This window comes from Lytechinus variegatus, chromosome 12, assembly GCF_018143015.1.
Source record: "Lytechinus variegatus isolate NC3 chromosome 12, Lvar_3.0, whole genome shotgun sequence".
Classification (NCBI taxonomy): domain Eukaryota; kingdom Metazoa; phylum Echinodermata; class Echinoidea; order Temnopleuroida; family Toxopneustidae; genus Lytechinus; species Lytechinus variegatus.
Genome location: NC_054751.1, coordinates 3,652,609 through 3,724,697, shown reverse-complemented (window position 1 = coordinate 3,724,697; position 72,089 = coordinate 3,652,609). Strand labels below are relative to the sequence as shown.

Here is a 72,089-nt window from a genome sequence, read left to right as displayed (position 1 = left end):
ATTCTTACAGTCAACCTTGGCTATCCCACTGCTGCCACCATTAATTCTTTCTCATTGTTTGACTGTCATTCTTACAGTCAACCTTGGCTATCCCACTGCTGCCACCATTCATTCTTTCTCATTGTTTCACTGTTGTACTTACAGTCAACCTTGGTTATCCCACTGCTGCCACCATTCATTCTTTCTCATTATTTCACTCTTATACTTACAGTGAACCTGGGGAATCCCACTGCTGCCACCGTTCATTCTTTCTCATTGTTTCACTGTCATTCTTACAGTCAACCTTTTGTATCCCACCGCTGCCACCATTTGTTCCTTCTCCTTGTTTCACTGTCATTCTTACAGTCAACCTTTTGTATCCCACCGCTGCCACCATTCATTCTTTCTCATTATTTCACTGTCGTTCTTACAGTCAACCTTTGTTATCACATTGTTGCCAACGTTCTTTCATTCTCATTGTTTCACTCTCATATTTACAGTCAACATGTTTAAGTTGAATCCGTTGCAGTTGAAGATTCAGCTTCGACTTGTTTCTGGAAAAATATGAATTGATGTAATGCTATGTGTACTCACTTACTATAGATACACATTCTTATTGATGTTGTTGCTTCTTTGTCTTTTGTCTTTTATAGAAAGTGCGCATAGCATCTCTGAAGTGTATAGGGGCTGTTACCTCTTTCCCACATCATATAGTGAGTATGATTCAGTATCTTCAGATGTTGGATAAAAAGGAATGGAATTTGTGGTAACAATCTAGCTATGACTTTGGACATAATCCAATAAAATGACCATCCAAGTGTTTGCACGTTTAGATGAAACCTATCTGCCAATTTTTTATAGTATAAAATGTGTACTGCTGAAAAATGGACAAAATAAGCATTCCTTTCCAGCCAAGTGTCAGGTATTTTTCCAGGAAATATTATTACACTGTCCCATATTTGCAAATTTGCTTTTACGACATTCAGTGTGATTAGTTTCAGCTTCCTTTTCATAATTATAAGAGTTAATGAATCAGAATGTAGATCAGGGCCATGTCTTACAAGGAGTTGTAATTGATCAAATCAACCTCAACTATATGGAAATCCGATGTCATATTATTTTTATACAGGAAGTTTGGCAATGTCTTTTTTTCAACAAAGAGAAGCATGCCAAATTTTGAAGAATAACTATAAATGTATGAATATATATCAGATCTAGAAAATATTTTGAACAAACATGCATTTTAGTCGTTGATTTTGCAGGATTTCCATACTTGGTTGATCGGATCAGTCATAACTCTTTGTAAGACGGGACCCTGATGTACTATGATGTGGTGACAGTTAATCTTACTGTCTGCTGTAAATACAAGTCATTGACCTGAAATAAAATATATCTTATTACCTATTTCAACTGACACCTGAAAACATTTCGTTCTTGAAAAGTGCTCTGAGCACTCTACAGAGTGGATTTGGTGTGATATTGATACAAAAGTCTAAAACTATCACACAAGGACAGTGTCATCCAATATTATTATTACTACCATTATTATTATTTGTAATGACATCTTTAAATGATTCAAATGTAGGCTTGAATAGAATGTTTTGTATCCAGGTAACTCTGCTTAAGTTGAATCAGTTTTTTAGAATAGTGTTATATACCACTTTTTAGTCAAATTTCTCCTCAGCTGAACAGGATTCTGTGGTTCCAAAAGATTTGACTAAGGCAGAGTTACATGTATTTTGTTTAAAAAAAAATGTATAATGATTACAAGTATTCAGAAAAGTTGTATTTGCATAAATTTTCTTTATATCAGGAAAAAAAAGAAGACTCTTTTTGTCAAAAGACCAGTCACATTTCTCCTCTCTTGCTTTGTGATAGATTTATCCGCATCAGGAGACAGTGGTCAGAGCATTAGCACCAAGGCTGGACGATAAGAAGAGACTGGTCAGACAGGAGGCGGTCAAGGCTCGGACAAAATGGTGAATATACCAATGGCCAAGGAGGGGGGGAGGAGTATTTACGGGTGATCTGGTTTCAGGGTTCATGGAAGGTACTCAGATACTCGGGTGAATTAGTCAAAATTCAAAGTATGATTGTTGGATCTTTTGAGGAGACATTACTGGTCATCCAAATGGGATGATAATTTTTGAAGTGTCACAGGCTCAGGAATTGATTTTGTCAGTATAGATACCAAGGCCTTGAATGTTAGTAAGAATAATATAATGATATAGGTATATTTACCCAGGGAAGCCACTTCAGTTCTGAAAACTGTTTTTTCCAGCGGGCCCTGCTATTATTATTACCCCGGCTTTAGGTGGGCTGTCTAGGCATTCAAGAAATTTCTTCCTACCGGGTACCCATTCACCTCACCTGGGTTGAATGCAGCACAATGTGGATAAATTTCTTGCTGAAGGAAATTACATCATGGCTGGGATTCGAACCCACGACCCTCTGTTACAAAGTCAGAAGACTAATTCGCTGGGCCACAACGCTCCATAGTTAGTAATTAGTAATACTAATGATAGGATGACTCAATATTTTTCCTGTGACATTTATGATAGGCATCCTTTTCACTTTGTGATGCTTAATATGCTTTTAACTTGTCAGCATTTCGTCCACTTTCCATGCCTATTATGGAGGATTTTTGATACAAAAAGTATTTGAATTGTAGCATTTTCGATATATGTCTTCATTCACTCAATACATAATTTCTCATTCATTTTTCTCAGGATGATCATTGCAAGTTTACAAATTTCTTTAACATTGATGTCATTATTTTTTTTTTCTTCACCAATACAGGATTCTGCTACAACAAGACACAAAGAGATAATACAACATTTTATTGTATCATATTATGGTAAGGCATCGATCATGTTAGATGGGCACCCAGTAGGATTTTAAAGCCTATGCAGTATTCTCTCGCTGGAATGCTCCCCAGGGAGTGAAGGAAGTGCATACTTCTCTGTGGACAAGCCAGGATGCAATGATCAGGATACTAACATATTTGTAAAGTGCTTTGAAATGTTATTCCGATGCAAGCGCTATATGTTTAGACAAAACTCTTACAAAAGTACAGCATAGTATGTATTCTTCTTATGGTGATTGAGCTTGAAGTCAATGTCAAAGAAAAGAGGTTGAAATACAGTCTACAGGATATTCTTTATGACTGGAGGAATCATGCTTTCTCACTAATCTAAATAATCTATAGTGCACCTAAATGTTCCTTCCTCAGGGTCTGTTTAAAGACTTTTCCCCCTGAACAGACAGGCAGCTCAGAACAATCTCATGATGATCATGTAACTTTTATTTTGATTCATGAAATTTAACATATAGTCAGCCGACAAATGTGACATGATTGTGTTTGGGCTTTATCCAACAAACCTAGTTCAAGTTTTATTTTCGAAAACCTACATTTTTTTGGTGAACGTTGTCACCAACTGGGCAGTGTGGAGTGCACTTGATATAATCGTTAAGTGTTTGTTTATGTCTGTACAAACTCAATCACAGGTACACACATTTTTATTAGAAGTAAAATCCGATCCTGGATATTTTATCTGTTTCATCAAGACCAATTCGGGCAAATTGATGAAACAAATATGATTGGATGTGAAACCTTCCCCTAGATTGGAATCGTAAAATCAAGTTATCAATTGCAAAAAGAGCTGAAAGCAAATGCAACTCTAAACTTCAATCTCAAGTAGTAACGATACTATTAACATTCCCTCCAAACAAACACCCAATACAGTGGTGCTAAAAAGTTAGTGAACTCCTTCAGAAAATGCACTCCTTCATGCTGAGTGTTGAATGTAGAAAACAATGGAACAGTGCTTGGCAAGCCCAGAGAAACAAATTTATTGAATGTAATATTCAATCACCTGACTTCACAATTAAGTATCTAAAAGATGGCAGAATTTGAATACTTGAAATATGTTAATTTTCTGGTGTGGTACACTAACTTTTTAGCACCCCAGGTGGGTGTTTCATAAAGCTGTTTGTAAGTTAAGAGCGACTTTATGAACGACTGGTGATCCCTCCTTGTGGTAAATGGTATATTCGTTGGTGATGTTTTGGCACATAAAGAAGGTTCACCAGTCGTTCTTAAAGTCACTCTTAACTTACGAACAGCTTTATGAAATGGCCACCTGTATATGTTCATATGAGTTGTATTATGTATGACTTGTCAGACAGTGCTTGCATTCATATCCCTATTTCAGCATGAATCAAATTTCATGCAAAGGGATTTAAGCAGTTAAAACTGAAAGGGCTTCCCTGAAGCAGTCAAGTACCATATTTCTGTTTTTCTGTTATGTATGTAAATTATGGATGTTATATAAATTACATGTTACATTATGGCTATGAAGTTGAGTGTGTGTTTAATCATCATCATTATATCCATAAATGATTATTTGAAATGCTATGAATCATGTGTCCAAATTATTGAGAGCTATACAAATACTGAATCACTTTTCACTGTTAAACACTTGCACAAAATTAGTACTATTCACTTTTAAATTCTCTTTTCTTTGCATATGTATCTTTTGTATACAAAATAAATACATGAATATTAAGAACATATTTGGCCAATATAAGTGTGCTGTGGAACCAGTGTTGAAAATCTAAAGCTATCTTATATTGCATGAGCACAAGACAAGGTGTTCGAGTTATTATGAGATGGGGATTTTGAGAAGGGCTGACAGAGTGGTGATGAGAGTGATAAGTGATTTTGATGAAATCAACAAGGATCACACATTATCAGATACATTTATTAATAGATGGGCCAATACAGCAGTTACTTTGTGACCTTATCTTTAATTTTCTTCTAAATAGATATTCTAGATTTATATAACTTCAGAAAATAGAACAAAACCTTACAACCAACAAATAGAACATACATTGAAAATACACTTAATTATCATCAAGAGCTTTGTGTTGTAAATACCTGTAACTGATAAACTCACACACAATGCCATAGAGAACTGCTTTTCATTTCCAATCATGCAATATTTATTTTATAGTTATCAGCAATAATGGTGAAAAACAAAGATGAATATATATTTACAAAAGTACTGCTTATTGATTTATACATCAAAAGAAGTAAAATACATAGTACACCTTTTTCGGTATTCAATTTGTGAACAAAAGTCTTTGTCCTATAAGTGTATTGTAAATTTCTGTCAAAAATATACAATTATTATAGTTTTATGTCTACTAAGAGTCCATCTACAATATCCTATTTTCAAGAATTTACTCCTGAAATCAGAGTCAGTTGTACAATTCCAAACAATCATCAATACAATTTTTAAAAATTCATATAGATACAGTGCATTTCAGGGATAACCATAGCTTGCTTTTCACTTTTTAAACTATCACGATTATAAAAGTTTCTTCATAATATTTATTTATCAAACACAACAAAATATGCACACATTCCTCTTCCTCCTCCATAACTTAAAAACCCCACATTTACACTATTGCATAAAATAAAAGGCGTCCTTTTTGGAGCAAAAATTATTTCTTAAAAAGAAAATGTTTGAGACGTTTCTTAATGTCCCTTCAAAGCTAAAAATCATGAGAGATACAAATGTTCATTTTGCTTGCCACCAAAGAGCAGGTTTCACAAAACATAGGCCCCAGCCTGTTGGCAAAATATTGATGAAAAGGGGCTTTATACAACTTCAATTTCAAGTGACCAATAATGCACCTGTAGAAATACATGTAGTAAATGCTAAGAGTATAAAGTTGTATAAGAATTCTTTGTAAGGAAATATAGAGAAACAATACCCTCCGTACTACTGAATATTATGAAAATACATGTATAATGTTCACCTACCCAGACATTCAAAGTAATTATTGCAATCATACTAAATGTTAGCATGCCTGACATTTACAGATCATTCTATATTAAAGTTGTAGGTATCAATCGCATGTCTTTTTGTATAACTTGATCAACAAAACCTCATCAACTTGGGCGATCTTAAATGAGAGCTGCGGCCCTGTGAAATAGTAGCGATTGAGTGAGAGGCTGAGGTTTTCGATTGATTATACACAATATTCTATGCAGTTGATTGTAGACTGCAATCAATCACTGAGTTTTATGTTATGGCCCCCAGGACTCAAATTGCAATTGATGTAAATTTTCAATGTCTCAACTACTCAAGCTGAGATTGATCGCAATTTGAGATCAATTTTTCTGTCAAAATTTCATTTGTGAGATGAAGCCCTGCTCACTTCAAGATTTTGATCAGTGAGGCATAGAGTACCAAGATGGTTGTTCAATTTGAATGACACTATCTCTCTTCTGCCACAACAAGCATCAACTTCTGGAACCAACGAGTGACCAAATCTGAAAAGAGAACGACTTATTCATTGAAAAAAAATGATGTTCCAACAATTCACATTTATTTGTAGACATGCACATACAATCTATTCCTAATTGCATTCTTGTGGATATTGATTGTACCCTCAACCCCCCAGAAAAAAAAGAATAAGAATATCACTATCAGAAGAAAACCTATATATGCATAAATTTATTTTATATCTTAAAATGGATTGAGGCACATTCAACTTATTTGAATTACATATTTTATTTTGATATGTATAAAGACATTTTGCATTTGTGTCAATTGCTGATAGGGAAAATCTTTAATTTTATTTAGAAAACAGTCATTATCTTGATTAGGACATTCAACTAATTTTAATTATATATTTTGTGTATGTAATATAATTTTATCTGTCATTCACATTGGTTCTATGACATTTGCTCCAGTGACAATTGCTCTGCTCTGAATTCCACACACAAATTGGCTGACCAACAACCTTGGGTTTAACACTACCCTACCCCCAAACCTAACCCTACAGGTCTACACCCAAAATAAAACCCTACTGCAAACCTATGAAATTAGACAAAATTAAATGTGGAGCAATCGTCGCAGGAGCACATTTCGTGTCACTTTTACGGCTAGCATTAATTTTTGTGTATATTGTTACTGGGGAACTATTGAATATAAACTTAATATGGCAAGAGTCTGTACACACTAATTACCATTGGCTTTGACGATTATCTCAGGTTTCTTCTTGGGTTTGACAATGAAGAAATAGACCGGGATTCCTGTGCACATGATAGCGACACCGATAGCAGTGTCTAGGGGGGCGGCGATGGTTCCCATGACGATGAGGAAGATGCATGCGAGGACGAAGATAATTGGAAGACTTATATGTACCTGGAGAGGGTTAAGAGAGAAACAGAGATGGGTAATGAGTGACTATTTGTAGATGTGGATCGAGGGGTGAGGAAAGGGGCATGCATGCAGGTGCATATGCAAGGGGGAGGGGGAGACTTACATGGGTTCAACCCCCCGTCAGATTTTTTTTGAAAACTTTTTTTGCTTGTCAGATTTTCATTAAACTCGAACCTCCCCTTTCAAAAACCTTACGTACGCTACTGGGGGCATGTGGCCCGTCCCACTTTTAGAGGGTCAATTGTAATATTGTTTTGTTTTTTCTGGTCAAAAGAATTTATTAGTATGGGAAAATGTTCCCTTCAAGAGTCAATAACCTTACTTTGGTACTTTTTGAGGTGTAAATTCTGGGACTATTCTTTTGCATCTCAATAGTTTTGAGATGAGTAAGAGAATGTGAACATCCAAAGCCAAGGTTACTTGAACAGGATGATGAGGGTTTGTTTATATATTCATCCTTTATTTATTTAAAAGATGAGAAGAAGGAAAAGAAGAGATAAATAGAAAGTTCCGGAGATGAAAGAAGGAAGATTATGATGAGAAATATGAAATGGCACTGACAGAGGAGAAAAAACAAGGGTGAATCATGAATGGAGTAAAAGAAAAGAATATGGTAGGAGAAAAGGGAAAAAGCGAAGGAAACCCAATACATAGTAAGAGGAGTCGGATAAAGAGAATGAGGTGGCTGTAGCTTGAAGAAGAGTAAGACCCCTTAATCTTACCTTGTATGGTCTTGGCCTGTCGGGTTCCTTATAACGCAACCATAAGAGTCCTGCAACAGCTAGACCACTGGTGAGCCACGTCACAAAGTTGAAATAGTTGATGATTGTAAACACGTCGCCAGCCATTGAGTAGAGTATGGTGAGCAAAGACTACCAAAACACCAATAACAAAAAAGTATTAAGCTAATTTGAAAATTGTCATTATATTACAACAAAAATGATGTGCATGTACTTTATGAAAATATTGCAAAGACTATCAAAAGAAAATGAAATAAAAGAAGGCTAACAAAGTTAGGTACGTACGATTGTCATAAATTTTTCACAGTGATTAATGGGAACGACTTCCCTCCCCCATGATTTTCAAATTCGCGAAAAAATGAAGAGGAAAAAATAAGAAAGGCAAGAAGAAACAGATGGGGGAATAAAAAATGGTAAGGCAACTCGATTCTACTTAATCAAGATAAACAAGAATTGATGCCACCCTTAGGTCGCCCCTGTCAAAATACTCTGGTGCCGCTCTTGACTTAAAGGGCATTTCTACTATACAGTGTGTCCCACAAAAAAGGAAACCCGTTTTCAGAGACAGATTTCATAATTATTAAATATGTCTTTACTACAAATTTGATTTGTATGGTAAGAGTGGAATCTCAGACGTGCATCTTTGATATGAGACCAACATCTTAGCAAATTTTTTGACTACCTGTTTGATATCTTGCCTTCAGGAAGAAGGTTGCGTTCGATGAAGTGTATAGGACAAGGGCGGACTAGTCGGTACTCGGGCTCGTTCGTCCCCTTTTCTATTCGGTTGCAAAACCAAATATGAAAAATATGAACTGTTTTATCGAATGTTATAATTGAATATCAATCAACTGGGCGTGTTCATCAGTTTGTTCCACATCCATCTTATCTTTCTATATTTTTAATATTAAACGTTGTTTGTTTTGGAATCACATGACATGTTTTTCTCCGTCGGTTCTTGCTTTCTTCCTACCAATCAGTCTGAGGAAATTTTCAATAAAAGTGAACAAAGATCTGTTCATTTTGAAAAGATCTATTGTTTACTGTGCAATATAGAAACATTATTTGAACGAAATATCTTTCCTGTTAACTGGTTTTAAATGTACAAATGCATTAATAATAACAAATAGATTGTAATATATACTGTACTTCGATTATTTTTACTAAAAGATTGATTCGTGTATTTCTTCACAATACATGTTCTTCTTCGCAAATTTTCCTTTTTCGGATCTCTTTAAAAAAAGTGCATATATATGTATCATTGGAATTTTTCATTTTTGTCCAATTTCGTTTAAAGTAAATTGCCTCTACAATATTTTGATCCCTTTTTCTTTTTTAATCGCTATAATAATCAATAACTTCAGTTAAATACTCAACAATGTCAACCTATAAATTGCCCTTTCTTGAACACGTCATTTCGTCAATTGTCTAGTTTTATGCTAGTGTAATTAATTGTAAATGTAAATAAATGAGCAATGCCCTTCAAAGTGTATTATTTTAGCTTTTTAATGACGTTTAAATGGTGTATTATGTATTCGTATAATGTGTGACCACGACATATTTCCGATAAAGAATGAATTGAATTGTCTAGCTTTGGCAATTCTAATGAGATATATTTTATAGAAGGTCGACTTAAGCAGAGTTGAGGGCATAACTGTAGTAATAAATGATAAATAATTACCATATTAAAATTGATTAAACCCCAATTTTAACAGGGAGCAAGACCTCTCAAAGACTGCTGTAAGAACATGAAACTTGGTTGATCTTTCAAAGGTCTTTCAACAAACTTCCAAAGATCCCCGAGGTCTTTCACGATTCCTGATGGATCTTTCAGTGGTCTTCATGGTCCTTGTGAGTCCCAAAACTTTTTGAAACGGTTCAATACAGTCTTTCAGCGGTCTTACAGGAAAATGGTCCTTTGATGGTCTTTCAGTGGTCTTTCAATGAACTGTCAAATCTCTTATTAGTCTTTTCATGATCTTTCGGCAGTCTCTCAAGATTTTTGCGGATATCACTGTAAGACTCGTGAGAGATCACTGAAAGATCATTGAAAGACCAGGCAAAGTCCATGGAAAGAATTCTGAAAGATCACTTGTTGCATAAAAGACAACTGAAAGACCATTGAAAGAAGTACCAATCACTTTTTTTTAGTTCTTTGAGGGGTCTTTCTAAGCCACAGAAATGACAAATTTCAGTGATCTTGGAGACTGCTGTAAGACCTTGCCATTTGTTGGTCTTTGAAAGGTCCTTCAAAGGTCTCCTCTCTGTGAAATTTGGGCCTATACGGTATCGTTTACCCATGTTACACATTGTAGGTTTCTTATGGTAAGCTCAATATTCTCAATAATAAACTTATGGTAAACAAAATATTTTCAATGATAAACTGATGGTAAATTTGAAATTAATAACGATAAACCCATGGTAATATACTCACAGTGAATAATAATGATGGTAAAGGTGTCTTTTTCTCAATGTTGATCATGGAAAGGAGGTCGGGTAAGTGATTCTCACGAGCACCAGCAAAAAATAATCTGTGGAGAAGAATAATAGTAAAAAGGATATCAGAATTTAATGAGGATTTCAACGAATCTTTGGATTGATTTTTATACCCGACTGAATGATAATGATAATATAGATAGAGTTAACGCTACTATATTTCCCTTTTGTAACTTGCAATCTTGATTCAGTTACAGAGATTCAAGAAACATATATCATTTAGAAATAAGCAACAACAAAAAACAAAAAAATCAGGGGGCCCAAAATAGACCCTTTCATTTTCTTCTCCATTTTCTGTTATTGCTTTAATGATTGATTGACAGAAGGATTTTATTGAATATATTCATCCGATACACTGAACTGTGATCATGGTAATGGTTCTAATTAATGCATATACAAGGTAAAAGTCAATGACACAACAGTTTATTCTTGTCTTTTTAAAATTTCTTTCTCACTTCTTGAAATATCATAGGGAATGGTCATCCCATGCCTCCCGCCCCCGGCCGCCCCCCCCCCCCCGGCCTGTGAAACGACTCCTGTCCCTGAATAATGATGTATACCTAGATGAGGTCAGCATGTTTCCATTAGCTGAGCCAAACGTTGAGAGCGCCACAGCTAAGGGCATGATCCAAGCAAAGCTTCCGAGAACCTTAGCCCCATATGTCTGATAAGTAAATGAGTGTGAGAAATTTCAATGATAAAAGAAAAGAAACATTATTGTTCAAATGCATGATCCTTAAAGTTTTAAGGACTTCGAGGTGTCTCCTTAACATAATTTTCTATTCGACATCTGATATCAATAAAAATTGGCAGTATTTATTGCATTATGTACATAAATTACATTTTCGAATTTGTACATGTATTATAGATTACATTCCTGGCGCCTTGAAAATACTGGATGAAATAAAAATGGAAGTGAATAAAAATCTATCAAAAATGAGACTTACATTAAAATGAATACAAGTCTTCATTAAAATAAAAAAAAATCAACACAACATTCTAAAGCTAAAATAAGTTATGATAAATCTATCTTGAAAAATATTTCCATAACTAAAACCTAATGGTGCCCATTTCTTATGACAAAGTGATGTTCCCGAAACCTATTGATGTTTTCACAACATTAAAACAGTAAGAATTTCTTAATTACCATACAATCCTTGAAGGTTGCCAATTTGATTCAAATATTCAAATGATACTAACCACTGCCACAGCATTTGAAGCGAGGAGTTCTTCCGGTGAAAGGGCGGCAAAATAAGCAACGTTTGTAAGGACGTAGACTATCGTTACAGTGATAATGGTGATGACGATGGCACGAGGAAGATTTCTGAGAAGGAAAAAATAAAGGTTTTTACTTCTGTAGAGGATAAAGTGATTTTTATCAGTAATTTAAAGTTCTTGATTATCTTTCAGTGTTTGTCTTTGCTTTGAGCGAATTTCCAAACATAAAAGCTAAATTGACTTTAAGAAAGTATTAAAGTGATTGGTTAACATTGGTTTGACTTTTAAAAAATCTGAGCTAGAAGGTCACACTTGTCACCTGCGTCTGTGATATGTAACAAAAATGAAGCCCAGAAAAAATTGCGTTCGAAAATAATTATTTAGTGCTTCAAAAATTGAAATATAAAGTGACCGGAAACGCCATCTTAATTTCATCCCATACACTTATGTGTACTTTTTAGGCGTCTATAAGACACCTATTTACAAAATCGGGGTTTGCCTTGTAGTTTTAGCTTTTCTTTCTCAATAATGGTTGTTTTGAGGGTTTATTAGTTCTAATACATGCACTTGTACACATGTTTCATCTTGGTTTGAGATTTTTTTTAATCGGCTGCTCACAAAGTTAAACAATACCTTTAAGTGTTGTGTTTAACTAATAACAAACGGGGGCACATTCTCTTTAGCACGTTCTTTATTCTCCCCAAGAATTTTTTAAATTACCGTAATTTCACCCTTGAAATCTATATCATTTGGCCAATGATAACCATTTACATTATTTATGAAGTCCATTTTTAAATATGTATATAAGAAATAGATTAAAGATAAACTCATGTTTACTTAACATTATTTTATAGCAATTTACTGCAGAAATCTGTCAAAACACAAGTTTAGTATTGTCAGTAAAAATAATATTATTTATTCAATTTTATCTAAAAAGTCCAGGGTAGTCTTGTGAGGCCCAGATTTACAAAATAAACTAATTTCAATTATATGGAGAAAAATACAATACGCAAACAAAACTAAATAAAATATCAATGCCATCACATTGAGTGAATAGAAACAAATTTTAAAATTCGATTAGAAATCAATAGACAATTTAAAAATCGATGGATATTACTGAGATAAAGAAAAATTACATCAAAACAACTAAGCAAAAATCAAAGTAAAATTAATAAACAACTTGCAGCACTGACAATTTGAAACACTATACTTTGTTTACAAAATGGTATAATATACAATTTGAAATCATTATGGGTAAATGGAAAAAAAAGTTGTTACAGTAAACAAAAAAAAATGACTCGAGGACATGCAAAATGTACAAACAAAGACAAAAAGAAAAATGCATCATGAAAACATACTAACAAACATACAAAACATACTGACAAATCTAAAACATCCATCTGCTTATGCATTTTCATTATTCTTTTATACTTTAGAAATTTCACTAATGCTTCATGTGGGGGTGATATGCTTCCAAGCAACATCTATTTATTATCTTTTATCACCCCTGACCAGCATGTAGCACTGCTCCATTCTGTATTGTATTGTATGTATAAAAGTCATTTGCGTTTGTATCGTGATTTGGTAGTTGATTTGAGTTTCGATACTCTGCCTTTGGAGGTTGCTTGAAACTCAAGGATATCCTTTGTCGTACGATAGTCTGCATTGTGAACTAATCTTGCATATCTGTTTTACGTCATCCTTAATTTAAGCAAATATTTCTTTTTACACTTGCCCCCAAACAACCGAACAATAAACTATACATGGGAGAATAAGAACATGATAAAGATGTTTAAGTATGCGTCGATTCAAGTAATATTTAATCTTTCTAATTAATGCAATAGCCCGGTTTATCTAATTAGTTAAATTAACGATGTACGGTGTCCAAATTAGACTTTGGCCGAAGGTTACTCCTAAATACTTGATATCAGAAACATTCTCAATGTATTCTCTTCTGTGAAAGATATTTATACTTAGGTTCTTAGTTTTGTGTTTCTTCCCCAAAACCATCACTTTGGTTTTCTTTGTATTTATTTCCATACTATTTATTTCGAACAATTTGCACAGTAATGCATGTTTTTGTTATTTTTCTGAGTGTTTTTTTTTTTATATAATTACCTTTACAAAAAAGAGCCGTGTCATCAGCGTAAAGTGCAATCTTGATTTGGTTACTGAATTTTAAGTTACATATATCATTGAGAAATAAGCAAAAATGAGGGGGCCCAAAATTGACCCTTGTGGCACACCTGAATAGATCTGTAAGAAATCATTTTGGACGCGCCTTGGAATGAGACACATTGCTGTATATCTGAAGAGAATCAGTCTGACTCGACCGATGTTATACCATAATTTGGCATTTTCATAACAATATTCGTAAGATATTACGTCGAACGCCTTTTTGTCCCTCCTGAACGAATTCCGGCAGAACACTTGTTCTCTTGGTCTGTTACAAAAATGTTAAATTTTTTGTTCAACTTGCTCTCATTTCTTTATTTCTGCATCAATTAGAATTCGCACTTGGTACATATGATCCTTGGGTAATACCACATGTATGTTCATGAGGGTAATGGGTTAAAAGGTTCATCTAAGGGTCAAAAGGTCAAATGATATGAGGTCATGTCCATATTTTTTTGGAGCATTTGTTCAACTTGATATTATTTCTCTATTTCTGCATCAATTATGAAGTGTGTTGATGAGGGTGATGGGGTCAAAGGTTATCTAGGGGTCAAACCGTCAAATGATATGAGGTCGATCATGTGTATCTTTTTAAAGTTTTTGTTCAACTTGCTCCCATTTCTTATTTCTGCATCAGTTTTTATCACACTTGGTTCAAATAATACCCGGGAAATACCACATGCTTGTTGTTATGGATTTGTCATTTCATGAAGTTTTAAGTTATCTAAGGGTCAAAAGGTCAAGTTTTTTCCAAATTGCTGTCATTTCTTTATTTCTGAATCAATTGTGTTCGCACTTGGTGCATGTGATCCTTATAGGAAATACCACATGTGTGTTCATGAGGGTGAAAGAATAAATATTTAATAGTTTCTTCATTTATGCGATAAACTCGGGGATACACTTAAGATCTATCTTGACAAGTTTAGAGTATTACGTAAAAGGGCATACAACTTGCAACAAATTCTAATTATATTCATCCAAGTTCTCCATTATTCCTTCGTCTGAAAATGTTACCATTCAGTGAACTTGTGTCATTTGTGTATTGTTTATGTTAAAAGTTTCAAACTATACAATCAATGCCTCAAGAGTATATACTTAAGAAACTCACAAATACATAATAATAATACAGGTCAAATGGATTTTATTCATCAGCATTTTGTGAGAACAAATGTCACTCTGACCTTCTTCATATTATATCCTGTATTAAAGAAAACAGTTTCTGTTGATATAAAAAGAAGCAAAAATTGTCAATGTTCAAAAGGTTATCAAAAATTGCTTTCTTGAAAGGTTATGATTATCTTCCCCCATTATGTATTTTAGTATTTTCTTACATTTTAGTCCATGACCTACACGAATGTGAAGTCTGTTCTTGTTTGCTGTGTGTGTGTGTTTGTGGGTGTGCTTGTGCGTGTCCGTTTTGTAAATAGTTTCCATATTCTACTTTAGCATCTTGACTTCATATAAACTTTTTTTTTGTAGTCGGTAGATTAGTATTATGATTATCTTCCTTCGTTGTGAAGCAGTTTTATGACTGAACCGAACTACCCTCCACCTTATTTTATCATTTTTTTTTATAAATAAAACATGAACAAATAAATAAATACTTCCTTTATTTTATGTTATTAATATGTTCTTTATTCCAGGGCCCTGCTCACAAGCCTTCCTTTCTAAAAGAGTCCTAAAACCAAATTGTAGATGCTATAATCTAATTGATGTGTTTATGTACTCATTATAAGCATTAACTCTATATTTACTTAATTATAATATGATGCTTTTGGCTTTTGAATAAATAAACTTGAGCCTGAGCTTAATGAGGAAAGCATCGGAGCAAGCAGTCACGTCCTATAAGTTTACACTTTAAATGAAAACATTATCTTGAAATGAACACACAATGATGAAAATAAACAAAGGAAAGAGTAAAGAACAGATCATTTTCGAGCTTGACCCTGGAAATTATGGATGAAGCGTGTTATATACACCGTGCATAGGCAGCACCCCTGGGAAGCAGGTAGGTATGCTAAAAGGTAGAAATTTATCCCAAGATCACCTTTTAACAAGATTTTTTTTTTGCTTGGCCATCTTCATTTTTTAAGGGGGGGGGGGGTAAGTGAAAATTCATTTCTTGCTTGGCAAATTTTCCTGACAAAAATCACCTTTATTTTGGAGCTAAAACTTTTCTTTGCTTGCCAATTTTTTCTTCCAAACCAGTGACCCCCGGGATGATAACATAAATTCAATTGAAATTATGTGTTCATTATTTGATCGTATGAATTATCGTTTTCAAGAGTTGGTATCAATGCTGTATTGTCCTTTATCTCGTTAAATGATAATACAGTACAAAGTAATACCTCGATATTTGTATTTGGCGGCACCAACAATATGGAGGATAAGATAGTAAAATAAACAACAGTTTCATCATCAAAATATGTCTTGTCTTTTCTCAAGTAAAGTAAATTGACAAAATGTTATTTGTTCATACCATGGACCTATCACATGGGGAAATATAAGAACCAAATCGCCTAAGAACTCATTTAAGAAATTAAAAGAGATTTCGATTTAAATTGGTAGTTTGATTATGTTATGCCTTTTAATGCTGTGATGTTACTTTCTTCTTGCTCCTATTCTCAATATCTACAAATTCCCAAGCGTTCCCGCTGAAATTATCTCAATTACGATGATAAATGGAATAATACAACAACGATTTAAGTGTATAGGCATCGTACCAAATAATGTGCATGTTCACAATAAAATGAATATAGGTAAAATGAAGACATATTTTTTGGTTATATGCTGTGCATTTTTTTTTAAATAATGGACGAGGACGAAGATATTTTCGATCTTTATAATGGTCTAATCCTAATTCAATATATTGAATACCATTTTAAATGTATTTAGTGTCTATACCAGCACGAACTAAAATACTGCATTTTATAAACTGTCCCCAGAACCTTATATTACCCAGTTCAATGTCGCAACATCTTGATCACGTAGTCTCAAAATATATAATGGTTCAAGGCAGATTGAAATGCACATAAAAAGTGAAATTACAAAGACATAAAACGTATGTAATTATTCATATATGTATACATTGCATTTTATTTCATACTTATGACTTAACTTCCCATTATACATGATATATATTCTCAAACTTGATGTTTCCTTACCTGTAAGGGTCTTTTAATTCTTCCACAACAATGTTGAGAGCGTACCTGAAAATAGAGTTTGACATTATATTGCATCACCTGAAATATATGGTAAATAAGAACATTCGAATTATAAGTAATCTACCAATACGTCTTATAATAATATCACGTAATCTATCGCATTTTTCTAGATATTGATTATAAACATTACAATGGCTATCACTGATATTTATACAGTACCTTCATAAAAAGGAACTCTTCAATAGATAACTTAATAGTTATTATGATAAGAATATCAATAACTATGATGATGATGATGAATAATAATAATAAAAGAATAATGATAATAATAACTATGATAATTATAATGATGATAATAGTTAAATACAATAATAATAACATAGCAATGACAACAAAAATAATAAAGAATATTGTATTGATTGATAAAAATACTTAAAATTAGTACTACCACTTAAACAATGATATAAAAATGAGATGGCAGATTTGGATAAAGTAATTCAAGAAAACAGAATCTTGTATAAATTTCATTTCGTTGATGACGTGATTCGTAATATTTTTTTTTTTTTCAAAGATCTCGTCCAATTGTTAAGAATACTAAATTCCAGAAACCTAATGTATCACCGAAAATCTTTCAAAAATGCCTCTTCCGAGTCCAACTGATCCTACGATATTTCTGTTTTTCTTTTTTCCTTTTACAATTACATTGGTCATGCAGAACCTTTAAAAAATATGAAATTTACTGCCTCCTTTCGACGATATAGGGCCGATGAGAGACTGCAAAAAGCGTCAGAGTTAAATGGAGGTCATTATCTTACCATCCAGCATATGAAAATAGACCAGAGTATAGGGCAATCCCCAATCCATTCAGTTCTGTTCCTTCAAATGAGTTTTTGAAATTCTCTGTATTTCCTGCGGAACATTGTTATTGCTAAAAAGAGTTATAATTCGCGAAAGATTTGTAATAATAATTACAATAACTTAGTCTTATATAGCGCTTTTAATGAGATCCATATCAAAGCGCTTTACAATGTAGAAAATATGAAATATAAAAAAGTAAACTAGAAATTATATAACAAAAAAAATAACAACATTGAGGACAGTGTAGATGGAGCTATGTTCAATGTGCTTTTTTCACGAGATAAATCTTAACATCTTAATATCATACTTGGTATAACACAGTTAGAATTGCAAAGATTTATGTTAGAAAATATATTGATAATAATGAACATAATGATACGCAATAATGATATGCCAAAAAAATGAAAATGATTTTGGATTCACTAAAATTCTGAATTGAATTGAATTTATTATAGAACGTCACTGGCAATTGCCAACATTTTGTTCAAAACAAGAAGTACAAAATGATACAAAACAAAATATACAACACAAGGAATATAGGCAGATAAACAAAACAAAAAAGTATTTCGTCAAAACAAAAAACAAAAGCCAAAAAACAAAACAACTTATATATACAAATATACACAATAAACACAGGAATCATTCGGATAGATATTTTGACAATGAGTATAAAGACTGATGTCCAAGAAAGAATAAAAAAAACATAAAGAAAGTGAGAGAAAAAGGGAAATAAAGAGGAAAGAAGTTCGAAAATGGAGAGAGCGAGAGAGAGAGGAAGAATGAGAAGCAAGTACAGAGGCTGAAATCCTCTTGTCGAAATGAAGTCCATCGAGTTGAGATGTTTTTTTTCTACTAGCCTATCCAGCCTGATGAAGGATGGAGGAGATATAGGAACAGACCTATGAGCAGATGCAGTTCGGGCACCCTTAGTAGAAATAACCTTGTAGATGAAAACGTCTCTTCCTGCCAAAGTCAATGTATTTCGAATCCATCTCGAAATGGTCTATCCATGTTTAAAGGTCCTCTTTATGTGGTGTCTATGACTCTAGCCATGGGGGTAGTATAGATCTGCTTGTACGCAGTAAGGAAGGGAGGACTAGAGGCCATTCACATAAACTTGAGAAGCAGTATGCAACAATGCTTGATGTTAGGAAGTTCTTCTTTTCGAAACGCGTAATAAGTTCTTTGAACAGTCAACCAGAAAATGTGGTTTCAGCACCTTCTGTAAAGTCCCTTAAGAATTGGCTTGATAATCACTGGAAGGATATTGCTTTTGTGTACGACTTTGAGCAATGGATTGTATATCTTGCCACATGCAACTATTTAAAACTGATAGTGTGGAGCATACAGTTTATTTCCTTGGACCGAGGAACAGGCATAGTCCTACAAGCATAGTAAGTTAAAAGTAAGAGTAAGGAAAGTGAATTCTGGTAACTGATTAATAGCGATTTCTCTTTATCCCTCAATTATTCTGTTCAACGAACAAAATGTTTAAGATAACAAATATAGCATAAAGGCTTGTCTCACGGGAAAGTTTCTAAAGTAAGAATACCTTCCACGTGACTTGGCTTATCTTGCTTCAAAGAAGTTCAAAACAAAAGGTAACAAACAACCCTATTCCTAAGTGTCATGTCTCCAAGTTTAACTGGTGTAACGACTGCACCCGTTGTGCTGAAGTTAAGAGTTTTAGACTGAGACCTCTAGCAGGCGAAACCTAAGCCAATAGTTCAAAACTCGCTTCACATCCCAAATATTTGAGTATCTAGGTTTAGGCAGGCAGAGCTGAAAGGTTCCTTTCAAGGCGCGGTGCACTTAAAGACGGTTCCCGACTGTTGAGTGTCCATCCAGGGGGCCGTTCCATAAAGCTGTTCGTAAGTTAAGACCGACTTTAAGAACAACTAACACCCACCAGGACTAAAAAAGTTGACGAGGCACTCCTTGAAATATTTAATAATAATGATAATAATAATGATAATAATAATAATATTAATAATAATAATAACAACAATAATAATAACAACTCGAGTTGCATTCATCAAGCACTCTACCGATCATAAAAAAAGACTCCTGAATGAAAGAAAAAGCTACAAACTTAGATAGCAGAACTACATAAAGACGTGGCCCAACTCGGAGAAGTAGAAAAGGGAAACATCAAATCCAGTCGGATCAAGAGCAATGCCAAAGACTGCAATCGAAAGGTTGTATCTACCCCGTGATCTTGGAGGCAGAGATCTACAACAAATTGAGATGGTCTGGAACATGGAAGCAACGAACCTTGCCAACTACCTATCCAATCCACTTGATATACTGACGAGTATATCCCTCGATTATGATAAAAGTCAGGCAGTATGATCCATAACGAAGCAAGCATCTATCTTTAAAAATTATGGGCACAACATCGACTGACACTTCCTACGGTGAAAAAGAAAAGGCAAGACTTGAATGCTCCTTTCACAAGAAACCTCAAGAACAACTTAAATTCAAGCAACTTCATGGCCACCATGAAAAACTGACACATCGGGAGTTCGTAGACCAGAAGGACACCATCAATGGTTTAAGTCGGCGGGACTAACTGGTGAAACTGAAGGGTTCATATATGCTATTCAGGACCAGGTGGTGAGGACCCGTGCCTACGAAAAATCTATCCTCAGAGCAGACACCGACGAGACTGAAACAATAATACATTTGGTATCAGCATGTTCAACTCTTGCTGGAACTGAGTACATCACAAGACATGACAATATTGCCAAACTTATCCAATGGCAACTACTGAAGGATCGCGGTCAAATGACATGTGATCACGCTTGGGAACATCAGCCACAAACGGAAACCACGATCAATAACAGCATTATGTATTGGAACTGTGGCATACTAACGGATAGAACCATCAACTGCAACAAGCCGGACATCATCGTCAGCGACAACAACGTAGTAAATATCATTGAGGTCTCTGTTCCCCATGATATCAACATTGCTGCAAAGGAAAGAGACAAAAAGCCCAGATATCAAGACCTAAGGATTGAGATCGAGAGGATGTGGAACGTGAAGGTAGAGGGCACACCAGCCATCATTGGTCACTCAGGAATGGTGAAAAAGAGAATGGAAGCCTGCATAACCAAGATCTCTCCTCATCTTCGGATGTACGACATTCAGAAGGCAGCTATCTCGGGTACAACCAGATTGATGATAAAGACTCTCGGACATTAGTAGAGTAAAGTTCTTAGTTGCACTTGAAATTACTTGGTGCTTTTTGCTAGAGCAAAGGGAAAGCAAGAAAAATACGGACTTGATCCTGTTTAGAGGAATAATAATAATGCCAACTTGCTCATACCACATATAATAATAATACTAATAATAATGATAATGATACCAACTTGCTTATACCACATATCACTGCCAAAATGCGTCCCTATGCGCTTTAAGTTAAGACAGAAAAGCAAAGAAAAGAGAGAAATTTGCTGGTTCAGGTTTATCGTAATATAGCTGGCTCTTTGCTCAAAGAGCTCCGTTGGAAATTCAAAGAGTTTTCAAAGAAGATAATAAATGTTTCCTGGAACTCAAGTCTTTCGATTTCTTGATGTAAGTACAGTATTGCCGTTTCGTAGAGTCTCTCCACGACGACATGATGAACTTTGTTGTCTTGTCGTTTAGTTTATTAAAAGATCTCCAAAGATCAATACGATCCCACATGAGTGAGTAACATTAGAAACTGGTAGACTTCACCTAATTATAGTCTTTCTCTTTATCAATTCCAAATGTTGCCCCTGTGTCATACTTTTGAGAAGAGAGAACCAAGGTTGCGAGAGCCACTTTTTGTTGATACTGTCGACTCAACAAGCTTTGCCTCATAATTATTTCACCATATTTTTAATTGTCTTTAATTTCAAATCGCTGTATTTAATTCAGATTTATTATGCCACGTTTGATATATACCATGTTGTGTTTTTTGTATTATGTATACTCGTGAAATGAAATAAAGTCAAGTTAAATCATTAAAGTCTTAATTTCTTTGCGATATTTCTAAACAATTCTTAAATAAATTCAAAGGATAGTTACCTGTAGCAAGTTCTACCATACCAGAGATGATAATGATCACGAGAGCGCCAACTTTACAAATACTCGTCACATCTTGAAGCCAGCTTGACCACCGAACACTTACGGCATTGATTAGTGTAACCACGACTGCGGAATGAAAGTAGGAAATCTCTGATATCTATCGTCGGCAACCAGCTCAAACAAAGACACTTTTCTATTACTATCATTTAGATTTATCCCTTAATACATAAAATACCATAAATTAATACCATGAATCCCGTTCCGAGCTCAAAGCTATTCTTATATAAAATGCAGTCAGATTATGATAGACATGTTAGACACTCTTCGCAAACAGCAACGTTGCTTCAGTTGTGAAGGTAATTTATTATCGATCCATGTCATGAGATTCTGATAAGGAATGATGAACATATACATTTCGTGTTATAATGGCTGAAGATTTGATCACATGATACAGGAACACGGGTGGGAGTTATTAGTAAATAATGCGCCCGTTAATTAAGTTTTAATTCAATCATAAATTCGTTTTTGCATTCAGGTTCTCATTTTCTCAATAAGGATAAGTTAATTCCCAGAAAGATGGCTAACATATGACTTCTCTGCTTCTTATCCCACGGATACGTTTCTTGATAATTTGGGCAAAATCATAATAAATCAAACTAAGAAGAGATGATATGGAACCATTTAACTTACTGGTACAAGTTATAGCAATGAGTACAGTGGGTGTCCTAGGAGGCGGACATTCTACATAGGGGTAAAGTGGTTGAAGGCTGTAGCTTGCGAACGTCAGAACAACGACAGCCAGTGATCCCGGTTGAGCCATGACGGCCGCAATCCAGAGACGCATGAAGCCGAAAAAGTCACCGTAGATAAGCTGGATGTAGGCATAGGCACCACCGGAGGCTGGAATCATGGTACCCAACTCGGCATAGCAGAGAGCACCGATCATGGAGAAGACTCCGCAAACGGCCCATACCACCATGGTCGCACCGACGCTGCCGACACCATTCAGGACTCCCTTCGGGGACACGAAGATCCCGGATCCGATGATGATCCCAATGTTGATGGCGACGCCATCGATGAGGGTCAAGCGACGTTTAAGCTTCACGACGCCATTATCTTTGTCGTCCTTCTGGTAACCGTTATCGTCAGGTTGTTCGTAGATGTCTTTGATGGCACTAGATCGTTGTCGTGTCGGCTTGATATCCACCTCATCGAACGACTTCGACGATGATGTATTGTCTTCTTTACTTGATGCCATCCTCAAAAAATCAGCTACCCGTGTCCTGTTTCATAAAAAAGTGTTTATCACAGATATATCTTCAAGTCATCCAGAGGCTGCAGCCGTGTCCGTCTCACCTTCAAACTATGTTACTATCTAGCCTGTAGGAATATGATTGTTCAAGATTCGGCACTATCCATTCTTCAACACATTTTCTTGTATACCTCAGGCAAACATGAAATTTGACCAATGTGATCCGCTAATCGCTGACAGTCATGAATGATGTCGACATTTTTCAGAGTACAGACCGTGTCTATGCCTGTTTGATGTTCTGGCTGACAAACTAAAGAATATAGTTATCAATTCTTTAGTCGCTTCTTTGCCCTCGACAAACACCGTCACTGGTAACAGGGTGTCTAGCTTAACAATATGAAATGGACACTGAACTGTATTCGTAAGATCCAATAATCCCTATATCTTCGCATGATTCTTCAAATTTATTGACCTATGAGATAGAAAGGCGTATTATCGAGATAAAATGCGATCTTTGTATGGCACTCGTCTTCGCTTTGTTTATCAAGCGATCACTCGTAGTTTTTAACCATCTTCGTGATAAGTTATGATATCATCATTGTTTCATAATTATGTAAGGAATTACATATTCTTGCGGAATCATCATTATTTCATTGCATAGTTTTGACTGTTCTGTTCTGTATTGATAAGTCGATAACGATGGGACCAATAAATATACAATGTCGTTTCAAAATGTGCCGATTCCATTTAAGATATTTTTAGACGTCTTGCGAGAATTCACACTAGTGCGGATTGTCAACCAAATTTGCAGTCGTGTAACTGTTTAGTTTGACAACTTTCTTTGAAACCGTCTTGCCTTTACGATGCTGCGTATAAAAGGAAGACGGTTTGGTTATTAAAATCGAATATCGGCTGAGTAATACATTTTTATTAAACTAGGAAGAAAGGGGGACAGGTCAATGACTACTGGGAGGGCAAAGGGGAAAATATATCATCGATTCATCTTTTTAAGCAAATAGGCAGCTGGCACTTGTCCTAGATGGCTGCGCTTCAACATCCAAGACCCTCACTACTAGTTTGCCACAGGGAAGTGTACTAGGGCCCCTACTCTTTCTCATGTACATCAACGACCTGGCTTCCCCGAGTAGAAAATGGTCTTCACCTCTTTGCTAATGAATCAACCATGCATATTGCTATATAAAAAAAATCTTGGAACAGAACTACCTGTAATTTCTTTAACGTGACTTGTTGAGAAATGGGCACCAGATTGCATGGTGAATCACCTTCAATGCAAGCAAGACAGGTTGCACGAGCCTAATCACAACTTGCAGGCAAAAGATATTCATTCGAGCCAACCCATTGCTCAATTTTTAAATTTGATATTGCTGATTGACAAAAATGAATGAATATGACTGACAATCTAACACTGATTCTAGGGAGGGTACCTACTGAACTTATTTTTTCCAAATTGGAAAGATATATCACCACTATGGAACTATAGTTTTACTGGCGGAAGAATTAGGGTCATTTTACTCTCTAAAGTGATGAATTTGTTGTTGTTGTTGTTTTCTTGGGTTTTAAGGCACGTATCATTCAGATATGAATATTTACGCCCGTCGGATGTAGTCTTCATAAATGCTGATTTATTTTTAAAATGAGCCGGTCGAGGTACCCTTTTCTGGTCAGATATGGAATGTCAGACATTTATATTATCCACTGGTAGTTTACATTCAACCCTCGAATTTCCTCCTTATTTTTTATGAATACTTTTTAAGTGCCACTTTAACGCACGAGTCTATGGGAAATGAATTAGGCCTGTGAGCCCTATATGTATGTTGCACGGGTCTAATCACAACTGGCAGGCAAAAGATATTCATAAATGCTGATTGTTTTAAAAATAAAAATGAGCCGGTCGAGGTACCCTCTTCTGTTCAGATATGGAATGTCAGACATTTATCCTATCTACCGGTAGTAAACATTCAACCCTCGAATTTCCTCCTTATTTTTAATGAATTATTTTTAAGTGCCACTTTAACACAAGAGTCTATGGGAATGAATTAGGCCTGTGAGAGATAATCATCAGCAGGAAGAACCTCCCTCATATCTACTTCATGAACCCTGCCCTAAAAACCAACAAAGCGTACCACCCTACTTGGTGTCGCCAACACTTTGACCTGGGCTCCCTGGGGGGAGGAGTCAAATGTAAAGCTGTACACGCCACACGTGACATTTTTCGACGCGGGCCGTGCGTGCACTCGTAAAGATTATCAAGACACAGATTTTGTTTTTTATAGGTGATTTTGAAAGACTGGTCAATGGTCAATCGCGTTGTCAAACGTATTTGGGGTATTTTTCCCCGAAGCTTTTCCCAAGGGGCGTGCAATACACATGAATATACCTTTGTCTATTCAATAGCGTATTATTAGCATAGTATCATTATTAGCATTAGTATAGACAAAACTTGTTTAGGGGTCATATTCTGGCGACAACTTGTTTAGGGGCAAAAATGTGTAAATGAAGCCCGCGGGAAACTTGTTTAGGGGGTTATTTTGAACACAGAGAAAAACTCGTTTATGGGGTGCTTGGTCGTACTACATGCTATATTTTTACCTCATTTCTTGAATACATTGTGAGGTCTATTTAGATAGAGGGAGTATTAAAGCTGGCAAGTAAATGTGACGAAATTAATGTACTCGCTGATCGCCTCCATTATCCAGGGCACTGAGAACGATTTTTATTGGGTGATGATTTAAATTTGGCGAGAAAAAAGGGTTTCGTGACAAATGGACAAATTTTTTGTTATATTTCTCCTTTTTGCCACAAAATACAGAATCCATGGCATGCTGTTTTAAAGGTTTAAAAGGGATGGTCCGGGCTGAAAATATTTATATCTAAGTCAAAGAGTAGAATTCACTGACCAAAATGCCGAAAATTTCATAAAAATCGGATTACAAATAATAAAGTCATTGAAGTTTTAAGTTTAGCAATATTTTGTGAAAACAGTCGTCATGAATATTCATTAGGTGGGCTGATGATGTCACATCTCCACTTGTCTTTTGCATTCTGCGTGTTCCTGCACAAGTACGACAATACTCTACATACTCTAATAGGTCCATACTCTAATGGAGGATTGATGATGATGATGATGAAGAAGAAGAAGAAAAATAAAAAAAAAGAAGAAGGAGAAGAAGAAGAAGAAGAAGAAGAAGAAGAAGAAGAATAAGAGGAAGAGGAAGGAGGACGAGGAGAAGGAAAAAGTCTGGCAATTATCATTCGGGGGCGAAGCCCCGAGGGATAATAAACAAAATAATATACCAGGCTTTGAGGAACTATAGCAGGAATTATTTGACGAAGTTGAACTGTCAATTACTATTTTTCCCGAGGGGCGAAGCCCCGAGATGAAAATAGTTGCATTGACAGTATACAACCGCTCGAGGATGAACACTTCCTTCTATACTTTCGAAATAAAGGCTTGACATAATTATTTGTTTTATATCCTATGTATCCTAAGTTAGAACAATGAATCTTGGTCACATGATGCTATTTGAACCAACCACGGCACACTATTTAATCTATGTATGATATAAAGAGATATGGAAAAGGGTCAATCAGTGGCGTAACTACGGGGGGGGGGATGGGGGGCACGTGCCACCCCCCAATCGGCTGACCAAAAAAAAAAACGTGGAAAAGGAAAAAAAGAGGGAGAAAGGAAGAGAAACGTTGTGGGAAAGAAGACATTATTGTTTATTATAATGTTATATTATATCATAATTATGTTATGTTATATTACATAAGAAACGTTTTTTTTTCATAACTTAATGAAACATAATTTGCTCAGGGCCTAAGTCTCCATTGCTCCTGGTGCTCGCATTGTCTGTTTAACGAGATATATAATCCTGTTATATTAAATTAAACCTCCCGATTTCAAGTCATATACACCAAACTGCCAAATATATTTCCTCGCACTTCGAGTTATTATTCGTTTATGTACAATAGTATGCTTCTTTTCCTTTACTGCTTAAAGAGATTGCCCTATTTTAAGGTCTTAATATAAAACATGTCCTGTCCGTGATTACGTTCGCAGTAGTGGATTGGTGAAATATGTCTGCTCTCCAAGAATTCCTAGAATCAGTCCTTAAAATTTCCCTTTTCTGATCTGAATATCAAAAATTTTCTGCTCGCGCTTCGCGCTCGCATCATTTGGTTAGTGAACTACGTATGGCCTTCGTGAATTCCTACAAACAAGCCTTAAATTGCCTCTCTTCAGGTCTGAATTTCCTAAATTTTCAGCTCGCGCTCGCAAGATTTGATTAGTGAGATGGGCATGTTAATCACGATTACAAGTGCTTTATGTGCATGTTTAGATATAATTCTAACAAAATCAGCAAGTGCTTATTGGCAATCGCATTGAATGACTATGGTGAGATGTGTATACTCTTATTGGATTCCTAAAGTAATTATGCTGCATATACTGTAGAGCGCTCCGAGACTTCTGACAAAGTAAGTGTTAAGCGCTATATAAGCAATTATAATTAAAATATAGTCCTTAAAATCTTCCTGTTTTGGGGGTCAATATTTACAAAAATTTCAGCTCGCGCTTCGCGCTCGCATTATTTAGCGAGACAGGTACGTATCATGGTTACAAAAGATTGATTATAATGTCCCTTTTTAGGTCTGAATATCAAAAATTTTAAGCTCGCGCTTCGCTCTCGCATTATTTGACAAGTGAGACACATATCCGTTTAATGGCACTGTCCTTAAAATGTCTCTATTAGGTCAGTATACCTGGCAACTGGGGGCGCTTCGCACGCTCACTATAAAGTGACTCAAATTTTTTGCTGGTGCCCCCCCAATGCCGTGACCCACGGTACGCCACTGGGGTCAATAATATAATAATTGCCTCTTGATATGATCACAATAATGTTTCAAATACATATAAGTGTCACTATTTTGAATGGAAAAATAGTAATTAAATTTTCGCACTGATACTTCTTAAAATTGGCATTCTAAATTTATGATTGTCCAACGCTTTAGACACATGAATTAATCGACCAACTATTACGTTGCATTGTGGACCGAACAACTCTCCACTAAATTTACGTGAATTTGTAAAATTCCCTCTTTCCTTCCTTCCTCCTCTCTTTCTTCCCCTCCTTTTTCTTCCTCTCTTTCTTTCTTTAATTCTTTCTTTTGTGTTTCTTTCTATCTTTCTCTCTTCGTTTGTTTCCTTTTCCTTTCCTTCCTTCCTTTCTGTTTCTTTCTATCTTTCTTTCTTCGTTTCTGTCCTTTTCCTTCCTTCCTTCCCTCCTTCCCTCCCTCCTACCTTCCCTCTTTCTTTCCATCCTCCTTTCCTTACTTCATTTCTCCCCCTTTCATTATTTTGTTACAAAACATCACGATAATAAAATAAACAAATCACGACGGGCTTTTAAGAATAAATGCACGTTTGTATTTATACAATCTTCTCTTTCCCCTCTCAATCCCAAAATACTGCAAACGATTTCAGGCTTCGGGAATATATCTTACATTATCAACAGTGTGAACATGCATATCAAGAAAATGGATTGAACAAAAAAAATATGATGTACGAAACACAATTAAGCCAAAGAAACAAAAAAAAATACACAGAAGAAAGTAAAAAGCACATGAAACGTTATATATCGATTGTTATTTATACACATGTCATGATTGCCTATTGTAAATCTATTGAAAGGTTAAAATGTAAAAAAAAATGGGGGAAATGTGTGATTCGAAAATGCAGGTGGTTAATTACAAGAAAGAAATGCAATATAGCATTCGTACAGTTCTGAGTGCTCAGTAATACCTGAACTAAGATTATCTTGCCAAACTACTACATCAAACCAGTGTGACATTTAACTTACATTTAGAATATGGTTAAAAAAAAGAAGAAAGAAAATAGCTTTTGTTCATTCCTGAAATAAAGTCCTACGATTGCACTACCGCATAATCTTATCTCGAAAACTACAAACACACTTAAAATCGATTAGACCTCCAAAAAACAGGATTTATACAAATCTATATTACATTTTTTCAGAACAGATATATACTATTCCTTCAAACTGGAAATGCTACATAGTATTTATATATTTGAACATTTATCTCTCCCCAGCATGGTTTATACTCAGAAATATAAATATATTAAGTATTTTCACATACATTTTTTCAATATGACAGGAACAAATATATATACTGTACACCATAATATGTGATTCTTTTAAGTAGCTAAGTAAAGGTATCTGATTTCCGTCAAAAGGTTCATGTTCAAAGTATTTATTGGAATTTGATATTGATTTCGACTGGCTATAACTACGTGTCACATGATTTAGAATTTGAGCCCAGTATCACAAAACTTATAGATTAATCATAGACTTAATCCAAAATTTCCTTATGATCAATTACTAAATTTTGTGGTACAAGGCCCAAGAACACTTTCATAGATAATATAGTACGCTTAACATGTACATAACCCTGATTGCTAGATAATGTCAATTTTCATGGAATGTCTTGATAAGAGATAGAAAAAAAGAGGTCGATGATTGTACAAATCAATATTGGCATATTCCTTTCCAAACATGAAAAGGTAGGTTCTAAACTAAATAATTTTCTTAAAAGATAACTGTAAGCAATTAATGCCCAAGTAATATTTCGTGTTGAAGATATTTCACGTTGAAGAAAATTCATGTCAAAATAATTTTCATGAATTTCATCTCTATATGAAATAGATTAATCAAACAATCCACGTGAAACACCACAAGCTTCACAGAAATAATATTTGCAATATCTTTCTCAATAAAACAAAATAAAAATAATGCAAGAAGTCAATTATTCAGAAAGGCAATAAATCACACATTATCATGATTATCAGATACATAAATTAATAGATATATACATAGGCCAATAGAACAGTAACTTCATGTAATGGTCTTTATTTACTTCTAAAAAGATGTTCTACATTAATATTAATGCAGAAAAAAACCTCACAGCTAATAAAACAAATCGAACATTTATGAACAATACACTTAATCATCATCTCCTTTTCTCCCGCTTCGGACTAAAAAGGGCAAGAGATTCAAGTGCTGTAAATACCTGTCACCGATAAACTCACACACAATGCATAGAGAACTGCTTTTCATGCAATAAAAACTATTCATCTATAACATGGCACTTTTGCATCGAACTGTTTTCCCAGTATGCTTACATTAATAAAATGTTATATATATATGTTTTAAAGTTATCAACAATACCACTGAAAAAGAAAGATGAATATACATTTATGAACGTCATGCTTATTGATTTATACTTCAAAAGATGTACTCAGTACGTCTCTTTCTGTAAACATTTTGTGCGCAAAACTCTTGGTCCTTTATCTGTATTGTAAATTTCTGTCAAAGGTGTCCACAATTATTGTAATTTCATGTTCACTGAGAGATCATCTAAACTATCCTATTTTCAAGAATTTACCCCCAGAAATCAGAGAGTCAGCTGTACAATGCCAAACAATAATAAATACAATTTAAAAATCTATCAATACCATTTCATCTACACACAACAAAAACTGTAGTGTTAACCGGTGTACATAGAGGACCACACCACTTATTTTACACCGTTGTTCAATTGACAGTGTTAGTTTAACACCTATAGGTGTTATTACAACACCTTTGGTTGTTACATTTACACTCTTTGGTGTTATGTTCAATCTCTAGGGTGTAATTTTAACACCTCAGGTGTGGTCCTCTATTAACACCAACTGGTGTCACTTTTAACACCACAATTTTTACAGTGTAGATACAGTACATTACAGGGATTATCCAAGCATCCTTTACACTTTTCAAACTATCAGGATTAAAAACTATTTGTTTTATCTATCAATCACAGCAAAATAAGCACACCTTCATCATTTTCTCATTCAGTAATAAACTTATGTAAAAAAAAAATCTGCCTACATTTACACCAATGAATTATTGCATAAAATAAAATGCATCTGTTCTGGAGCAAATTTAATATGTTCATCGTTATCTGTTAATAATTTCAAAAGAGAAAATAATTGGAATCAATTTTTTTTTACTGTCCCTACATAGGTTCAAAATTTCATCATGAAGCAGACACAAACATTTATATTGCTTACCCTTTAAGAGCAGATTCCACAAAGGAAGGCACCCATTTTCCCAAAATATGATGAAAAGGGACTTTCATACAACCTCATTTTCAGCTTATGAAGAGTGCATTTTTAAAAATATGTATATCACTGGAGTGAAAACAAGTGCACAATTATCATCTTGAGAGTCAATAGAGAATATTACCCTTCTTTCTACATAAAAAAATGTGAATATGCAATGTTTACCAACCCACAACCACACACGATGGCCTCCAATATCTTAAATCATTAGAAAAGAGCATAAACGTTAAGTTTGCCTGACATTGCACATACATTCATACTCAAACAAATGTACAGGTCACCATGGTTATTTATAGATACATAAGGCATGTCCTTTTGAACGGCTTGATAGACAAAACCTGATCAACTATTTAAGGCGATCTTTAACGAGAGCTGTGCACTGGGACCTAAGCTTTAAAGGGGAGTCCAACCCAAATAAAAACTTGTCTTGTTTTTAGAGGAAAAGGGAAAATCAGACAAGTTGATAGGTGAAAGTTTGAACAATATAGGACAAACAATAAGAAAGTTATGAATTTTTAAAAGTTGTGAATATTGGTTATCACTTTACCCATGGAGACTTTAAATTAGCCGCATATGAGATGTCAAATTGATGTAAGGCAAGGACTACTCTTCCATGTACTCAAATACATAAAAAGGTTTAAATGACATTTTTTTTCAAAAGTTTTACTTCAAATTATTATTTTTTTCATAAGGACATAAAACAATATACTACCTGTACTTTACTTAGGTTACTGCCCCAGAGGAATCGGTACTTAAAACAAAACCACAAATCACTGACAATAAAGTACATGGCCTAAGGGAAAGTTGTCCTTGCCCCATTTCATAATTTACTTACCCAGTTGCCAATTTCAAATCTACATATTCTTAGGGATCTCAATTTCAAAACAGTCATAACTTTCTTATTGCTTATCCGATTTCTTTCAAACTTTCACGATTCTGTTTTATTTATCTTTCTCCTTCTCAAACCCAACATTTAAGGACCAAGGCTGGATTCAGCTTTAATAGTGATTGAGTGTAAGGCTGAGTCTTACAATTGATCATACAGTAATAATCTATGGTATCGATTGTAGAAGTCAGCACTGCAATCAATCACTAAGCTTTATGTTATCCCCCCCTCTGGACCATGTCTCACAAAAAATTAAAATAGATTCATTTCAGACTCAAATACTCATTGATCTAAATTTCCAATCTCTTAACTACACAAGCTGACATTATTATTACAATTTAATAACAATTGATTCCATAGCAATTCTTTGTGAGATGAAGCCCTGCTCACTTCAAGATTTTGGTCAGTGAGGCGTAGAGTACCAAGATGGCTGTTCAATTTGAATGACACTATCTCTCTTCTGCCACAACAAGCATCAACTTTTGGAACCAACGAGTGACAAAATCTGAAAAGAGAACGAATTATACATTAAAAAAATGACATTCCAACAATTCACATTTATTTGTAGACATGCACATACAATTTAACCCTTGCATTATGAAATATGGAGTTCATTGAACACTATCTATTTATTCTATTATCTGTTTTCATCAAATTTGTAAATTTTATGTATTGATGTAATTTGTTATAATTAGTATGACATATTTAAAATTTATTGTTTATGTTTAAAGTGTAAGTTGTATGATCTTGTAATTCAATATGTGTACAGTGCACAGAGCCTCTCGACTATTATGTGCTGTATAAATGTCAATTACTATTATTACTATCATCATTATCGTTATTGTTAATAATGTCATGTGGATATCAATCAAACCTTCATCTAAAAAGAAATAAGAATATTACTTGGAGAAGAAATCCTGTATATGCAACAGAATAAGTTTTACATCTTAATGGACAGAGGCACATTGCATTACATATTTTTTGTATATATGTAATATAACATTTTATCTGTCATTAACATTAGCATTTGTGTTTATTGATATTAGATAAATATTACATAAAGACTTGATTTGGTAAAAGAGTCTGTACACACTACTCACCATTGGCTCTGACGACTATCTCAGGTTTCGTCTTGGGTCTGACGATGAAGAAATAGACCGGGATTCCTGTGCACATGATAGCGACACCGATAGCAGTGTCTAGGGGTGCGGCGATGGTTCCCATGACGATGAGGAAGATGCATGCGAGGACGAAGATAATTGGAAGAATGATGTTTACCTGGAGAGGATTAAAGAAAAACGAAGATGAGATAAGAGTGACTCTTTGTAAATGCAGATCAAGGAAGGGGGAAGGGGGCAAGTTTTCCCTTCCAACTTTTTGAGGACCTATTGAATTATTCTTTTGTTTTTGCTGATCAAAAGAATTTATTAGTGTGGGGAATTCTCCTTTCAAGAGTTACTAACCTTGCTTTAATACTTTTTTTGGGGGGGGAGGCTGAAATGCTGGGACTACCCTTGTTGGCTAGCTGTAATAGCAAAACTGTGATTTTTACTTTGTGTCTGGAATAGTTTTGAGATGAGTAACATAATGTGAAATTTGAACATTCACTGGTTACATGATCAAGATTAGGTTCGTCTGTATCTATTCGTTTTTCTTTATACATCAAAAACATGAGGGGAAGAAAAAGATATTGTGAAAAGAAGAAAATAAGTAGGAACTTGAGGAGATGAAAAAAGAAATTCGGAGATATAAGAAGTGATGGAGACAAAACGAGAGTGAAGGGAGAAAAAGAAAATAACAGAAAGGTACTGGTAGTACAATAGATATTAGGGATAAAGAGATAAGAAAAACAATTTAAGAGTAAGAAGAGTTGAAGAAGTAGGAGGTAACGGTGGCTCGAAGAAGAAGAAGACTCCTTAATTTTACCTTGTATGGTCTTGGCCTGTCGGGTTCCTTATAACGCAACCATAAGAGACCGGCTACTGCTAGACCGCTGCTGAACCACGTCACAAAGTTGAAATAGTTGATAAGTGTGAACACATCACCAGCCAGTGAGTAGAGTATGGTGAGCAGAGACTGCCAAAGAAAAGAGAAAAAAAAAAGTACTAAGCTATTTTGAAACTTTTTTTATATATAAAAAGTATTAAGCTATTTTGAAACTTGAAAATTTTATTTCTATATTTAATTATACCTATTATTGTACATTTCTGTTTATTTGTGATTATATGTTTTTTATCGATTGCTTTGAATTGATTTGGAAATAAAGTTTACCTTTATTATAAAAAAGTCAGACATGTATATTGCAACCCAAAATTGATGTACTTTATACAAATATTGCAAAACCTGTTAGTAAAAAAATGCTAACAATGCTTACAAAGTTTGTTACATTTTGAAATAGGGACTTTACAATTTTTTTTTTAAAATGAAGAGGAAAAAAGGAAGAGAGGAACACAAATATAGAAGAGTTTCATAAAAGTAATATGGTAACTCTATACTACCTTCCTTATTCAAATGAGATTTTCAAATGATTCCGGCTTCAGTCTGTCCTATGCATAACTCAGTTTTTCATAATCTAGTCCGGAATTATTTTTCCCATTTTGGCAATTATTTGACTTAAGAAAGGTCGACTATAAATGCAAAATGCTGACCAGGCACAACTACACAAACGGTAAATGAATACATTGATGATGAATAGGTAAAACAATGTATTCCTTAATAATACGAAACATACTATAAACAGATACATTCATCCTTATTGACATCATTCTTGGTATCATACCCATGGTGCACATCAGAAGCTCCTCATGGTAAATAAAATATTATCAATAATTAATTTATTGTAACTAAAATATTATCATTAACAAGGTTATATAGGTAAAATATCAATAATAAATTCATGGTAAATAAAATATCAATAATAAACTTATGTAAATATTTTCAATAATGAAATTATGGTAAATAAAATATTTTCAATAATAAACTGGTTAAAAAAATCAATAACTAACTTATGGTAAATAAAATATTTTTCATAATAAATTCAAAGTAAATAAAAAATTATTATTAATGAATTCATTCTCAATGAAATTGAGGTAAATAAAAAATTTGAATGAAAATGGTCAATAAAATATTCTCAATAATTAACTTGTGGTAAAAGAAATATCATCAATAATAAAATCAAGTTAAATAAAGTATTATCAATAATAAACTCATAATAAACAATATATTATCAATAATAAACTCATGTAGTAATATAATATCGTAAATAATAAACTGATGATGAATAAGATATCAATAAATAACTCGCGGTAAATAAAATATCTACAGTAAACTCATGGTAATATACTCACAGTGAATAATAATGATGGTACCGGTGTATTTCTCTCAATGTTGATCATAGAAAGGAGGTTAGGTAGATGTTTCTCACGAGCACCAACAAAGAATAATCTGTGGAGAAGAAAAATAGTACAAATAATATTATCAGAATATAATGAAGATGGTTATGAATCATTGGGATTACATTTTTAAACTCAGCTGAATAATAAGGGTAATATAGAATTAAATTCTCCTATGGTCCATGAATGGCCCTGGGAAATGGAGGTGCTGAAGGTCCCCCAAATTTACCTGGGGCCAGGGGAGGGGGAGGAGGGTCCTCCGTGTTTTATTCTCCATAGGCAGCACCCCTTGTGAAAAAATCATTCCCACCAGGGCCCTGATATGGTTCCCCTTTAATGTTTTTCCTTTTTTCTTCCATCTTCTTCACCCTTTTATCCATTTTTTGATTGCTTTATTGATTGAATGATTGATCAACTGAAGGATATATTGAATATATCCATTCTAAACAGTCCAGGGGCCATTTCATTAAGCTGTTCGTAAGTTAAGAGCAACTTTAAGAACAACAGGTGAACCTTTCTTACTCGCTTAACCATTGCCAATGAATATACCATTTATCACAAGAAAGGATCACCAGTCGTTCTTAAAGTCGCTTTTAACTATGAATGGCTTTATGAAACACCAACCAGATACAGAATTGCAGTGGTTACAATATCAATCAATGATGCAGCAGTTGATTGTTTTTCTCGTCTTCTAAAGAATCATTCTCACTACTTGAAAAATCATATGGGATGGTCACCCCTTCCCCTGCCCCCCCCCCCCGGTAAAAGCCCTGTCCCTGAATAATGAATGTGGTCAATTACCTTGAACAGGTCAGCATGTTTCCATTAGCTGATCCAAAGGTTGAGAGAGCCACAGCAACAGGCATGATCCAAGCAAAGCTTCCGAGAACCTTAGCCCCGTATGTCTGCGAGAATATTCAATACAAAAGAAATAAATGAATGTTCAATGCATGATCCTCGAGAAAACTTTATCTTTCAATAATAACAATGAAAAAAAGTTTTTAGACCTTCATAGTGTCCCCATAACATAATGTTTTGTTTAATATTTGATAGGATATTAGTAGCAGTATTAACTATTAGGCCTATGCACATAAATTACATTTTCAAATTTGTACTATAGATCACATTCCTTGAGCCCTTGAAATAATAATACAAGTGGAATGCCTCTGGCCGTCTCACCTGCATCACGCGGTACAATATAGCAGCAGTGCTGACTTTGAAAACTACTCTAACTCGCACAAGATGTTCAGTGATACATGGTTACTCTTATGTCCACTTTTAATGAACTAGACCAATAAACTTACAGAGATATGATGGTTATTCAACAAAAAACCCCAACATGGCCAAAGTTCATTGACCTTACATGACCTTTGACCTTGATCATGTGACCTGAAACTCGCACAGGATGTTCAGTGATACTTGATTACTCTTATGTACAAGTTTCATGAATCAGATCCATAAACTTTCAAAGTTATGATGGTAATTCAACAGATACACCCAATTCGGCCAAAGTTCATTGACCTTTGACCTTAGTCATGTGACCTGAAACGCGCACAGGATGTTCAGTGATACTTGATTACTCTAATGTCCAAATTTAATGAACTAGACCAATAAACTTTCGAAGTTTTGATGGTAATTCACCAGATACCCCGATTCGGCCAAAGTTCATTGACCCTAAATGACCTTTGACCTTAATCATGAGACCTGAAACTTGCACAAAATGTTCAGTGATGCTTGATTACTATTATGTCCAAGTTTCATGAATCAGATCCATAAACTTTCAAAGTTATGATGGGAATTCAACAGATATCCCCAATTCGGCCAAAGTTCATTGACCCTAAATGACCTTTGACCTTGGTCATGTGACGTGAAACTCAAGCAGGATGTTCAGTGATACTTGATTAATCTTATGTACAAGTTTCATGAATCAGATCCATAACCTTTCAAAGTTATGATGGTAATTCAACAGATACACCCAATTTGGCCAAAGTTCATTGACCTTTGACCTTGGTCATGTGACCTGAAACGTGCACAAAATTTTCAGTGATGCTTGATTAGTATTATGTCCAAGTTTCATGAATCAGATCCATAAGCTTTCAAAGTTATGATGGGAATTCAACAGATATCCCCAATTCGGCCAAAGTTCATTGACCCTAAATGACCTTTGACCTTGGTCATGTGACATGAAACTCATGCAGGATGTTCAGTGATACTTGATCAACCTTATGTCCAAGTTTCATGAACTAGGTCCATATATTTTCTAAGTTATGATGACATTTCAAAAACTTAACCTCAGGTTAAGATTTCGATGTTGATTCCTCCAACATGGTCTAAGTTCATTGACCCTAAATGACCTTTGACCTTGGTCATGTGACAGGAAACTCTAATAGGATGTTCAGTAATACTTGATTAACCTTATGGCCAAGTTTCATGAACTAGGTCCACATACTTTCTAAGTTATGATGTCATTTCAAAAACTTAACCTCAGGTTAAGATTTGATGTTGACGCCGCCGCCGCCGTCGCCGTCGGAAAAGCGGCGCCTATAGTCTCACTCTGCTATGCAGGTGAGACAAAAAATGGAAGTGAAGAAAAAAATTATGAAAAATAAATGAGATTTACATTAAAAAATACATCTCTTAATTCAAATAAGAAGCAGCAGGATAAAACTTATGATAAACTTACCATAATGAAATTACTTTAAAAAATGACCTATATTGGTGCCCTATTTGTCGTGAGAAAGTGATAGCAACGAAAACTATTGATGAGTACAAAGACCTTACAAATACAATAAACTTTCTCAATTATCATGTACTGTTTAAAGGTTGCCAATTTGATTCAAATATTCAAATGATACTAACCACTGCCACGGCATTCGAAGCGAGGAGTTCTTCCGGTGAAAGGGCAGCGAAGTAAGCAATGTTTGTTAGGACGTAGACTATCGTTACAGTGACAATGGTGATGACGATGGCACGAGGAAGATTTCTGTGAAAGATAGTAAAAACAAAAGGTTATATTATTTCAACACGGTTAACATTATTTCTGCCAATTCCTTAGAATTAAGCCTATCATAAAAGGGTTATGATAGGATTAAGTAGTTTTTAATCAATAATTCAAAGTTCTTCATTTTCTCTCAGTGTTTGTATCTGCATGGGGCAAATTTCCAACCATAAAAAATAATTGACTTCAGGAAAGTGTTGAGAATTGTGGTTAACTAAAATAAATGTGGGTGGCAGGGCATTCTTTATTTTTCTCTAGAATTTAAATTTATAGTACATTTTTCCATTGAAATTTATTATTTGGCCAATAATATTCAATTCCATTATTTATGAACTTGATTTGTTTTATATGTAAAAGGAAATTATAAGATTTGTTAAATTTGATCATGTATGTATTTAATCATTTTCATATACCAATAAATACAAACAAATAATATGTATGAGGAATTGAGTAAAAACCAAACTCATGTTTACAGAACATCTATAGTAATGTATCGAAGAAATCTGTCAAATCGCAACTTCAGTAATGTCAGTGAAATAATATTTATGTACTACATGTAACAACAATTTGGAAATAATTAACACCAGATAATAAAGTGTTTTAAATAAATGCAGATTAATAGATTTACTATCATTTGTTTTAAATTTTCAATTAGGCTTATTTATTTTCTATTCATTTGTTCTCCTTTTTTTGCAGGGGGGTGGATGTTCAGAGTTTTATGAGGAAAGCATCAGAGCCAGAAGTCACGTCTTATAAGTTTACTCTGTCAATGATAGTATTATCTTGAAATGAACTCACAATCAAAATAAACATCGAAACATCTAAACAAGAGATACAGACGTTTTCGAGAATATCATAGCGTCTTTGGCATCGTACAGCAGAACGCATGTTTAATTCGTTTGCACACAATCGCTACGGTTGTACGCATTTGCACCACCAATTGTGAAAGGGGCGTAAGCAAGTACACAATGACTTGCAAATAATATAAAAACATAAATTCAATGAACTTTATTACAGGTTGATGATCTGATTGGAATAAGAATTATCAGTGTTTCAATAGCAACTGTTAAAAATGTTAAATTGCCCCTCACCTCGTCACGTGTTAAACGATAATGAAGTGCTAAGTAATATCGTGATATTTGTGTTTGGCGGGACAAATAAAATAAAGACTGATATAGAAACAAATAAATTTATCATCAAGTGTTTTCCGTTTTGCCACGTGGGTTAAATGAACAAACTGTTATCTGTTGAAATATTGATCATGAGGAGGAAATTAATAGAAAAATCGTCTCAGAACTCATGAGTATATGCCTATTAATATGCATACAATGTAGTTTATGTTTTGTAAAATTACTTTCTTCTTTATCCCCTTCCCCGATCCCCACAAATTCCAACGAGTCCCAGGTGAAATAACTTGATCCGATATGACATATTCTTTGGTAATATGTTGCTCTTTCTTGTTTAATGACGAATAAAGATGTTGGCGATCTTAATCGTTATCTGACAATTGAAGACCATTTTCAATGCAAGAACTCGATTGCTGTACTGAATAAACAGTCACCAGACCCTAACCCAGAATGCAACATCATGATCACATAGTCCCAAAATATATACCCAAAGAAATTATGACAAATTTATGTAATATCATATATTGTACAACGCCTACTTAGCGAGTTGTACGCGATCAAATGGGAGGCTGAACGTCATACAATCGTACCGTTGCACACAAGACGTACCATCCAAAATGTACCACTGCACGGCTTTAGGAGGTGACGTCACAATGCGATTTCATTGAATAAGGTGACAATGCGCGTACAGCTCGCTGGCTAAATGCGCAATGCTGTCCAAGATCATGTGCGCTTGTGGGCCCGGCTTGTGGGATTTTGCTTTTCGCTTTCAATATTTTTGCTCCCTTTTTATAGATTACTGGAGGGAAAAACTCTTGTTTTTTCATATTTTCGCTAGATTCCGAGGCGTTGTACAACACAAATAGCGAATATTCTTATTCGTGCAATGGTGCGAGATTTCGCATTCGGTGAAAGAATGAAACGCTCTATTCAACTCGGCTAACGCCTCGTTGAATAGAGCATCTTTCTTTCACCTCATGCGAAATCTCGCACCATCGCACTCATGCCTATTCGCTATTTGTATACTCTTATCATTCACAATAACCATAAACATGTAAATGAACAGAAAATACCCTCTTCACGGCAATCCCATTTTCTATTAAGATAATGGCCAACGTAATAGAGAAATAAAATCACCCATCTTCCATTTTTAATTCACATTTCTGATCTATCTTCCCATTACACATGATATATATGTTCTCAAACTCAATGTTTTCTTACTTGTATGGGTCTTTCAGTTCTTCCACAACAATGTTGAGAGAGTACCTGAAATTAAAGTTTGACATTATGTTGCAATACCTCATATATATATGGTTATTAAAGAACATTAACTACCAAAAAGATGTCGGCCCAAATTCGATTGGCTTTGTTTATAGCTTGAAGTTTACTTATCTATTAAATTCTTCTAGATATTGTTTGAGAATAGTCCAATGATTGTCATCTGATATTGAAACATTTCAATAGAAAACTAAATGATTGTGATAGAAATATTAAAATATTTAAAGTAATAATGATAATAATAGTAATAATGATGATGATGATGATAATAATAATAATAGTAATAATAATAATATTCATAGAACTATTAATGATAATAACAATAACAACATCAATATTTAAGAATGTGGAGTTGAGAGATGAAAAAAAGAGTACTACTACATAAACAATGCTATTGAATAATCGTTTGGCAAACTAAGAAAACTGGATGATAAGTAATTCAAGAAAACAGAATCTCAAATATTTTTCTTTATTGATTCGTAAAAAGGTATATAATAGTAAGGTTCATCTTTCATACGTAATATGGATGAGAATATTATTCTGGGTAGTTAGTTTTGCTGCATATTCCGGAATTCAAAACAAAAGTTGTGTCCCATATACATATGATGGTGGGCCCCAAGTATGCGCACCTAACAATTTGAGTTCAGATTTAACATGATTTTTTTCTTATTACACAAAATCTTTGAGTTGATAATGTTCCTTATATTATCAAGAGTAAGTGTACCAAATTTCTCATTAAAAACAAAAGAAAATATAGGATTTTCTTGAAAAAACTGCGGGCAGTCATTTTCAGATTGAAAAAAACAATGGTACCCCATGTCTGCGCACTCATTCACTTTGCACACGTTTCGGGGATTTTGATGACAAAGGCTGCATTTTTGAGGCTGTCACATGAAATGCCCTGAATTTATTATTTTTCCACCATTTTGAGTCAGATTTTTTGATGAATACCTGCCTATGTATTGCATTCGTAAAGTTCGTGCTCGTTGCGTATCTTCTTTAACTAGAATCGCGCAGATACGCGGGTGCGCAGACTTGGGAGACCGCGCAGACATGGGGGAACTGACCATACATTTTCTTCGCTGTTGTTATAAATAATCACCAATGATATTTAGAACATAGCATTTCCCATAGGAGGGGTGATATAGAGGGAGATGGTCGGGGGGGGGGGGGGTCGGAGGTAAATGGAGGTCATTATCTTACCATCCGGCATATGAAAATAGACCAGAGTACAGGGCGATCCCCAATCCACTCAGTTCTGTTCCTTCGAATGAGTTCTCAAAATTCTGTGTATTTCCTGCAGAACATCACAATTGGTGTCAAATTAGAATTTGAAAAAATTGTTTATGATCATAAATCAAATGTATAATTAAATTATCACAAGCAATAATAATGTGCCAATAAAAAATGAAGAAAAAAAAACACTTTGGATTCACTCCGATTCTGTACATAATCACCTATTAAAAGCACTGAAACATATAAAGTATACAACCAATCAATTATTAAACAATAGACAGTTACAGAAAGTGGCAAATATCTCAATATGTATATGTTTCGACCCAATGTATGACAAAGTAAAATGATAACAATTAGACGAAGTGGAAATTAGACCAACTGGGTATTGACCAAACGAGTATAAGACTAAGCCAATATTGGACCAACTGCAATGTAGACCAAACGGCAATTAGACAGCAGTAGTATAGACCAAACATGTTTATCCTCCTTAGTGGACGAGATATAGTGGACGAGATCGGATCGAGCCCCCAATGATAACATGAGTTTTGACGAATCATGTCGGTGGAGAACCACCTAAGCTAAAATAGACCACAAACGTGAGAATAGGCAGCCCGGGGGGGCCACTTACATTGACGAGTGGATACCATGCGCGACCAAAAAAACACGTAAAAAGGATGTCTTTTTCACGATAGGGCACGTTACGTACGTAACGTGATAAGGGTGTCAAAAACACTGAAATAATGAAAAAAGGGTATCTATTTCACTAGGAAAATTACGTGTTTAGGGTCGACTTTGCGGGGATGATAAAACAAAATTAAAATGTATTATAAAGGATGTCCTTTTTGCCCCAACACTTCGTGTTTAGAGTCCGATTTGCGCGAGGTGTAGAAGCTGGGGTCGTACAAAATCAAATAAGGTAAAGCCGACGACCGAAGGACCCGTAACAATAAAACATTCCTGTACTTGTTTAGGGGTTCATTTCAGGGAATATTTGCCAAGAGTATCGTTTTGTTTCCAATACTTGTTAAGGGTAGGGTTTCACACGCCAATACTTGTTAAGGGGTGCATTTTCAGAATATGGAATTTACGTGTTTAGGGTGCTTTTCGAGACCCCATGGTCGCGCATGGTATCCACTCGTGAATGGAAGTGGCCCCCCCCCCCGGGGATAGGCAGTCGAAGTTAAAACTGAGGGACTACGTCGGTGACGAGATAACGACCTCAGCTGCCGCAGCGGCGGTTCTCCACCGACATGATTCGTCAAAATTCATGTTATTATTGGGGGCTCGATCTCGTCCACTAATTCGTTGAAGCCACATCTCTAATCTGGGGGCTACTCATCAAGGGGCAACACTGTCTGCGGAGGCCGAGTGGAAGAGACATCGCAAGCTGGGGAGGCCAGGAACTGGACCGACCACCAGGGCCGAGTGGGGCATGTCAGGCCAGAAGAGATGATGGGGGCTAGAGTCAACGATTACCGTTAAGTTGTATTTGTTATATCTATGTATATTTTCATGTACAATCATTGTAAACTTAATCAAAAGAGAACAACAGAATGAATGAAAAGATCTGTAAATATATTTTACTAACTGTAATCCTCAGTTTTACGTATTCTTTATTTGGTGTCAAGCAGCAGTTGGTAAATAATTCACGTGACAGTACCAGACTATCAAGTAAACCAACTGCTTGTCCACCAAGTGAATAAATCCTCTTGAAGGAAGAAGAGAATGTGGGAAGTGCCATTAATTATGATTTACTTAGACTAATAATTCATCATATTTTTTTATTCAGAGTTCAATTATCTAATTTTGGGAGCAACATCACATTCAATCTTATCACGCACAAGACTGACATAACTGACGATACACAGTACCACACTTTATTTACTTTCTCTCTTTCTCTTCTCTGCTCAAACACTCTCACCACAATGTCAATCAAAACAGTTTCTTCGTATTTTACCCATGAACAAAAAATGCACTGTTTTAACTTTTGTAATTAATATATATTTTTTATTAATAAGTCGATTATATGACCCGTCGTTTACTAGTCTAGAATGGCAGTGGACTAGTCGTGAAATAGTCGCGAGATAAGTAACAGGCGCATTGTTTTCAACTTGAGCATGTACTGTATCAAACTCCAACAATCTCCAATTTTTAGCCAGGGGCGCCACAGGGTCGGGGGTGCAGGGGCGACCGTCCTCTATAATTTTTCGAGAAATTGAAAAACAAGGAAAAATCAAAGAGAAGAAAACACAGAGGGTGAAAGAAAGAAGCTAAGAGAAAGGAGGGATAGTGTAGGATAGTGTGAGAAATATATGACTTTACGTCGGTCGATTTTGAGACGGTGCTTTGGTGAGTCTCATCATTACATTTACCTCACATTATATAGTCGTAATTTCTTTGCATTTTTTCGAAACAGTTCGTAAAAGCTTCAAAGGGTAGCAAAACATACCTCTACCAAGTTCTACCATACCGGAGATGATAATGATGACGAGAGCGCCAACTTTACAAAAACTCGTCACATCTTGAATCCAGCTTGACCATCGAACACTAACGGCATTGATTAGTGTAACCAAGACTGTAGAATGAAAGTAGGAAATCTCTGATATCTATCGTCTTGGGGAATATTTTTGTATCTCAGAACAAAGCAGATCAAACATATATTTTTCATTTACTATCATTTAGATTTATGCTTTAATATGATGCAATAATACATCTTTTTTATATATTAATTACCGTCTTGTGTCGCATTTATTGAAAACCATAAAGCCTGTTCTTGTCTCAAAGCTTATCTCATAGTAAGCATTTAGAATTCATATTATGATAGACTCTCTTCGTTAACATCAACGTTTCTTCAATTGTGAAGATATTTTATTATCATGTCAAATTTTCAATGTCGAGAGATTCTTTTAAAGGAAGATGAACTTCGTGTCGGAATGGTCGAATATATGATACAGAGTCATGTGTGAGAGATATACAAGAAATAATGCGTTAGTAAGTCTTATTTCAATAGCAAAATAGTTTTTACATTCAGGGTCTTATCTTCCAATAAATCAACTCTTCAGCGAGATACTAACATCGTACTTCTGTGCTTTGTTATCCACAGATACGATAATTAGGACAGATTATAATACAGTAAATTACGAAGGGGCGATATGGAACAATAAAACTTACTGGTACACGTTATAGCAATGAGTACAGTGGGTGTCCTAGGAGGTGGACATTCTACATCGGGGTAAAGCGGTTGAAGGCTGTAGTTTGCGAACGTCAGAACGACAACAGCCATTGATCCCGGTTGGGCCATCACGGCCGCAATCCAGAGAAGCATGAAGCCGAAGAAGTCACCGTAGATAAGTTGTATGTAGGCATAGGCACCACCGGAAGCTGGAATCATGGTACCCAACTCGGCATAGCAGAGGGCACCGATCATGGAGAAGACTCCGCAAACGGCCCATACCACCATGGTCGCACCGACGCTGCCGACACCATTCAGGACTCCCTTCGGGGACACGAAGATCCCGGATCCGATGATGATCCCGATGTTGATGGCGACGCCATCGAGGAGGGTCAACCGACGTTTGAGCTTCACGAGGTCATCATCTCCGTTGTCCTTCTGATAACCATCATCGTCAGGTTGTTCGTAGATGTCTTTGATGGCGCTAGACCGTTGTCGTGTCGGCTTGATATCCACCTCATCGAACGACTTCGACGATGATGTATTGTCTTCATTACTCGATGCCATCGTTTGCTATCCTCCACGACTCGCTACTCTTCTTCCTTTTCTAGAAAAAAAGTTTAGTATCAAGATGTCTTCATGTCATCCAAAGGCTACAGCCCGCTCTGTTTTTGTCTCACCTCTAAAATAGGTTGCTACGTAGCCAGTAGGAACTGTAGAAACTGTAGAGATTTTCACGATTCGACAGTCTCCAGTCTTCAATTAAATTTTTCGTATAACTCAGGCAAACATTAAATTTGATCAATGTGATGAACTATCGCTTACATCAATGAGGTCGACATTATTCAGAGTACAGTCCGCAGGACTGTGTCTATACCTATTGATGTTCTGACTGACAAACTAAAGAATATGGTTATCAAATTCTTCAGTTGCTTCTTTGCACTCGACAAACATTCTCACTTGTAACAGAGTGTCTAGCCCTGATTCAATAATGGAATAGACATTGAACTGTCTTCGTAAGATCCAATAAACCGTGATTATCTTATACGACAAGTTTACAACCTTGTTGACCCCTAAGATAAAAGAGACCTATCACCAAGATAAGACGCGATCTTTACCAGGTTTATGACTATCATCTTTCGTTCTTTTTATCAACCGATGACTATAATTTTCTAACCGTCTTCATAATGTGTTATCATCCGTATTCATAACTTTGTAAGGCTTATATTTCTATTTCTGCCGAATCATCATTTGACAGCATACACTCTAAATAATATTCGGTAATAAGGCTCCATGAGAGTATTTGTGTGTCCAACCAACATTGGCATTTCTTCTGGAGCATTTTTATTTATCCAGTGTGATAAAAAATTCCCATTCTAAAGTAATTGCTGCTTATTTTTTCAACCTTACTGGACAATATGCTTCCCGCATTGGGTAAAATACTGCCCGAAATTAGTTGGACACATTATTACCCTCGTGCTGCTTAAAATGTTACCCAATATTTGTACAGTTTTGTTTTAACTGCGATACGACGTGATCGATGTATCAATGTCGTTTCAAAATATGACGATTCCCTTTAAGGTATTTCTAGAGACGTCTTGAGAGAATTTACACCACTAGAGTGGATTGTCAACCAAATTTGCATCCGTGTATGTTTATTTTGACAAAGATTACACTGCAAAAACTCCAGTGTTGATTTAACACCAGCCCGGAATGTATATAATATGACCACACTAAAAATACCAGTTTCGTTTTGGTCTAACACCTAACACCAATTAGTATTGAAACAGCATCGGTTGATTCCCAACTGGTGTTGTTTTAATACTTCTCTGGTGTGGACATAGTTATATAGATTCCGGGCTGGTGTTAAATCAACACCGGAGTTTTTGCAGTGTAATCAACAAATTTTCTTTGAAACGGTCTTGTCTTTACGATGGAGCTGTAAAAGGGAAACAGTGGTAATTAAAATCGAATATCGGTTGTGCAATTCGTTTTTATTAACCTTTAAAGAATAGGGGGCATATTCAGGACTTTAAATTGGGAGGACGCAGGAGGAAATTATCACTTGCTATCATTCCTACTTCTAATGGGGAAATGAGGGGGAACGGCATACCACATGGAGAATAGCTTTGTGTAAAAGGGGGATATGAGCCCCCGCGTGTAACCCCTGGATCCGCTCCGAGTATGGGGATCAGGAGCTTGACTAAAAACACAATTACTGACAAAAATATTGGGTTTATTCTACTCTTTTTATCATTTTTTTCTAAGTATGCCAACTTCAACGTGTGTTCTATAAAAGATTTAAATAATTCAATATAATGTTTCTAAGATTAGGTGTGTTGACGTGCCAATGTTATCATTTTTTCGGGGTTGGAGTACCGGTTCCTCGAAAAAAATGGAAGAAAGTAGAATAGTCACCTAAAATTAAGGCTTGATAATCAAGAGGTAAACTCGGTGATATGAGTTATGAAAAGTGTTGGCAAAATATTGTTGATTTCTACAATATCATGACCATTTAAGGGCAAGACTTATTGTTATTGAGGGAGAGCTAATTTGATTTGGATCAATAATTTTGAGACAAAATTTCCGAGGGAGGGGTATACAGGTAAAGGCGATATACCCAGTCGTACAATTTCTTGTTCGATCGTTATTTTAGAATTGGCACCCCAACTATCCCACTAAGCGTCCAGTATCGAATGGTATCCGTTTGATATACTAGTATCCAAGCAGGATTTTTACTTCTAAGAACTGTACAGTTGTCAGCACGAGCTGGCGCTATAATGCTTACAACTCAACACGCATTAGTTTATCGGAAACATTATTTACGATTCAATCACGCTCGTAAAAAATCACACACAACGGTCAAACATAAATTCTTTCATTTTCACAGCCTTTCGCTCCTCAATCAAACATCCTTCCAAACATATTTATAACGAAATAATAATTTACATTCATTCGACTTTTCTGCACATAGGAGGCGTTACATGGGGCGCCTCTATGATTTTTCAAGTAATGAAACAGGAAAAAAAGGAAAAAGAGAAAGTGAGAGAAAAGAAAGAAAGGGAAGAAGACAGAAGAGTATACATAAAGAAGAGTTGTCTGGGTCATGTAACCGCTTGGTCATCTTGACCAAACTCCCCCCCCCCCCCCCCTCCCATCAAAATACTCCGGAATCATTCCTGGTTTTCCACAACTACAGACAAGTTACGATAATCAACGGCACCAAAAGTCGTAAACTTACACATGATGACTGTCTTCTCTCTTGAGGGAGTGGAGAGGGGTAGAGATAATGATATGATGTAAGATATACATACAATTTTAACAAGTTCAAAATTAATTGTCACTAGTTTCGAATGGAGAATAGAAATTGATTCAAATGCCTAGTAACGTTTGACGCATTAAAATTTGCATCAGAAATTTATTTGATTGTCCGGTGCTTTAGACACATGATTGAAATAATCAACCAAGCATCAACTTCGATATAATGGATCTATAACCTTTCCAGTAACATTTACGTGGATTAGCATTAAAAAACACTGTAAATCATTAAAATTCTGACTGTCATACATGTAATTACACTGAATAACTTGATATAAATGTAATTATTCCAGTAATTTCACACTATACTGTATTCTGTTTTTACTTCATTATATGTTACACACATTGAGTTGGTATGATGTTGAGTTATTTGTTAAACTGCATGGCGCCTTTGGAAAGCAGTTTTGCATAACTGAACAGGCCTACCCTGCAGTATATAATGAAGAAAACCAATAAATAAATAAATTATAAAAATAATTAATCTCTCATTTAGCACCTATAAATGTGACATATAAGCTCTGAGCTTACATAAAAATGAACAATATCGTCTATAATAACTGATTGTAAAAAAATTTAAAAAATTAAGAGACAAACCTTTTCCAAGTAAGACTAAGCCCGAGATGATGATTATGGAGAGCGCTGCTAGCTTGGCAACAGTGAAGATGGACTGGACGCTGGTCGCTAACTTCACGCTCCGACAGTTGACGTACATAACCGTAACTGCATGAAAAAAAAAGATATATCAAATATTCAATAATGCATGTGTGTGATTGAATACAAAAGTATATGAGCTCATGTGTTTCGTACAAGTACATTCTAAACTCCATGGCGGTTGGAGATAACGACAAATCAAACCTTGGATTGAGATTGAAATCTTAAAGATTCAACTGTCAATCCTTTTACATTTAGACAAAAATCGTTAGGATTAATTTCTATATCGCAAGGTCCTTATTTGTACGGCCATGTAAGAGCGTCCTTGGTATTTCTCTAACCTAGTTTCTTGATCATGTTTACATAAAACAAACAGAAGCCGGTGATTCGGTTTATTGCCTATTGTCCCAGAAAACAAACATTCTGTTTATAACTTCGTATTTACCTATAATTATGGAAGGGAGGATGTATAAAATTGCCATAACCAGGTCAATATACTCAGTGATGCGCAATACACCTTAACCAATAACCTGTCCACTAGCATTTTATCCGGCAATTTTGTTGAAATATCGGAAATCGGGTCCGATTATTTATAAACCGTTGCATTGGTTATCAGGAAATATTGGCGCTTATTTCTAGGATTAAATAAATCTAAACTTGTCGTGAACTGCATAACGAGTTTAAGGACCATTGTCAAGTCACGTGTCCATCTCACAATAAAAAAAATGAGATTAATGGCAGTGGAAAATGAACAACTAATTTTGACAAAGTTGGGAATAAACCAATCATTGAAAGAATACATAATTGAATAATCAAATAATGAATCGACCTTAATATAATTCGGTCTTTATCCATTCACTCCAGTGCACAACCTTGAAGACCTTTGCTTATTTCAGTAATTAAGTTTATGAAACTCTAAATACATTAAGGGTTGTAATTCTTAAGCCTATGCTTGTATTACCGTACATTTACATGATTTAAGCTTTCGTTAGGTGAATTGACAAGATATTAATGGGTAAAATGACAGGTAAAATTAGATTCACCAATAAATTATCTCATTCTCAATCGATATACGCGCCACCAATATATGGTAAATTCGATTTATGTATTTCAATGGTAATACGTTAGAGTTATATGAAGTCTCAAGAAAAAACACAACTTTTTTTTCATCCCGAGCACTACAATGGGTCACTATGGACTATTCCCTTTCAGGCAAATATTGTTTTGCAATACGATATGATACGTTATATTCAAATAATTAAAGTATGATTCCTATGTCAAAAGAAAGATCATGATTTTAAACAGCAAAATAAAACAATTAATATTTTGCTTGCGAGAATAGAGCCAAGCAACCAGTGACGTCATGCATACCAATATCGGAATATTGTGCAGTTAAAGGAAATTAGCACCAAGGGGGTCTATTAAACAATGGATCTCCTTCCATGAGCGTTCTTTATAAGAATAAGATGCATATTATAGGCATATTAATTTCTTATAATCATATTAAGAATTCCAGCTTTGAAAAACAATGATGGCCATTATTTGATCTGTTTTGAAAACCAAAACACCCAGAAATGTCATCGTGCAAGCATGTTTCATGTCAAATATTGCGGGATGAGTGTTTGGGGGAATACATTTCAAGACTACATTATAGCTTTAATCGGTGTGAATGCATATTAGCTTATACCAGGGAACAAATCTAACGACTCCAAGAATGGGTCACTGAAAACTAGGGCTCTTTTACACTGGACTGCATCTGTAAAAGATGGTATTGTCCATCCAATATTCATCGCGTGCAAAAGCGATCGAGGGTCTGACCTTAAATGACCCTCTACAACTCCATGCATCAATTAGGGGCCCCACTATACAAAAAATTACAAGGAAACTTGGCTGGTTTTTAATATCACTGTGTTTGCTATAGGAATAAAAAAGACCAGTGATTTTATATCAGTGAATGTATAACGATTTATTTTAGAGTGAGAATTAAACTAATATCAATTCATTCGTTCATATATCTTAAGAACAAATTAGTTTCATATCGTATTTCCAATTTCAAAAGACATACATGAAGAAGGCTAAGTAAGTCTAGTATAGGCCTAGAAAGACTATGCAGGGGCCCGTGGAACGGATTTAAAAGTGTATGGAGGCCACTAGCGTAAATCCAAGCGGTAAACCTATTATTCTAGTGGGGGGGGGGCACCATGGTATCGAAACACAATCAGGGGCCCGTAACACAAAGCATGTAGCAATGATCGTAGACACGTTTTTCTACGATTGATTCCATTGACTACAATGTACAATCAATCGTGAAAATCAAGCGTATGATTAATTGCTAACCTTTGTGTTACCGGTACCCAGATTTATAATTTTTACGTGTGGGGGGGGGGGGGATACGCGAGAGTAGTTTTTTAAATGTAAAATGTGTACATGCATCTAACTTTGACACAATCAATTATTTTTTCCAGATAATTCAGATTTTAGTGAGGTTTGCATATAGGGCACATATTCGTTTCTTTTTAACCATCGTCGTGCTAAATTAGCATATTATACTCGTAAACAGAGGACCAGTACGGTGGCGTTAGATTAGGTTATGTCCAAGGGAGTTGATCATACAATTATGAAATATGTTAACAGAACTGGTTTTAACAGAGCACGGACGTATAATAGTTTCGAACCCAGTTATCATAAAATCTCTGCTCTAATCGACTACCACCACCACCAGGAAACAAAGAAAATAGTATATAGTCTTTGGTACCTTGGAATCAGAAGTACCAGGGTATAAAAAAATAAATACATACCAGCAATTATCTAATATAATATATATCCATGGTTACATCGGTTAAAGGCATTTACACATTGATTTGAATTAGTGGTTCATACAGTAAAACTAATTTGACTACATATCCCACGAAAACCTCAACATGAAATCGAAATTCCACAATATAAATAATCCAAACCCCCAAAATATGACATGTATACAGAACCGAAATCTTTGATTTGCAGCATTTTTTTAACCTCAATTCTTGTACCATATGGTTGCAAACTAACAGTAATGATGAATATACGTTCGAGGAGCGAAGAAACTTATTTTTTGTAATTACTTACTTCGAGATCGTTTGTTTTCCTTTTTTCTAATAAAAAAATGAAGGATGGTAATTATGAAAGCTTGTAATATAAGGTTTAGTAAATTTCGGGGACGTCATAATGCAAGTACTGTGACGGTGACGCAACCACTCAATAGGTGGACAATGGACCATTTATATGCTACTGTAGATTCAACTTAAAACCTACAAGGGAGATGGTTATAATGTAATAGAGAGTTTACAGAAAAGTCATGTTTTGGAGAGACACAGTGGTACATCCATGGTGGCTCAGCAATAGGCCTCTAGCACCAGCCAAATGAACGGTAGGTCGTGGGTTCGATCCCCGGCCAAGTCATATCAAAGACTTAATAATGGGACCCTCTGCCTCCTTTTATGGTGCTCGAGATTTGAGTATGAGTAATGGTAACATATATGCAGGGTCCACTGGGAGCGCAGTACATCAGAGCTGAAGTGGTTACCCTGGGTAAATAACATCATAACAATAATAACAACAATATTATTGTTGGTATTTGAGTGATATTAAAGCCATGCCAACACCTTATCAATCACATATTCACAAAATTCCAACATTATAGTTTAACAATTTAATATCCTGAGCGGTATTAGAAAGAAAATCCCTCTGTTATGGGTTCGTGGAGTTTAATATACATGCAAATTTGTCACTAGTTTGTTTTGTGATTGCATTTACACATTTCAGTGAACAATGGAAGGGACGCCCCCCCCCCTCCTCCAAATATCTACGCCCGACTGACAATGAATCCGGCAATGAATAGTAATACAAATGTGTATCCCTTTCGGGGCCCCCTATATTTATTACTTCAAACTACAATGTAAATGTATTGTGATACCATATTTTGCTTTTCATTCTTTTCTCGGTCTATTGCCCTTCCTTATCATGCCTATGTGCCCTCCCAGGTAGATGATGCCCAAACACCACACCACACACTCGATTCGAATATAATAGGCCACGCTTGATATGGTCCACGGTCATTGATGGGAGGCTTGCACATGGAACGGGGTCATTCCTATTACCCAGGCACGCAGGACATTGGCGCCCCCGCCATCTTGACCAGATGGCGAACCTCCGAACCCCCTAGCCCTGTTCCCGAATATGGCTACATGACCGACATGAAAGGGATAGACATTATTCTGAATGGAAAGGACGATTGGAGCATCGAGAAGATATCCGCAATTAAAAACGCGTGGATGAACCAGGGAGATGCAGACTACGAGCTCCATGGATGAAAATTCATTGCCACGTTGGTGCGAAAATCATGGGCAAATTACATCCAAATGAATTCTCATAGACACCATTAAAACACCGGGGGAAAAATCCTAACAAGTAACGAAAAAACAACGAAATATAACCGAAACAACATTGGGTAAATTAAAAAGAAAACACGTTAGGTGTTACGGCGAAAGAAGGAAATTTCAATGACTAGACTTAACAGTTTCGCAAGCCTTATCTATTTCCTCGCCATGATTGTTAAATGTGTAGTCTAACCATTTTAGATATAAGAACAGAATAACAGTATTATTTAAAAAAAAATAGATCTGATTTTGATTGCTTTGGGAGTGTGGTAACACTAACTACCATGATATGCAAAGCTTGATTTCACGGGCTGCTTCTGTTAAGGCAATATAAAATGGATTGATGGTCTAACCAATGTATGGAAAACGAATAGGGAAAAGCGACCAGCAGATCGATACTTCGCAACTAAAATTCATCAATGTGAAAAGATACGCCCCTTTGCAACAAAATAATTCCCCATCCCCAAACTTCCAAGTGCGAGTAAACTTGAATCTAAAAATAATTGTAAAGATTGCACTTTTGTGAAAGATAGTTTGCTCATCTATTTATGAAATTGTTTGATACCATTTAAAGCGACGTCTACCTATTCCCGGTTCCGTAAAAGCCACCCCACACGTTTATGTAAGCACACTGATCCCGCACAGTAAAGGTTGTAGAGTCTTCAAAGTACATCAACATTAAATATTTCGTTCGTTAAACTACTCAAAGTGCGTAGTTATTTTTCCAGGTTTATCAATGTTTGACCAAGACCCCATATAACCTTCAGTACAAAACAATAGAGCATCAATGAATTAATAACACAGGACCTGTCAATGAAATGGGGGCGTGTAAATACCACCTTATCTCAAAGAGTGCAGAGTCCAGAAGAATGGAACACACTCGGGAATGGTGGGGGAGGGGTACGTATGGACCCCCTCAAATGACAAGAGGGGTGCTTTACAATGGGTCCATGACACATAATGTGGGTCCATGACACATAATGGGTCCATGACACATAATGTGCAAATGTGCAATTAATAATCATTCGCATCTCTCCATGCATCCATGTAACATAACCCTCTTCCCTTCGATATGCCAATATTGTGATGATATTTAACCGTATTTGACTTGTTGCATTCCTTGCGAAATTAATCAATCATTTACAATTTACATAATAACATAACTAACATATAACAGAAGTAAATATCCAATTTAAAGGGGGGGCGCAAAAACGCTTCTCCTTCTTCTTAACAAAAAAAAATAATAACTCCACTACTTGAAAAAACAAAGGGGTAGTCGCCCCTCCCCCTTGAAGAGCCGCCCTAATAATACTCTCACTTCGAAATCACACTTCCTTCATTCAGCATTATTATGTCCTGTGAAATTTTCGGTAGGACATCGATGCTTCGTCGACTTTTCTTAACGATGTTGACCTGTCTCAAATACTTATCCATAATTCCATTGTTCAATGTTTGCCTAACATTTTATCACTTTTCAAACATGATGGGTATCAGTAGTAATGGGGCGAGTATTGATTCATGGTGAGTCTACATGAGTTAGTCCACATGAGTAACTACGAACGGTGTTTTAAAGGGCTATAAGTAAAGGGCTACTAGGAGCAAGGAGCTTCCTTTCTAGGAGGTAATCGCCTCGAACTACCTTCGTTAGTATAGTAGGGTTCAAAATTATGGTTCAGTGGTTGAGCACCAGCCTCGTGGGTTCGATCACGGGCGGAATCATAACAAAGAAAATGGGACTTATTTCTTCTTGTCAATCGCTCAACGTTTTAGAATAGGTCTATTTAGGACTAGTGGTAGATTAGGTTTAGGAGTGTCCGATTATCCCTATACTAACGGGACCAAAAAGGGTAATGCTATCATGCAGCCTATGTAGGGGCCGCTGGAAGAACAATTCCTTCATTTTGCAAGAGCTGAAGAGGCTACCCTGTGTCTTTGTGATTACGAATTATCATTATTGTGTTGCAGAAAGTCAACTTAATGCCAGAGTGGTCTTCCCCTTCAGATTCTGCAACAAAACACGACCCTTTTACCGACCCAGCTAAATAAAGACAATGGGCTATTTACACACATACACACACAAGTATGCGGACGTGTGATGTCATTGACAAGGTAAACTGCCGATTCGTCTACTGCCAACTCGTCCACTCATCACATGGTCTACTTTCATTTAGCCTAATGCAATTCCGTCCATCAATATTTCGTCTCTAACAACCATTTGGTCCAATACTACAATAACCATTTGGTCCAATAAACTTCTTCTAATCACCAGTTCGTCTATGACCATTCCCTCTAATAACCAGTTGGCCTGTTGCCTATTTTCTTTTCATTCATTTCGCCTAATTAACACTTACATGTATCCTATTAGACCAGAAGGTTTAGGACTAAATGGCTATTGGAACAATTGGTTATTATGTGAAATAGTGAGTGGACGAAATGGCAATTAGACCATGTGGATAGTAGACGAATTGATGATAGATCAAATGACAGTAGATGAGTTGGTAATTAGACGAAATGGCATTGGACAAATTGGAAATAAACTATTGACATTACCCATGTATCATTCGAACATGGGGCTAAGTGTCAGTTCACTGTCTCATGCAGGAAATCATGACACCTGTTGATCTGAGGTTGATAATGCAGCTGAAAGTATCGTCAATTAAACCAAATCATATTATTTGAGACAATCGGAAGACAATGACCATTCTTGACCATTGTCCACAACAATTAGTGGGGCCTTGAATGTCTCGCCGCTGGACTTCTTTTCTTCTCTGAATAAAATGGTCAGACATTTCTTCCCGGCACGATCGATCCGATACTTATTATGGCACAGGTCGGAAGGTGCGTGTGTGGGGGGGGGGTGAAGGGTACTTGAAAATTGTTTAAAAAGTACTTGAAAAGCAACACATGGATGATTCAAAGGGAGTCGGAGAAAGAGCCATGCCGACTACTATTCGTCTTCACTCTTTTTTTTTTTAAGTTGGCCCGTTCTTATGCCAGCATACTCTTCATCCGATAGAGAAAATCAAACACCCCTTGTCCTAAATCACCCATGGTCTTGAATTACCGCATGTACCAAGTAACCAAGAGATATGTATACAGGAAACAAACAGTTTTAAGTTTATAAATCATGACGGTTAACAAAAGTTAAAATGGTAAAGGTTTCACATTATGATAGACGGGTACAACATTAGATCAATTTCATTTATTTATACTACCTTATCTTAGAAAACGTGTAGAAGACCATTTCAATAAATACGCTCTTTATACCGGAGAAGATCACCTTCACATTTTCAGGTAATTGCTCTTAATCATTTTACAGTGGAGCATAAAATAGACAGTATGTAATGTATAAATATCAGTAATTGATCATAAATAGTATATGAAATATCAAATGGACTATAAATCGATTAAGCTGTCAAAGTTTTATTTACTGAATGCAGGTCCTCTTTACCAGCTTGACAATGCAGCTGTATTATTTACTGACAAAAAAAACCGCGGATGATGATGCGACACACTTCACAATATATCTCATACTTCGAAAAGTGCTTGGAAAAAACACCATCCACGAAATAGAATGGATATTGACGGTAGCTGTTCGAAGTCTTCTGTTTAGATGTTAAGTTTAAGATGAAATGAATAAAATAAAAATCAATATGAACAATTTAAGCAATATTTCTGGCATGTTTAATGTTGTGTGCATTGTAATGTAGTTTGTAGTCAGCTCAAAGTCCCAAAGTAATTTCAATGTCCCGGATGTAGATTTATGAAGGATGCAGTTTATGGAAATACATGTAGCACTGAAACACGTCACGCTGTCCGAGACGTTTCAGAAATGCACCAAGTGAACTAAAAATCGCTAATTGTTTGTCAGCTAGTGTTCCAAAACCCCCTCATAATATTGCGATTTACAGACCCCTTCCCCACCCTCTATACTTCTTCCCGATCTCAACGCTTTCTTTGCTACGCCTTTTATGATTTTACAAAAAGAAAAATAATTACGTTCAAATGATATATCCCAGGCCCCCGGGATATTTTTATTCTTATAATTAAGACCTGTTTCATTTTCCATATTTTCCCTTTAAACACTAGGATTAGGTGAGAACTATTATCACAAATCTTGACAAGTTTCGAAGAGTAAATTGGATTATAAATGGCTTGAAACAAAACCTTGCAGCTTTGATTATAGAAAATGGGTCTTGATTATGGTCTGGTCTGGCATCTTCTACTAAAACCTCAGCTTTCAACAGGAGAAAGTAATGGGGTGTCTTATGTGTAAAATAACCTACAATCCTTGACACCGCTTACCGACACAAATGTTACAAAGGATGACGGTTGGTAGCCAAATGTATGCCAAGTAGCAGGGATCATCAGCAGGGAGAAACGCCTCTAGAAGATACTGGGCAAAGACCATGCAGATAACAGCCTGTTGAGCTGGCAACATCATAACCATAGAGATCCATATGTAGAGGAAAGATAGGAGGTCACCGAACGCTGCCTTGATGTAGGCGTAATGGCCACCGGAAGACGGGATGGACAGACCAAGCTCGGCGAAACAGAGAGCACCAAGCAAGGAAAAGACACCACTGATGGTCCAAATGACCAGGGATGCACCCACAGAGCCGACGCCGATGAACACGCCCTTGGGAGTCAGGAAAACCCCCGAGCCGATGATGTTGCCGACGTTGATAGTGACCCCGCCAACAAGGCCGATCTCCCGTTTGAGACCGACCTTGTTTGGGTCGTCGAAGAATTCGCCGGTGATTCGGTCGAGACCTGCTTCACTGGCGCTGTTCACCGTCAAACGTCTTCCCATTGTTGTATCCTTGACGAGGTCGCTTCTATCAAGGAACTATTTAGGCCTAGAACACTTCGTTGCCAAGAACAAACTCGCTGACGGCTTTTTCAGTTTCCTTAGACTGGTTTCCTTCTCACAACCTCCTTTTATTCGCACGATAAATTTAGTAAAATGTATGAGCAACTGAAACCCATCGAGGAAATGTTTTCCACCAGCGTGCCTCACATGCTTCAAAGTGAACCCAGAGGTAAACCATTTCTGAATAAAACATCTCGTTTGATTGTCAAAATCGACTCCAAGACACGGCTTACCAAACCAAAATCATATAAAAAATAGTAACACAGAAAAGCAGATCAAACCAGAAACTAATATAATCTCGAAATTGTATAAATCATTATTCAAATCTTTGTGACTATTAACCATTTTCACTCTTGTTATCTTGTGTTAATAATGGCAGGTGCAACTAATGATGGAGTCAAACACAGTTCACCTTCACCAAGAGGTGTCCTGCATGGGAGAAATATCAATCTAGAAACAAGATAACGGAATGAACTCGAAGTTAAAATGATCACAGAAGGCGTAATTCTCATCATTTATTTCGCACCATTAGTCCAAGCATTGTAGTAGGTCCATGGTCCAAGAGATACTGCAGCATGAGCAATGCTAATTCGTCCACTCACCACTTGGTCTACCCTTCATTTAGTCTAATGCCATTCTGTCCATCAACATCTCGTCTAACAACAATTTGGTCCAATAACCATTGGTCTAATCATCACTTCGTCTAATCACCATTTCGTCTATTACCATTTCGTCTAATAACCAGTTGGTCTAAGACCCATATTTTTTTATTCATTTTGCACAATTAATAATTCAATTAGACAAAATGGTATATGGACTAAACGGCTATTGGACCAACTGGTTATTAGACGAAATGGCATCATACTAAATGAAAGTAGACCATGTAGTGAATAGACGAACTGATGATGTAGACCAAATGGTAGTAGACGAGTTGGCAATTGGAAGAATTGGCATTAGACGAAATGGAAATAAACCGTCGAAACGACCTCCATGACATGCATTTTTGACAATTTCTTGTATCGCCAAGGGTGAAAATATCAAGTCACGTGTGTACAAATTTTACATTATAATTAAGACTACTTGAAAATGATAATGATGATATTGGAGAACAACAAACATGCAACAGGCAAAGATAAATTTAGTCAACGGTTATTCCATGGATGACATCTCCAATGTAATACCAACGAAAGAAACGTGATAAACTGTTTAAGTTATAAGTACAGGGGATCAAGAAGCATCTTGCCAGTGAATTTCACTGACAATATTGCTCTTAGCCAATCAGGTGCGAGGATTTCAGTAGCTTATAACAGTTATCAATGCTACTTCATGTCATGGTCCACTGGTGATTCTATACGATTACTGTGAGAGATCTTTCGAATTCATCAACCAATCAACATTGCCATTGACCTTGTACATTAAACGTGAAACTCGTGGATGTCATGCACTGGTTTCCATCAACAATTATGGCCTTAAACATACAAACCACGAATAAGAAAGAACTACTGAAGATGCATGGATGCATGAAAATAACTTTACTACAATACTAGTTTATTATTCTCCGGATGCATCCTTTGGAAATGATTACAATCGATTGTAAACGATTCAGAAAATTGAACGAAATGTCCCTGGGGAAAGGGTTGGATCTGAACAATACTATTGGGGGCTATTGAAGCAGTTTATGCGTTTAAAGCAAATAATTATTTGCATTGATTTATGAAAAAATAGATATGATTTTTTCAAAAGTTCATGGGATATCGAAACCTGAGAAGTTCCATTATTATGTGGACACACTGCCCTTGATTTCTCAGTTACTTCAAATCCAGTATAAATGCACACATCTAGACGTCGACAGACATACTGTAAGCTTACAGACAACAGCATCATTCACAGAATGGCAGCCGATGACTGCCCAATTTCCATACGAATAATTTCTTTGATATTTTGCCATCGCATTACCAGCGCGTTCCTGACCTCTGGCTACCAAGGTCACCAATCGATTGAACCGACTTTACCGCAGTCATACCGGATAAACCGACTCCAGACCGATCAAATCTATTACGTTATTACCAATGTGATAGCATTGATCGGTTTTGAAGCCGGTTCTGTAAGTGTGACTGGGCATAATTGGATGGCTACCCGTTTCAATTATGAACCTGAGCTTGACTTTATGCGAGCCAGGGACAGGGGCATCTCTGGAAACAAGAAGGGAAATGAATCGTTACAGCTGCATCTGTGAAGTCCAGTGCATGTCCACATGAAAGACTCATTCCACGTGCTATTTATCAACGGTGGGCCTATACATTTATCAGCTTATACATATCAAGCATATATGTATACATTGGATTATGATTATTCGTGTAAAATACACAAGCACAGGCATCGTTCTTTCATTTCTGATGGAGGGAACTGGAGGTCCGCGTGTAACGAGGTCCTGATACATGTTCTCTAAAAAAAAACCTCGGAAGTACAGGCCTATGTTAATATCAGATGGATAAAAATGAAATTATTCAAAATATTTTTTTCAGGTATCAATCAATAATGATGGTCAAATTTATTGCAAACCGTTTATCCATTTTTCCTTAACCGTTGGAGAGTGTTTTCAATGAAATATGAGCAATGGTCAGGCATGTTAAAGATGAGAAATGTAAGTTTTTTTTTTAACTTTGAAAGTTAAAGGATTGTTTCCCATGTAAATTAAATAAATGTTCAAGACAAACGGTTTACAACTATCAAAACGGATGTGTCCTATTGAGTTTTTTTAAACATAGAGCTATACGGTGCTACTTTATGATTCAGCACTGGTATAAATTGGGTGAATGTCGTAGTACATATCGTTTTTGAGAGATACCATTTCATTTTCTTAATCTAGTATGACTACAGTAACAACACTTAGTGGTTTCAGTACAATGTACTTTCTGGTTCAGCCAATGATTAACATCCCACCAATTCTTACTAATTGCATAATAGGAAGCCATTAGGCTACTGATTAACACGATAAATGACCCGGTCACTACCTCACAAATAAGAAAAATTACGTTTAGCATTTTGAAAGGAGTTCATTGGCAGTTGATGTCCACACCCAAACTTAGCCAAAGTGATGCTTTTAAAGCAGAAATACATGTAGTCTACATGTAACTGTAAAGATAGAAAAAGTCCCGCGAGTACACAATTTATTCTTACTACCAGCTTTTAGCTCCATGGTTATACTTAAAAAAACTTGTAAAGCTCACGTTTTCTGGAATTTCCATGGCTTAACTTCATGAAACGATAATTAATATGAAATGACTTGATGATAGTGACTGTCTGCAATTCGAGACTACACGTAGTGCACGTGCAGGCGCAGACCATAAATTGGTCCGGGAAGATTGGTACATCAACCAACAAGTAGGTCTTGAGGACTCTTGAGAGAAGTCCCCAAAGAGCTGATGGGTTAGTTTGCAAGCACATACTCATATTTGACACTATAACCCAAAACCTTGTCTAGAATGAAGACTAGACTCCAAAAGCTCGCTCTCTCTCTGTGCTAGCCACAGTACATCGTGAATCTAGTCTCACTACTTCAGACTCTGCATTATGCACTTTGCGAAATTACAAAAGCCCAATTCAGTGCCAATAGGCTAAACATTCAAACCACTTTCATCAAACAGAAGGGTTATGGCTGAAAAGCAAACCGACGATAGACAAAATAGATTTGTGCTTTGAAAGTAATCCGAGCCAGACTAACACACCTGAAGTCCAAAACAACAACAAAAACAGCTACAATAGCTACTACTACTACTACTACCTTTCTTTGAAAACTGGCAGAACTTTGAACTCGGTGAGTTCACACAGAAAGCATGGCCAGACTTGCTTTCAATTCAAAGCAAAATTTGTTGTTTCCTTTCTTCTCAAATGCCTATTATCTTGCATGGATTTGCTCTTATCAATGAATGAGCTAAACTGAGACAGAATGTATCGGAAATGGTCATTTTCTAAGGGGTCGGGTGCACTTCTGTGCTTTGGGAATTAATTGTTGGCTAAGCTTGTAAGTGACACAAGTTCAATGTCCAGTCATCACGATGAGGGTGTGTCCATGGCACTGGGAAGCAGGGGATGCTGGGGGTCACTGAAGCAACCCAATATTTGCCTGGGGAGAGGGGGGGGGGGGGGGTGCTTCGTGTGTTATACACCATAGGCATCGCCCTCTGGAAATCAGGTAAGCTTGCTAAAAAGTTAAAAACATACCGAAATCAACTCCAGTTTGCATTGAAAACCGTTTCATTTTTGGGAGGCTTGCCATTTTTCCTTCCAAACCAGCACTGAGGTCCATATAACATTTGTATGTGAAACACTTTTGCTGTTTCCATTGGTCGTACGGTTGTTTGTTTGCCCTTTGGTGGTTGGAGGGGGGCGGGGTAGTTTTCCTACTTATCAACCCAGCCATTTTGGGTTCGAACCTCCCAAGCATCTACAGGTGGGCCTACATATCGTCGAAGAACCAAAGTTGTTAATGAATTCCTGCAAAAATATCAAATCTGGGACCCATTCCATACTAGACATGACCACCATGGCGACTACCATTGAAACTTAGATTGTGATTTACCGCTGGGTTCTCTTACCATTTTTTATGAGAATTGTTCTATTATCATCATTCTGAGGCGTTGTGGCCCAGTGGATTGGTCTTTGGACTTTGAAACAGAGGGTCGTGGGTTTAAATCCCAGCGATGGCGCAGTTTCCTTCAGAAAGAAATCTATCCAAATTATGCTGTACTCAACCCAGGTGAGGGAATGGGTACTTGGCAGGAATTTATGGCTTGAAATGCACTGAGCGCTGAAGGGCTGCTTGAGCTACTACAACCAGGGTAATAATATCCAAGTCCTTTGGAAGCGCACAGAGACGATATCCATGTGTTATGCGCTTTACAAGAACTGACTATTAGTTATTATTATTTGCCATGAAACGAGACCCAGATACATCATTTATTGAAAAAGACAGAGAATTTGTGCTAGATTGAGCAAAAAAGTATAATTGAAAATTACATAAAAGCATTCCATACTTCTCGCTTGGGACAAAACTCTGCTTCTCCTCAAGAGTCAGGCGCGATCACGGAAATAAATTTCAATGCAGGTAATAGGTCTCCCAATCATTTCCCTATTTTTCCGTTACTTGAAGTGAAAAGGAAAATCAAAAATTCAAAATCCTCTTTGATGCTAAGCCTTCTTCTCCGGGGTCCATTCCCATCATTGTCTTGTATTTCCCCTTGATATTGTTGTCAACTTGTTTGTATTGCTTTGTATTTGATGGTTAAAAACCATGGAGCTACAATAGCTCCATGGTTAAACAATAAAATAGAAATGAATTGTTCTCAGAGGATTTCATTAATTATTAAAGAAAAACAAACAATGGCATTGTGAACGAGCGTGTGTTATTGTAAAAACCTCTATGATTATTTCAAACGAGGCTTGGTAATCCAAGTTAATTCCTGTAACACTGTTACGCCCAATATTATGCATCCTATGTAAATCAAAGATGATAAACATTACGGATGGCTATTGTAGTAAACCTTGATAATGTCATATCTCGCGTACGCACTTCCTTTGTTGGATTTGATATAAACCATATACAAGCAAAGGTTATGAATATCATATCACTTTATTTCGATGCCCTTCAATTATTTTTCAAGAATGAAAATAAAATTCAACCACATGATTTAAGTTGGCGCATGTCCAAGTAATAGAATTGAATTGTATACCGGCGCACTTTTTTGAGTTTTGAATGCCTTTGTCAAAAACAAAAACAAAATCATAAGAGTGTACGGTCGAGTGAATATTAGTTAATAAAACTAAAGAAGATGGCAAGGGATTTGGTGATATAATCGTCTATTAAAGTAGGAATGGTAAGAGCTTTATATTTTTACACTGAGGGTACGGAAAGGTAATAATCAAAATACAGCGAGAGAGCAAAAAGAGCGAGCAGATAACCACTTCACTTTCTGCATTCTGAAACTGAAAATGATGTGTCTAGAGCATTTTCTTTGGTTGCATCAAAGAGTATGGAGTCCAATGGTCCAAGGTGGGATTTTTTTTATTTTACAATGGACATTTCTAAGGAGAAAAGGGATAAAAGGGATACGTGGGGGTGGCACTGCTTACATGTAAATCCGCAACATCATAATCAACACCTATTCTGGGATTGAATGAGGGGTATTCAATGCTAATTTTGATTTCGGTCAAAACAATTTTCCCTTTTCAAAGCATTTGTGGTGGTGTTCTGAAATTGTATTTTGCACAATTTCACTATTAGGGTAACTTTGCCATATAATATACCCCCACACCCATTTGTAACAAATTATTTCAAACTCGACTGAAAGTTTGCAGACAGCTGATGAGCTGAACATCAATTTTATGGCCGTTACTCATTTTGAAGACAGGTGTAAATAATAATCATCGGAAGTATTAGAAACCTTGCCAGTTCTAGTTTAAATAGGCCTATCATTTCCTATCAAGATACACTCACTACTGTATGGATGCCTAAAACTGAAACCCGCAATGGCGTATCGGGGGGGGGGGGGCTCTCGATCCCCCCCAAAAAAAAAAATGTATACATACATACACATATTTTTTAAGAATATGTCAAAATCTATCAGAAATACGTTTTTGCGTTAAAGAGTAAACTTTTCTTCTGCTTGCTCGCTTTATAGCTCGTATCTTTTTAGAACTTTTGCTCCATCCGTATATACATGTATGTCTCCCTCAAAATGTCTGGCTCATTGAGCTATTGTCTATCAAAGTTTTAGGGGTCACATGTAGGTCTTTGAACTGAAATCAGCTCAGTGATGAAGACAAAGGCCTACAAACGATTTCGTAGTTTTAGGTTTCTAGCAGATCAAAATTTTATCAATAGTCGTTTTCTGGCAATGCGAGTATTTCATTTGAAACTGGCCACGCTATTAAACAAGGAATCGAGTTAAAAACACCAACTCGAGATACGAATGTAAATTATGCACGGTCAAACGCTGTGAAAAATGTAAAGCAATGCTGTTGAAGCCCGTCATGATATTTGTTTTATTTTTAAAAACACTTTCTCTATATTTTCAAACAACTTGTTCAAAAGTTTAATCAATAGTTGTTAGAGTGACCGGCTTCACAGCTTTGCTTGAAATTCTAACAGCGTTTTTGCAATGTTGTAGGGTTGATTGTGCCAGTGTTATTTTTCACATTGCCTTAGCCAAACTGAAGGGAATTCAACTACAATTGAATATCTTGGGATGTAGAGGCTATTAATAGGCCTAAATACTTGTTTTACAGTTACACTGGCAAAACCGACTACCGACCAATCAAAGTTATTACGATATACCATCGTTCCGACTGTATATTCCATTTGCACGCGAAAATTTTTAACCTCAGAAATTATTTGACCTCTACCCGACCATAAACCCTTTTAATTGTTCCTTATTGGTTTTTGTTCTCAATTCTTTCATATCAGGCCAAGAGTGCATCAACCCGTTGGACAGACACAATCGCTCTGAATACAATGCAATTACGTAATCTTGTAGATCACGGATAGATCCAGCCGGGTCGATATTGGTCTGCGTTTTTGTGTAAAGTACTAATCCTCGATACGACTTCCTGTGGCTCCTGCATTGTATCCTAACTCCCTGATTGTAAGATCGTCTTGAATTGAAGCCATGTCATAAAATTTAAGGCCAAGTCCACCCCCTAAAAATGTTGATTTGAATAGAGAAAAATCAAACTAGCAAAATGAAGAAAATTCCATCAATATCGGATGCAAAATAAGAAAGTCATAGTCATTACACTTTAAAGTTTTGCTTATTTTTCTCAAAACAGTGATATGCACACCTCAAATGGGAAAGATGATGATTTCCCTAACTCACTATTTCGTTTGTTTATTAGGCCTAATGTTTGAATTATACAATATTTCAATTTTCTTATAGATTTGACAACAAGGACCAACTTGACAGAATCATATTAAAAAATTCTCATTCCACATGTTCAGGGAGGAATTAATGGTTGTTTCACTTGACAATGAAAAGGAAAAAAAAGAATATCCCCTATTTCATATAATAAAATACAAACGAATAGTGAGTGGATGACGTCATCAGTCTCCTCATTTGCATATCCACCACTACCACCAGGATGTGCATATATCTCTTTTGTGAAATTAAGCAACACTTCAAAATGTCATAGCTTTCTTATTTTACATCCGATTTTGACGAAATTTTCAGAGTTATGATTCTTGGATTTTCACTTTTTATTCAAATAAACTTTTTGTTGTAGTGGACTTGTCCTTATGTTATCCCTTGTCACAATGAAATACCGGTATACCGAGAATATAATTATTAAAATTGACATTTCTTCGATTATACCATAGTCATAGAGCTATTAACAGACTACCACGTCTTGTAGTTACGAAGACGGTTGAACCATAGAGCTAAGCTCCATGGTTGAACTGGGATAGCTACAGTGAATTGTGAAAACGTTTTTTTTTCTTCATTCCACATCGCTTTGTTTGGAGTGTTCCTCTCCTACCTTCCCTGTTTGTTTTACAAGATCTTAAAAAATTGCATTAATTGAAAAAATTATCAAGTAACACAATGCGATAAACTCAATATTTCCTTGAACAATAAAATCAGGAAGGGCTGCTAAGAAATATCACCTCGTTCTTCTGCATGGGTTATCCCTTGTAGAACAATGAATCTATGTCTTTATGACTAAATGGATAAGAAGTAGAGTGGTGGTATGATAATTTATATGAATCTTTTGAAGGAAAAACCGGAATTGCTCTTTCATTAATAAATCTGCCCTTTCAGCAGCGTTGATCACATCACAAACAACATCTCCATTTGATTCTAACTTGCCGACACAGTTCGGTGTACTGGCATACTCCACTCGATGTGGAGCATTTCAGTCAAGACGCTCCGAGCCTCGCATCCTACCGGGTACCTGTTGAACACCTTGGAGTAGACTGGGATGCTACGAAGGGATGCTACCACCTTGGTGGGATTCGAACCCCACACCCTCGGCAAGGGTCGGAACCGCTTACACCAAAGCACGTCCATATGCTTGACTGAATAAGAATCTTACTAAGATTAAAATGTCTAATTATGATACTCGAATGATTGTGACGGAGTGACACCAAGATCAGGTCAACCGAAAGTGCCCTATAGTACATGTATAGGCAATTGTCCTCATCGCCAGAGCCAAGGGAGAGGACATGCTAGTGTTCATGCTTATCTTAACAATACCACCATCAACAACAAGCAGGCTGTTGCTATTATGGGTGGTATTTTGGGACAGATTGAGGAAAGGTGTTTCATTATGAATATTAATGACAATAAGATCTTGCATGAAAAAAATGGTTCGCCAGAAATGATTTTCCTCCATTTTCCCCCAAAGAACACCTAAGATAAGAATCATGTCATTTCTATCCTATCATTCTTGAACCTGTTCTTCGACGACTAAGAAAGCACACCTTTGTCAATATGGACCAAGGTGTATGTAGGTCAGATGGCCAAACGGGTCACAGATCTTCGAAAACATGACGGCACCCCGCCCACTCCTTGAGAACCGTTTGCCAAGCACTCAACCAAACACGTCTAGTTCACCCTTTTGCCGTGAAGTTTATATCTTAATCGACGATGATAACAACGGTCCAATTCTGAAGTACAGTTTTGACAAGATAAATCAAAATTAGACTTGCCTTATAGTGATAGAAGCATGTCATTATCAACTATCTTGTATTATTGTTTAATACTTGGAGTAGGTAATTTCGGGTGCAATATTAGCTTGAGCTATGATCAGCACGTGGCATAACGTGTGTCCCAGTCTGTCTGCTCCATATGCTACCATCGACACGAAATATGAATGTGGAAGTATTTATCTCTGGAAAGCTTGCATTTTGCGACTAAAAATTGCTCGCTTCAAACAATTCTTCGAATATTATTATGTTTATAAATTCCATTAATGCAATATATTCAACAATTCCTCGAATAAAATGCACATTCAAATGCAATATCATGTCGACCATTAATAGTAGGAATACAAAAAACAGCCAGAATGTTTCATGGATTACGTCGACGGTCATAAAAAAGGAATAATAGTATGAAACAACCTTCTTGAAACTTATAAGGGCGATGAGAACATGGGTCCTATTAGTAGAATCCGTGCTCTGATGAGCGACCCCATGTACCAAAAGCTACCTAGAATGAGGACAGAGGTAACGCCTCTTTTAGTCGAGAACTCCCAGCTATTGCTGATGACAAAGAGTTTACCTCCAAACGTAATCCCACGATTGTCTCCTTGTATGAATGAGATGGCCTTTTCTTGGTATTTTACTACGGACAGGTATTCAACTACATCACTTTCATTTATATAAGGCATACTACTACGGCTAAAGGATGCAAAGTACACATGCCAAAGTTTACAAGAGATTCTTTATAGTTTCATTTCACTCTTCTTTTAACTCTCATATTCGACATCTCTGTGGCTGCTATGATTGTTTCAGTTATTTCTTTAATGTCTATCTCTGTAGTATGTACAAGTCCTTGTCATTATTTAAAGGGTTACCCACGGCTCTGATCAAGAAAAATCAGACAAATAAAACACTGAATATTTGATCAAAATCGGACAAGGAATCTTAAAGTTACGACATCTTAAAGTTATGACATTTTAAAGTTTCGCGTTTTTCCATTGAAACAGTTCTAGGCATGTATTCATGCATATTCAATGAGCAAATTGATAATGTCATATATCCATCACCACTTGTTCTTTTGTATTTTATTAATATGAAATTCGGTTTCTTCAATTTGTTTCCTCCAAGAACTTAAAATTGGATTGGCAGCTGATTTAGTGCATTAGATATTCTTTGCTGCAACTTTAATTTCATTATAAAGGAGACACATCATTTACACATGATGATGTATGGAATAATGGAATATTTATGATTTCATGTAATAACATAAGAATAATGAAAGTGGGGATGTGACATCATCATTCCACCTAATGACTTCACAAAATATTGCTAAACTGTAAATTTCAATGACTTCGTTATTTGTTATCAGATTTTGATGACATTTTCGGCATTTTGCTCTTTTTATTCAGCTATAGTATTTTTAGCCCGTAGCGCCCCTTAAACATTATCTGTCTTCTTTTTAGACGAGGATCAACACCTTCCCTCATGCCTCCTTTTTATAACTGGGTTAATATCAAGATGTTACAAGGAATTATGATGTGGGTCCATATGTTATATTAACATTATTCAGATTGTGCGGATGCATATAAAACAAAATAAAACATGAATAATTTTTTTTCACAATGTTAGAATGTAATAATACACTACATTCAGTACCATCTCTTTTCCCCTAATCAAAGATGGCAAATCTGTGTAAGGAAATCAATTTTTTCCAATATTGGGTAGAAAGGGAACATGCATGTTCGCTGGGTATTTCTTAAACCCAATATTGGACTATCTCAACGCAACATTGCGTAAAAATTTACAAAATATTGGGTAGCTAAAGCAACATATTACTCAATATTGGGTAAACAATTTTTTGAGAGATAGTGTGTGTGGAACTTCTTTGTTGGCTAACTACAATTTTTATATTTTTAAGTATGCTTGCTCATGATCATCATCATCTGCCCATCTATTTTTCGTGATTTTTTAAATCATGATCATTCATCAGGCAGTATTGGGTAATTACATTGCTTCAAGTATGTAGGTTTTTACTGTGGCAACGGTGGGATGCTGATACGAAATTGTATACTTACATTGCGCACATATTGCCAGAATACTAATAGCAGAGCCAGGAGGATCACATTCGGCCATCATGAAGAAAGGTTCAAGTACATACTGAGCACACGTCAATGTGATCACCGCAATGGCTACCGGCTGCATCATCATACTCATCGTCCACAGCAACAAGAAGGCCCAGAAGTTTCCGAAGCTCTGCTGGGCGTACACATAGAAGCCTCCCGATGACGGGATCATCGTCCCCAGCTCAGCAAGGCACAGGGCTCCAACCATAGAGAACACCCCGCAGATAGCCCAGTTCACCATGGTCATACCGACACTCCCCGACCCGATCAGGACACCCTTCGGCGAGATGAAGATGCCGGAGCCGATGATGACACCGACGTTGACCGCGACACCGCCGAAAAGCGTGATCTCGCGTTTGAGCTCCACATTGCTGTCCGTGGTGGATCCAGCATCATCATCGCCGGCTTCTCTCGCTTTATCGGCTAGTCTGGTTTCAACATCAGAATCGCCATTCTTATTTGGTCGGTAGACGACTTGACTGTCCGCAGAGTTGCCTGCTGGAGCAGCGACACCATTTGCTGCGTTTCCGTTGGTCATGGAATCCCCGTCCACCATGGTGAAACTGAAATATTCTTATGGCTACTGCCAACAATACCCTGTCTATTCCGATGTAGCCCTACTAGATGTCGACACCAATATTTCTATGTTGAATAGTAATGTTTGTCCTCAAAGACCATAGTACATATGTCGGCTTTGTAACCAAGTGATGTAGCTGACTGTAGATCGCTGAATGAAATCGGTGTGTGCGTGTTTACATCTCGCGCCGCGAGTTCTTCGGAATATGATCCTGTTCCCTTGCGAGCGATCAGACAGCATGCTTCGTATATTTACCACTCGAGTTAAACAAACCTTGATGTGTATCGCACACTGTGGAATACCTGTGGTCAAACTTGCCACTGGGAACCCCTTCAAACCGGTTTTGTGTATCACGCCTGACTGCACTGAGAGCAATTTACAACCTTGCTTTGTGTGTGTAAACGAGTCTGGACATTCGGCCAGCAGACAACACAATTCAACATCCATATCGCGTTCTATTCTCAACACAACCAAACGTGGTATATAAATGATATATACCGCCTATATATCTCATCGTGCATGATTGACATTGTATCCATTGTATTATGTTTATATTTCATATTTATCACCAAGAGTAATTTCATTGCCTATTTCACATGCGAACTTTGACTTCCAAGCTGACAAAGTGGATAAAGGATATACAGTTCACGATGAAAAATGTTTCATAACTCCTTTTTCATGGGGGCCGGGGGGGGTGGTGCAGGACGGCCTCATAATGTTGTTTCATACTGCCTAATTTCTTTCAGTGAATTGGAAAATGAATCGATTAATTCATAATTTTATATATATATTTATTTATTTATTTATTTTATTGATACCTTGATGTATCATCTATCAAGTTATTACGATGTAGGTCCTATCTAGGAAATTATAAAGCCAGTTCATGTTATTATTATTATCATCATCATCATCATTATCATTATTATTATTATTATTATTATTATTGGGCCGATCGTTGCGTAGAAGAATATATGCACAA

General features: G+C 36.1%; 4 protein-coding genes across 4 annotated transcripts in view; 1 reads left to right on the top strand and 3 right to left on the bottom strand.

Annotated features, from left to right (window-relative positions):
• LOC121424883 (MMS19 nucleotide excision repair protein homolog) overlaps positions 1-4,980 on the top strand; it is a 28,119-nt gene extending 23,139 nt beyond the window's left edge. The window contains exons 20-22 of the mRNA XM_041620730.1: positions 633-692; positions 1,858-1,958; positions 2,779-4,980. Coding sequence (XP_041476664.1) covers positions 633-692; positions 1,858-1,958; positions 2,779-2,809 — 192 coding nt within the window. The 3' untranslated portion in view covers positions 2,810-4,980. The remainder of the gene's footprint in view (positions 1-632; positions 693-1,857; positions 1,959-2,778) is intronic.
• A 913-nt stretch (positions 4,981-5,893) lies between these two features.
• Positions 5,894-23,261, bottom strand: LOC121424684 (Y+L amino acid transporter 2-like). The gene is made up of 10 exons (XM_041620428.1): positions 22,615-23,261; positions 21,925-22,050; positions 17,826-17,919; positions 17,011-17,055; positions 11,654-11,777; positions 11,014-11,117; positions 10,392-10,488; positions 7,940-8,089; positions 7,022-7,199; positions 5,894-6,322 (listed from the first exon to the last, which is right to left on the bottom strand). The coding sequence occupies exons 1-10, from the start codon at positions 23,180-23,182 to the stop codon at positions 6,267-6,269; spliced, it is 1,542 nt and encodes a 513-aa protein (XP_041476362.1). The 5' UTR covers positions 23,183-23,261; the 3' UTR covers positions 5,894-6,266.
• An 8,806-nt stretch (positions 23,262-32,067) lies between these two features.
• Positions 32,068-71,417, bottom strand: LOC121424835 (Y+L amino acid transporter 2-like). The gene is made up of 10 exons (XM_041620636.1): positions 70,486-71,417; positions 49,375-49,500; positions 42,258-42,351; positions 40,998-41,042; positions 38,511-38,634; positions 36,453-36,556; positions 35,607-35,703; positions 34,186-34,335; positions 33,360-33,537; positions 32,068-32,764 (listed from the first exon to the last, which is right to left on the bottom strand). Exons 1-10 carry the CDS (start codon positions 71,087-71,089, stop codon positions 32,709-32,711), a joined length of 1,578 nt encoding a protein of 525 aa, XP_041476570.1. The 5' UTR covers positions 71,090-71,417; the 3' UTR covers positions 32,068-32,708.
• Positions 43,944-46,751, bottom strand: LOC121424836 (putative L-type amino acid transporter 1-like protein MLAS). Its single transcript, XM_041620637.1, has 2 exons — positions 45,462-46,751; positions 43,944-44,865 (listed from the first exon to the last, which is right to left on the bottom strand). The coding sequence occupies exons 1-2, from the start codon at positions 46,027-46,029 to the stop codon at positions 44,669-44,671; spliced, it is 765 nt and encodes a 254-aa protein (XP_041476571.1). The 5' UTR covers positions 46,030-46,751; the 3' UTR covers positions 43,944-44,668.
• Positions 71,418-72,089: the final 672 nt, after the last annotated feature.

Bases quoted from the DNA above. Each gene is read 5' to 3' on its own strand.
- LOC121424684 (XM_041620428.1), bottom strand. From the start codon at position 23,182: ATGGCATCAAGTAAAGAAGACAATACATCATCGTCGAAGTCGTTCGAT. The intron at 17,056-17,825 runs GTAAGATAATGA...CTCTATTTTCAG, and splicing joins CTATTTTCATATGCTGGATG to GTACGCTCTCAACATTGTTG. The intron at 11,778-17,010 runs GTAAGGAAACAT...TTTCCTTCTCAG, and splicing joins GAATTAAAAGACCCTTACAG to AAATCTTCCTCGTGCCATCG.
- LOC121424836 (XM_041620637.1), bottom strand. From the start codon at position 46,029: ATGGCATCGAGTAATGAAGACAATACATCATCGTCGAAGTCGTTCGAT. The intron at 44,866-45,461 runs GTAAGTTTTATT...TTCATTCTACAG, and splicing joins CATTGCTATAACGTGTACCA to TCTTGGTTACACTAATCAAT.
- LOC121424835 (XM_041620636.1), bottom strand. From the start codon at position 71,089: ATGGTGGACGGGGATTCCATGACCAACGGAAACGCAGCAAATGGTGTC. The intron at 41,043-42,257 runs GTAAGATAATGA...CTTTAATTTCAG, and splicing joins CTATTTTCATATGCCGGATG to GTACTCTCTCAACATTGTTG. The intron at 38,635-40,997 runs GTAAGAAAACAT...TATCTTTCACAG, and splicing joins GAACTGAAAGACCCATACAA to AAATCTTCCTCGTGCCATCG.